The sequence below is a fragment of the Electrophorus electricus genome, chromosome 2 (assembly GCF_013358815.1).
Source record: "Electrophorus electricus isolate fEleEle1 chromosome 2, fEleEle1.pri, whole genome shotgun sequence".
In the NCBI taxonomy this organism is placed as follows: domain Eukaryota; kingdom Metazoa; phylum Chordata; class Actinopteri; order Gymnotiformes; family Gymnotidae; genus Electrophorus; species Electrophorus electricus.
Window position 1 is genome coordinate 9,269,645 of NC_049536.1, and position 60,948 is coordinate 9,330,592.

General features: G+C 39.4%; 3 protein-coding genes across 4 annotated transcripts; 1 reads left to right on the forward strand and 2 right to left on the reverse strand.

The window, feature by feature from the left end:
• Nucleotides 1–3,649: 3,649 nt before the first annotated feature.
• Nucleotides 3,650–28,565, reverse strand: LOC113583653 (neuronal acetylcholine receptor subunit alpha-7). Of its 2 annotated transcripts, XM_027020088.2 has the most exons (10): nucleotides 28,226–28,565; nucleotides 26,817–26,956; nucleotides 20,772–20,816; nucleotides 18,457–18,566; nucleotides 17,029–17,108; nucleotides 11,390–11,557; nucleotides 7,572–7,766; nucleotides 5,652–5,738; nucleotides 4,946–5,055; nucleotides 3,650–4,448 (listed from the first exon to the last, which is right to left on the reverse strand). In XM_027020088.2, the coding sequence occupies exons 1-10, from the start codon at nucleotides 28,278–28,280 to the stop codon at nucleotides 3,906–3,908; spliced, it is 1,533 nt and encodes a 510-aa protein (XP_026875889.1). In that variant the 5' UTR covers nucleotides 28,281–28,565; the 3' UTR covers nucleotides 3,650–3,905. The 2 variants fall into 2 exon arrangements, with proteins under 2 accessions (XP_026875889.1, XP_035376074.1); XM_035520181.1 differs by lacking the exon at nucleotides 20,772–20,816.
• A 985-nt stretch (nucleotides 28,566–29,550) lies between these two features.
• On the reverse strand, nucleotides 29,551–52,551 carry spg11 (SPG11 vesicle trafficking associated, spatacsin). The gene is made up of 41 exons (XM_027020087.2): nucleotides 52,038–52,551; nucleotides 51,545–51,720; nucleotides 51,001–51,228; nucleotides 50,517–50,715; nucleotides 49,982–50,119; nucleotides 49,388–49,761; nucleotides 49,054–49,199; nucleotides 48,663–48,795; nucleotides 46,710–46,865; nucleotides 46,325–46,503; nucleotides 45,775–45,951; nucleotides 45,471–45,542; nucleotides 45,130–45,251; nucleotides 44,528–44,703; nucleotides 44,072–44,282; nucleotides 43,747–43,956; nucleotides 43,498–43,604; nucleotides 40,928–41,073; nucleotides 40,169–40,333; nucleotides 39,112–39,178; nucleotides 38,678–38,843; nucleotides 38,288–38,496; nucleotides 37,981–38,089; nucleotides 37,555–37,714; nucleotides 37,108–37,380; nucleotides 36,305–36,505; nucleotides 35,918–36,025; nucleotides 35,029–35,200; nucleotides 34,620–34,834; nucleotides 34,162–34,311; nucleotides 33,484–34,030; nucleotides 33,168–33,313; nucleotides 32,709–32,913; nucleotides 32,286–32,420; nucleotides 31,788–31,921; nucleotides 31,429–31,536; nucleotides 31,131–31,299; nucleotides 30,898–30,974; nucleotides 30,599–30,754; nucleotides 30,211–30,362; nucleotides 29,551–29,936 (listed from the first exon to the last, which is right to left on the reverse strand). The coding sequence occupies exons 1-41, from the start codon at nucleotides 52,250–52,252 to the stop codon at nucleotides 29,756–29,758; spliced, it is 7,170 nt and encodes a 2,389-aa protein (XP_026875888.2). The 5' UTR covers nucleotides 52,253–52,551; the 3' UTR covers nucleotides 29,551–29,755.
• A 91-nt stretch (nucleotides 52,552–52,642) lies between these two features.
• ciao2a (cytosolic iron-sulfur assembly component 2A) lies at nucleotides 52,643–55,268 on the forward strand. The gene is made up of 5 exons (XM_027020096.2): nucleotides 52,643–52,977; nucleotides 53,357–53,521; nucleotides 54,294–54,343; nucleotides 54,595–54,640; nucleotides 54,863–55,268. The coding sequence occupies exons 1-5, from the start codon at nucleotides 52,866–52,868 to the stop codon at nucleotides 54,961–54,963; spliced, it is 474 nt and encodes a 157-aa protein (XP_026875897.1). The 5' UTR covers nucleotides 52,643–52,865; the 3' UTR covers nucleotides 54,964–55,268.
• The last annotated feature ends 5,680 nt before the right edge of the window (nucleotides 55,269–60,948 follow it).

Below are 60,948 nucleotides of genomic sequence, written 5' to 3' on the forward strand. Positions count from 1 at the left end.
ATGACTGTTCCTGTTTTAAAGGTGAATTAGTCAAGATACAAGAAAACACTACCTCTAGTGGTTAATGTAAAATGTACGCAGGATACTTTTCCAGGGGTAAGTGCTCTAATTCTGCATCCAGCTTCATGTCCTTTGCATTTCATTTTTCTTTCCATTTTGGAAAAGCACTTCCAATGTTACTTCTTTTATTACATGTCTTGTTTTTTGTCCTTAGTACAAACAGAAGGGGGGTAGTGAAATTTGGCATTGAGGCATGTGGCATAAAGTGACTTACAAGAGATCAATGGAAACACAAAACAATTCTGTCCACTAACCTAGTTTTTAACCAGATTTTCTCAAGCAAATGATAAAATGTGCTGAAGCCAGTGTTAAAATTCTATATATATGTATGCGCATTTATTCCAAAAACAGCACTTCTTTTGATATAGCGAGATTTTGATTCATGTTCATTTTTACTTCTGCTAGTCTACATCAATGTCATCTAGGAGGCAATGTATGAAACCATGCTGAAACTTAGAAAAAAGCCAAGAAGATATAAAACTAAAAAAACTAGCATATGATGAGAGCTGGAGGGTCTTTTACATACCCCTGTTTTCTACATCATCTCAAATTAAGGCAACCAGGACACTTAAGGACTTTTGGTAAATTACCTTTCTGGCTGGGTTAATACTGCACAAACACTTAATGATTTTAAAATATCCTTAAGAAACTTTTTTTTTTTTTTTTTTTTTTTTTTTTTTGTATAAGAAGTATTGTGATTTTAAATTTTGATGGTTGTTTAACAATACACTGCCCGACCAAAAAAAAGGTCACCACCTGGATTTAACTAAGCAAATAGGCAAGAGCCTCCCATTGGATAATTACTGCATGGGTGATTATGTTTCAGCTGGCAAGTTATTTAACCCTAACTGATGCTCTGAGTAGCTTCTCATTTGTTAAACAACCATGTCAAAAGACACATCCTGTGGTCATGGAAAAGATGTTAATCTGTTTCAGAAGGGTCAAATTATTGGCATGCATCAAGCAGAGAAAACATCTAAGGAGATTGCAGAAATTACTAAAATTGGGTTAAGAACTGTCCAACGCATGATTAAAAAGTGGAAGGACAGTGGGGAAACATCATCCTCGAGGAAGGAATGTGGTCAAAAAAAAATCTTGAATGATCATGATCATATATATTTCTCTATGCACCCCTGTTTTCTTTTTCCTCAGTTTGGACAGAGCACTCTCAACCATTTCACTGCGAGTTATACTGTGTATGACTATGTATGTGACAAATAAACCAAACTTGAAACTTGATCTGCGATTACTTAAATGTGTGGTGAAATCAAATCATAGAAAAACAACAGTAGACCTCAGGGATATGTTTAATAGTGAAAGTAATAGTGAACATTTCCACATGCACAATGCGAAGGGAACTGAAGAGATTGAGACTAAACTGCTATGTAGCCTTATGAAAATCACTCGTCAGTGAGGCTAACCGGCAAAAACGGCTTCAATTTGCTAGGGAGCATAAAGATTGGACTCTGGAAAAAGGTCACGTGGTCCGAGGAGTCCAGATTTACCCTATTCCAGAGTGATGGGCGCATCAGGGTAAGAAGAGAGGCGGCTGAAGTGATGTACCCATCATACCTAATGTCTACCATACAAGCCTATGGGGACAGTGCTATGATCTGGGTTTGCTGCAGTTGGTCAGGTCTAGGTTCAGCAACGTTATGTGCTCAGAGAATGAGGTCAGCTGACTACCTGAATATTCTGAACGACCAGGTTATGCCATCAGTGGATTTTTTTCCCTTCCCTGATGGCACAGGCATATTCCAAGATGACAATGCCAGGATTCATTGAGCTCAAATTGTGAAAGAGTGGTTCAGGGAGCATTGGACATCATTTTCACACATGGATTGGCCACCACAGAGTCCAGACCTGAACCCCACTGAGAATCTTTGGAATGTGCTGGAGAAGACTTTGTGCAGTGGTCCAAATCTCCCATCATCAATACAAGATCTTTGGGGAAAAAGTAATGCAACTCTGGACAGAAATAAATGTTGTGACATTGCAGAAGCTTGTGGAAATGATGCCACAGTGAATGTGTGCCATAATCAAAGCTAAAGGCAGTCCAACGAAATATTAGAGTGTGACCTTTTTTTTTTAGCCAGGCAGTGTACTACTGCTTCATATATCTGAATGATGTAAATAATTGAAGAATTTTATGAAACATCATCTTTACAATAACTTTATTATTATTATTATTATAGTCTCATCTCTAGATAAAAGCAATTATTTATATGCTGAATGAAAGTATATCTACCATGTACATGGGATGACATCATATATATTGAGAAAAAATTACTTTCAGAACAGTTTCAAAGTCTTTCCCACATGTAATTGCACGCATGCGTGCGCGCGCACAAACACACACACACACACACACACACACACACACACAAAAAACCCATAACCTTACCAGGGCTTTGGAACAATAAAAGTGTCAAATTTCAGAACCATAAAATATGACCTTTAGAAAAATACATTTATTTTTAAATGGCTCACAATGTATAATGCACAAGTATTTGTATGTGGACTTCCTAAGAAGAAAAAAGAAGGGAGAGAGGAAAGAAAACATGAGGCTTCCCCTAGGCAGCAGACCATGATGTTCAAGCCCAGCTCCACAAAAGACAGGATTTGGATGGGCGGACACACAATCAGTAATCACTTCAAGAAATGGCAAGGTCAGAACATGAAATCTATACTGCAATGGACTGAATGTTTTGCTAGTTAAAAGTCAGATTAGAAATACAGCCTACACACTCTTTAATAGGCAATATTTGTTTAAAATACACTCTTTGTGAGTGTGCATTTAGAGACTACATGTTTTCATGTACGCCTACAATTTGCATTTGTCATCCTCCAATTCATATTTAAATTTGTGGACTTCAGAAAGACTATTGGCTGCACATAGGTGCAATAATATCAGCGATACAATTTATATTACCATGTTAATGTTGCACTGAGAATCTTCTGCCACCCACATAAAATCCAGTCAGCAGTGGTCCTGCTGTCAGAACCCAGTAAAAGTATCCACAAGTAAAGAAGTGGGTAGAAGATAGCTGACAAATTGTGCAGGACAGTGGATGGGCTACAATCAGTAATTACACACCTCCACAAAAATGTATAAAAATGGTTTACCTAATAAAGTGAGCAGTGAATTCAGGTACAACATAGGTTTTAATAATGTACCTGGCAAATGCATATATTGCTTTTCAAAATAAAGGAAAATTTGAGAACATTATAGGCTCTCCTCATCATATTACTTACAGGAGGAAGATATGTTGATTGTTGTTCCTATTAAAGACTTGTAATTTGTTGATTTAGAACTCAAACTCAAGTCAGTATACTCAACAACAATACATTTTTAAAAGGTTTTTGCTAGAGTTTTGTTGTTGCTGATCTACTGCTTTTATAAGTGCATAAATTTATTTAACCAAAGACTACCTAAGAACAATAGCACTTGTTCTGGGACAACAAGGCAGTGAATGGCAGCAGTCCCCTACTGGAAACATCTTTATGAAAATGACCTCAAGATACTTTAGATCTGCACCAATATACTGTGACATCAATACTGAACAAAACACCACAAAAGACATTCACATTCATCTCCATATTCTGTGTATTGTACATTGGGAACAAGTAAGCAAATACAGTCACTACAGTTATGTTACACTTGAATCTGTGTTCATTTGTGTAACGTATATAAACCCACAGGTTACAATGACCGTTTCAAGGAGTGTTTTCAGTCACTATTTTAGATGTGCTATAAGAGTAAATGCTTAAATAGAACTGACTATGAAATTACTGTTGAGAAATATGTAATACACAGAAAAGTATGTCTTAATGTCTTATTTGTTTTAACTGAAGAAGTCTTTAGAGATAGCCTCCACAAAGTTAGGTGCAGACATGAGAATGCCAAATGTGCAGAGGATGGTGAAGATGGAGAAGGCCATCAGACAAAGGCGATCAATAACCGCTGCTGCAAACTTCCACTCATTGCACACGCTCTCGTCTTCATCCTGGCTCCGGAATCTCTTTGCTATGTACCTCACTTCCTCCAGAATCTTTGCCAGTTCTGTCTCTGAAGCCCCTCCCACAATACTCCCAGAGACTCCGCCCCCGGGCAACAGCACGTCCTCCTCGCTGGCCCCCATGAGACGCCCACAGAGCACACCTGAATTAGGTGAGGCAGCATAGTGGACCCCTTCCATTCCCCTGAAGCCGATATAGAGCATGTTGCTGCTGGTAGGCTGCAGTGCCCCCTGACTGATGGAGAGCTCTGTGCTGGAGACACTGCCCCTGTGAAGATGCTTGTTGTGGCAGGCTAAGCGGACGCGCTCATCACCTGGACGACGCATGCGCAGGAACCAGGCACACCAGTTCAGCAGCACCACACGTGTCTGCACCCAGAAGTATAACAAAGGTGAGACCATGCCAGAACAAAACTGAACTATGCCAACATGGGTAATCCAAACATTTATACTCAATGAGCTAACACAAATGCTACAAAAGATGATCAAATGAGAGCTTGTTAAATGAAGAACTTTGTAAGTATAGTGTATCTAATTATGCATTGGCAGTATGAACATTAATCAAATAAACTGCATAATGGCCCTGAGGTAAAATGTTATGCATTTAATGCACCATCTAGATGAGTTTTTTGAATATCAGTAGAGTAATCAATGTAACTGAATCGATGAAGGGTAACCCTGGTCTGGTCTGAGGGGCTATCTGATATACTTGTCATAAAATGACCCCCAGAGCTTAACCAGAGCACATTCTTATTCTCCTCATGGCTGCTTCCAACCAGGATCAATGCACAGGCCCTGTTCTGCCCTGGGACATGTGCTTTAACCTTCAGGAGTTGGACAAAGAGTAAGAGAGGATGATCACTTACCCACTTTGGCATTTTGCCACTGTCTGGGTCACGATGGTGGTATTGTAACACAAGCACTGTAGCTATGACTGATAAGCCAACAATCACCATGGTGGTGGCAAAGTACTGAGCTAGAACACACACACACACACACACACACACACACACACACACAAACACAAACACAATCAATGAGGAAGGAAATGGTTGAAATCCTATTAGGTCATAACATATGTATACAACTTTTCCTACGTACTATACTAGACATACTATATGTATAAACCACTTTAGGGTATAAGTTTAATTTTGTACTTAACTCCAGAAGAAATCACTGATTATCTTTAGAACAGTGGGGAGCTTTTGGACATGAAAACCTTGATTAAAAAAAATTCAAAAGAGCACTATTCAAAATTGGAGGAGAGAATGGATGCTATTTCTCAGCAAGCCAGCTTACTCCAACAAGTGTTGTCCCAAGTCTGTCACTATATTTCCTTTCCACTCAGTTCCTGACTGTTTCTGCCCCTACACCAAACTAAGGGTGAATTACATTTACAGAATTTGGCACCTGTTCTTACCCGAGCAACATACATATATTTAGCAACATGCATATATTTATCAGGTCTATAGGACTGAAAATAACAAATACAGTCAGAGTTAGTCTTCAGACTTCCTTCTCACCATTGACCCTGCTAAGAAATGACACCCAATCATGGACAACTTTACTAACCAATCAGAGGCACAGAATCTGATGTTGCTGGCATGATTTCAGCCACCAGGAGCATGAAAACAGTCAGTGACAGCAACACAGTGATTCCTAGAAGAGAGGATATATCATCAAAAAACTGAAAGGCACATTTTCTTATTACTATTTATATTCCAACAAAGTATATATGTATAAACCTAATCATTTTAAAATCTTCTGCAATAAATCACTCCCTTTTCTCATTCCAGCACTTCATAGTAGTGCGTGGTGCGCAACACCAACCTCACACCTCATGTACTCCAATAGAGTGCCAAGTCAGGGAGAGGCAGCTCCAGCTAACAGCAGTCTCTCAATGGAGGAACTAGTCTGCTTTTGTCCTGCAGCCACAGAGCATGGCTCAGTGCCAGCTTCAAAGAATGTTCCTTAATGAATTCTGGAGTTGATAAACCTCTACAAATGCAAGTGATCTCAACTCATTAACAGTCACGCTTTATTGTGGAAAGATCAAATACATCACTCACCCTGAGTAAGTTAGAAAATAAAATGTTGAGAAATGTTAAGTTTTAGTTATGTTCTGTTAAAAACGTTACTAGTTATAGACCTTCACCTAAATTCTGACAACAACATCCATTCCATTCTAAATATAAATTGCCATTTCCAAGGAAATTCCTACCCTAGCATAAAGATTTATATGAACACACATACAATAAACTCCTCTCCAAATACTTCACTCTCTCACGCATGCATGGTGTGTTTCAGTGTTCTATTCAAGGTATAATATTTTACTGGATGCAATATCTGCTTGTTGATATTGTAGTGAAATACAATGCTTCTCTCTTAACCTCACAATATTTTTGGTTAAGCATTCCCCCCCCCACGCTGCTCTCCTGTGGGATTTTCTGCAGCTGCTATTTTCTCAGCTGAACCTGCCCCCCCCCCCCCCCCCCCACCCCACACACACATTACCCTACCACATCTGTCCTCATCAACCCTATCAGAAAAACACAAACCCAGTTCAGCCACTGTGAAACACTTTAGCAGTGCATAAAATGACATTGCTACTTTTTGGGGTTATTACATTGACTGGCCAAGAGAATGTGTTGACCGTTTGCTTCTAACCCACTACATCTTTATTTTGCATTTTGAGACACATCGCACACTATGTCCCAAGACTAAATTGTATTGACTTAGTAAATTGTCTTCCTCTTAGTAAGACATATGTGCCTGTAGCACATACTTCTTAGACATTCCTCCCGAATATGCTAATGCACTCACATTCTCACAACCATTGTGGTTCTTTTGGAGATTAAAGAATGTGTTTTGAACACAGAATTCATTAAGCTTCACATTATGTTGCCAATGTTTTTTGATGTTTTATATTTTGATGATCAATGTTTCGCATAGATTCAAGTTTTCACAGTCAGCAAGATTTCCCTGTCTGTCACCTTTGTTGTCAGCTTAGCTTAGTTGCTCATCTGAGCTTGCCCACTTTGGTAAAATGATTACTTTTTCCAAAGACATCATGGTGAATTTAAATAATACAATCCAAGCAGAGAAGTCCTTGGAGAATCCAGCTAGTCTGCACTTTTGTTCTATTTTGGTTATATCTCCAAAAGCACCTGAATCATGTCATAAAGTGCTTTAGGAAGTGAAACTCTCATGCACTTTATTTTTTATGTAAATTAAAACACTTCATTTCCAGTATAACTGGCAGGCCAATTATAGGATGTATTATAGGAAGTAGAATAATAACTGACAGTTATATATGCTGTGAAACAATATTGGTGTCCTCTGTGTCCTTGTCATTATGCTTTTGTTTGGCTTATTAGAACTGTAGTGCTTCCTCAAGTCCAAATACTGAACAAATATCCACTCTAAAAACTGGCCCAAGTGTATGACATGGACACCATGGAAAGAGAAAGAAAAGGAATGTGAGTGCCGTACCCAGTGAGATCTTTTCTCCTGAGTCAGCGGGCAGCAAGAACACCAGCAGTGCAAGAGTGGATATGAGCACGCAGGGGATGAGCAGGTTCAGGCCATAGTAGAGTGTCCTCCTTCTCATCACCACTGTGAAGGTAACGTCAGGGTAGGGCTCCTTACAGCAGTCATAAAACCTCTCATTCCGCCGTCCAGGGACCTCTAAGATACACACACACACACACACACACACACACACGTACACACACACGTACACACACACGTACACACACACGTACACACACACGTACACACACACGTACACACACACGTACACACACACACACACACACACGTACACACACACGTACACACACACGTACACACACACACACACACACACACACGTACACACACACACACACATACACACATATGTACACACACACACACATATGTACACACACACACACATGTACAAACACACACACATGTACAAACACACACACACACCCATATGTAAAAACACACATACACCCATATGTACAAACACACACACACACACACACACCCATATGTACAAACACACACACACACACACACACATACACCCATATGTAAAAACACACATACACCCATATGTACAAACACACACACACACACACACACACACACATACACCCATATGTAAAAACACACATACACCCATATGTACAAACACACACACACACCCATATGTACAAACACACACACACACACCCATATGTACAAAACACACACACACACACACACCCATATGTACAAAACACACACACACACACACACACACCCATATGTACAAAACACACACACACACACGCACACACCCATATGTACAAACACACACACCCCCATATGTACAAACACACACACCCCCATATGTACAAACACACACACATATATGTACAAACACACACACACACACACACATATATGTACAAACACACACACACACACACACACACACACACATATGTACAAACACACACACACACACACACATATGTACAAACACACACACACACACATATGTACAAACACACACACACACACACATATGTACAAACACACACACACACACACACACACAAACAATACACACAGGCATAATGGGATTTTTGTTCATCAGCCCACAAAATAGCACAAGCAGCCTTAAACCTATAGCAAAAACATAGGCCTCTAACACAGAACACAGTTGCACTCATACTACCCAACTAGACTGAAAAACAAGGTTTTGAATAACTTGTAGACTCAGCAAAATTCATAAAAGAACAGGCTTAATCTTTGCAACAACCAGTATAGCAGGAATAATCCAATTTCCTCAAGCATGCCTGTGCCATCCCATGGTTTTTAATTATGTGGGTGGTCTATGGCCCATTGACCAAGAGCATATGTTCTTTCCCTTCCATCACATCCTGTCTAATTTCCGTGTGCAAATAGGGGTATTTAATCTCCCTGCTGACCACCAGGTAATCCTTTAATCGGGCTTTAGCATAGCTTCAACACCAGAAACCCACAACAGTACTACAAAACACAGTGTTTATGTTTCTGTTGTTCTTAATATCCATTGCTACTAAATAGTGAAATCGATTAGTTACTAAGTGTGTTAGTAGCTGATTTGCCATATAGAGCCTTTAAGTGTATGGTTTCCACTCTTATAATGACTACTGCTCAAAACACTATGCTAAATTCTAAGCATACACACTCCCATGCCCAAATTAGCAAAGATGTCAATTCATCACTCAGTCCAATGATATTCATATATGCCAAGAAGAATGTTTAATTATCTCTAATTTGACATAATTTCCCAGGGACAGCATGCACAGCTGATGGCCATTGTTATCTCCACATGACATTCTGCATGTTTATTTCCGAACAATAAAGACGATCCGGTCCCTACTAAAGAGATCAAGGGGATAGAAATGTCATTGCTGCATCAGGGGATGTTGCATAAAGGCATTCTGTGGAAACAGTTGATTAGCAGGTTGGGAGCAGCCTGCAGACTGGCACTGTGTGAGATCCTGTGGAGTTACATTTTGGCCAGACTTGCAGGACTGGCCCCTCGAGCTTCCCTGCTAAATATGTCAGCACCCTGCTGAGTCACTCTGCAGAGGATGGGAAGCATGATACAAAGGTCGAGGGCCTGCATCTGTTTGTTATGTAAGGTCTGTTTCATTTTGGTTAACAGTCCTGAACATGCCTGAGGGTTGACCAGTAGATATTCAAGGAAGCCAGTTTAGCAAGCCCCCTTTTTAACCTTGTGTTCATTGATTTTGATGTAGCATATCCTGTTATATGTTCCAGAACATTTGATTAGAATATCGATAACTGAGGTCAATAAACACTGAGTGGGCTGTTCTTAAGTGAGGCACGTTCATGGTGAACTCATAATCAAGGGAGTGCAAGTGTCAAAGTGGAGAACTCAAAATATTTTCAGTGTATACATATTATGAATAGATTAAAAACATAACATGGCAGCATCAGCAAAGGAACAAATGTTTGCCAGGCAAAACAAAGCTAAACATTATATACCAATGAGGGTGTCAAACTGTGAAGTTGCATAAAGCTTAAGTCAACATTTTCTAGGCTGTAATAGCTTAAACTATTGTTTAATAATTTGGCAATTCCTGAATAGATATATTATTTCATTCCGTTAACTGAACCCTAAATGAAGTTAACTGAACCCTAAATTATAAGTGTAGGCTTATAACTGGATTTTACTCTCTCACCAACAGGAACAAGTTCTGTTTAGCAGGGGTCCTCAAACATTCCAGTAATCAAATGGCATGAACAGATTAATATATACACAGTCCTCTTAGGTTAAAACTAGATGTTAAAATATTGTCCTTTCAAAAGGGACACACCCTGTGCAAATTTGTTGCACACCCTAGGCTTCCAATAAAATGATTCATTGACTGAGTCTGGCCATTTGGCTTAAACTCTGATGATATGGGCAGCACAACAGTGGATAAGAGAAATGAGCTGCTGTAGGCACATTCTGAGAAATGAAGCTTTAAACTGGAAGACATTCTGTCAACTGGAAGGCAATATCCTGTCATTTGATTTTCTAGTCACATAATCATTATTTTCGAAGTTGTAATGAGGGTTCTGTGTGTGCAGCCTATGACACTTAAAAATACCTAAATATGCTAGTTATTAGTGGTGTTTAGTTGCTTGTTGCCTAAAGCCTTTGCACAGACTTCTATTAAAAATGGCAGGCCTGTGACTCTGTGGAACTCATCTTAAATTGCCCTCACATGTTTCTGGCCAGGATACATGACAAAAATGTCCTGAAAAGGAGTGCTAGGGATATAATGGACCAACATGTAGTTGTTTTACTATCACAATCATCATCTCCTTTATAAAAAGAAAATCTTCAAGTGTTTTAAAAAATCCAAAAACAAAGTCCAGTAAGGCATTCAATTGGTACCAAACTGACGATAAATCTACAATTTGTAACTGAAATGTAAGGCTAAAGAATTTCATCCAAATAGGCTATGTGATTGACTGTGCTGAAAAAAGTTGAACAAAGTGACTAATTGGGGTCTAATTAGTCTCTTATGATGTAAAACTTTGTGACACCTGTTTACTTCAAGTAAACTTTCCATAGCGCAGTGTAGCTTTAGACTGCAAGTCGTCATAGTAACAATCCTATTTTGATTCTGATTTTACTTTCTGAAATAAAAAAATACCAGAACTCTGTGAACTATGTGAATTAGTCACAAAATATCTGGACTATCTCTTGGCCTACAATTTCAACCTCATATCTGACAGAACTAATGAGAAATCTGTACCAGTACGCCTACCTACAAGATCCCACTCCCCGTTGGCAATGTATCCTGTGATATCAGCCTCTAACATCTGCAGATCTAGTGACCAGCCACCATACGTCCATGAGCCGAACTTCAGGTCACACCGCTGGACGTCGAAAGGGAACCAGCGCACATCAATGTAGCAGGTGCTCTTAAAGATACCTGGACAAGAAGAGTCTGTTTAATTAGCTCACATACAACAGTGGGAAATTATTTAATGGGTATTAAAACTGATAGTCTGCACAAAATGAAATAAATGAGAGAACAGGAATAGTCAGAACCAGATATATATGATGAAGAGACTTCTGAATTTTTATTATGTAGCACATTACTGAGCCACAATGTCTATTTACATAGTATGTTATAAAACACACAAACACACACACACACACACACACACACACACACACACACACACACACACACACACACACACACACACACACACACACACGCGCACAAAAGAAGCCAGATTTAGAGAGCAGAACAGCAAATTCTACTGCCTGAAAGGGAAAGCTTTTACCTGAGATTTGAAAAGTAAAATTGAAGGTGGTTATAGAGAGATGAGGGTGGTTCAAAATTTAGGTACTGAATCACCTGTCACTCATTGCATTGTGAGCATCCTGCTGCCTGAAGACCTAAAGGTGGAGAATCTTAGAAAAATAGACAGGAGCAAGGCTGCAGTGACTCCGAATGTAATAAAAAGGAATGTGTACTGAATATGGGAAGAGATCAGTAATCAGTATAGTTTATGAACAATGGTGGTTACAGACACAGACTGCCTAGTGTGTGAAAGTACTCCAGCAGCTACGTTTTGAATTAAAAGTTTTAGCAGAGTTTTTAAAAGAGTTTTAGCAGGTAGACCAATACCTTGAGTATTACAATGTAAATGAATGAGTAATGAAGTGATGATCAAGCGTTACTCTGCGTGCTGACATTACACGAGCTATGATTGGCCGCATGATCTGGTGATTCACTGCATGTGCCTCTGAGGACACATGTGAAAGCCAGGAGTCGGCATCAATGTACAAACAATAAATGTGTTTATTCCAGGTTAGTAATGAATCACAACTCAAGGAAAATTCTAAAAATGAAGGTATTCCTAATTTGAAATGCAACATAGTAAGAAAACTGTTGCTCCCAGGGCCACTGTCTTCTCTAAAAATCAAACAAGACTGCCACTGCCTAAGCTACTAAAAACCGAGCCAAAAGATAATGTCATGACTTAGCAGTAACTTATATCTTAAAGTGACAGTACTCTGAAGGTTATGAACATGATCTAAAACCTAAAGTGCTTTGGCTCCCACACCCTTAAGGCCATCATGGATTTTTTGGGTTGTGTTTGTTAGAGGCATATTGCTTTAAAAGGTGTGGCTTTAAATATGAGCTTGGAGGGAGGTGCCAGACCTCACTGTTCAGCCTCTTTGAGGTGTCATGGGCTTAATTCAATGAAACACAGATGAAGGGATTTGCCTACCTGATGACCTCTGAAAAGAGCTTGGGAAATTGGGGTTGCTGTGATGAAGAGAATAAACAATGCCCTACACAACTACGTCAACTGATGTTAACAGAGGAACTGGATAGTCTGGATTTTTTATTTGGTGCCTACTAGTGATACAGTTATCAGTGTTTAACCAAAGATAGTTTGCATCCAACCACCATTTCCAATCGGAAATGCATACCATCAACCCCATGGAAATGATGGAAGATTCCTCATTAGTAACTGTAGGTGAATTGGCATCTAGATATAATGAATCTCATCTGCAAGACTGCAAGCTAAAACCAAGGCTGTTGATGAACTGCCCTAGAGTCATGTATATGACACAAGAGGGGATTGTAAACTTATCACTGGGGTACACCATGAGTGACCTGGGCAGTGGCGTCCAGTGTTCTGCTGGAATGGTAAGATCTAAGCCATTCTAGAGCTGTGCTAGTAATTTAAGGAAAGATGGAAGAGACGTACGCTATGATTTACAATACCAAAAGCCATGATCCTGTCAGAGAGAAGACTATTTAGCAAACCAGCATCAACAAAAAGCAGGAGGTCACTAATAACTCTCAAGAGAGCAGATTAAGTAGCATGATATGAATGAAAGGCACACTGAAAAGGCTCCCAATAGAAAATCTCTAGAGAGCAAAGCCATCATTATTTCTATCACTTTAACTAGAAATGGTAAACAGCAGGTTAGTCTGTATTTGGCAAGAACAGTAGGGTGAAGGCCATGTATCTTCAGCACCTACAACAGCAATTCTTCAGTGCTGAAAGAACAGAACAAGTAGATGTGAATTCATTAAATGTGCAACTGGTGCGGAGTTGCCAGACTTGAGAAGAAAAACTTGGACAGGATCAAGCTGAAGGGATGTAGGACTCAATTTAGTAATTAATTCAGAGGCATTGATGGGATCTACAGTAATGAAACCAGTGAACAAACTGTCTAAAGCAGGTAAAGGGGTTTATTGAGAAAGGAGTATTTGCGGAGCAAAGGAAAAATGTTGAGATTTTTCTGACAATCTTTGAAGAAATCTAGAAAAGTGTCAAATTGCTCAGCAGTACTTGGAGTAGTTGAAATATGGAGTGTGAAGAGTTAATCCTAAACAGGATTCTGAGACAAGAGCTGCCAAAGGTCATAACAGAAAAGTAACAGAAGGGCTCCCTATATGTAAACGTTACCAAGATAAAGCTGAATTGCAAGCAGCCAACTAGCAGCCTTCAGAACTCTTAGTATGGGAGCAAACTATGTAGAGGATGGTGTAGCTGGAACCAGCCTGCTCTTTAATGTGACATAACCATTGAATATACGTTGTTGAAATAAAATTGTTATAGTATACGCTCATGGCACCAGTAGACAAAAATGCAGAAATGTCAGAGAGGCAAAGCCTGAAGAAAGCCAGAAAGTAATTAGGGTCAACAGACTTTTGTAGGTTCGACAGATAGGAGATAAAGTTTTTTTGAGAGTTGTAGGTTGGCTTTCTGTTGCCATATTCAGTGAGTCAATGATTAGAAATACCAACTACAGATACAGGGGATGTCTGCATGCTGTGTAAATTGAACACAATCCAGTGCAGACATAAATGCATTAGAAAATGAGCCCAGTACTTTGTAAAATCAGATGGTAGGAAGGAGGCCAGTGAGGCCCATTGTTCTGGGCATATTTAGGGGGTGATATATTAATAGCAGCAACAGTTTGAGGAATAATCAACCATCAGAATCAAGTATTCAAAATATGTTGTAGATTTTGCATATTTATTGCATCTTGGCCTTTAACGTGTCAAGGCTAAAAAGGCAGGATACTGATACATTAAGTATTTTTGAATACAAAAAGAAAGAAAGAAGGAATGAACAAGTGAATATGAGGGAGAAAGAGCTCAAACTGGAAGAGGGTGCATAGGGCGAATGTGCTCCTTGATGTAAACTGAACATATCCCTCATAAGACAAATGTCTATGAATTCAATTTGCTCCCAATCAGTGGGCAGCTGCAGAATGTTCCAGTCCTGTCTCCTTCCGTCATGCTGCGAGCCATTCCCGTTATCCTGTCTCCTTCCGTCATCCTGCGAGCCATTCCCGCTATCCTGCATTACTTTCCCCAAACAATAAAGGCTTCCAGATCTTTGTTAGTGGCAAGCTGTGTACCGAACATCTACTATAAACGCTACCCATTTTGCCTGTATCCAGTCATGCACTTCCCTTACAGAAGCACTGATATATTTCTGTTAGGCAGAGTGCTTGTGCCAACATCAATTTCTGTCAGCATTGGGACTTTTTTTTCTTATCAACACTGTCAGCACAAAGCTGATGGGTAGAGGTTACAATAATTATGTGTATGTGTGTGTAAGCGTGTGTATGCATGTGCATGTGTCTGTGTGCATATGCGTGAGTGCATGGTATGTGAGAGAGAGAGAAAGAGAAAGAGAGAGAAAGAAACATGGGCCGATAGGTGAAATCCTCTAGGGCAATATGGGGATAAAGCCTGGAGGGCACTGAAGTGACATTAGTGGCAAATGGGCTGAGCCTCATGGTCTAGGTGATTTAAACAAGGAGCTCAGGATCCATGCTCCTCTCAGTCATTCTGTCTGCAGCATGTCTTGGCATTTGTTTAGCAGAGTGCCATGTTCATGTTGTGGAGAGCCACAATACTGTTCAGGCTATGAGCATGAAGGACTTGATGAAGCAGTAAAAACAATATGCTTTGTTTTGGTCTTCCAGAAATGTAATTTGATAATTTGATTCCAGTTTGATCGTATACCTATGTTCAATTAAAATGTTTGTTTCCCAGGTCTACCATCACTCCATCAGTCCTAATGACATTCTTAAAGGTTGTAAAACATATTTATGTTTTTAGTGGTGACCACACTATAGATTGGATAAATAATACAGCCCATAGTTTGCAGTGCTATTGTTTATAAGATAGAGAATCTCACTAAGCAAAAGAGATTTTTATATTTTTCTTAGGCCTTCAGCATAGTTTCTCCCCATTTTCAGATATGTCAAGAATAGTCTGGAAAGGTGTATAGATGTGCTACAATTTCACCATGACTACACAGATAGCTGTGTTAAAACAGTACCTCAAAACAGCATGTAAATACATCCCCTCAAACAAGTATCTTGAGCAAAGTTAGACCTATGCTGGGTGCTGAAGGTCATATAAATCATCTCTGAGTTAAAGTACAATCAATATTTGTACCTTGGCAGTTTTTGTTGTTTTGGCCACAACTCTATAGATTCTTTAGATTTGAAATGAAGCAATGACAAAGAGGTTAAAGTGCAGACTGCCAGTTCTAATTTAAAAATATGTATGGGTAAGCCATGCAGGGAATCACAGTTATTTATGTATATTACATAGTCCTCCTATTTTAGGAGACACATTTGTAAAATTGTAAAATTTGGTACAATTGGCTGATCAGCAGGGTCTCAATGCAACATTACTTTATGTTCACAGAGCTAATACTAGGGTTTATTCTAGATGTGCCATTTGCATCTGGAGTGTTTTACTTTTCTAAACAAGAGGACTAAAGATCACTGGTAGTAACACGACATCAACAGGCCAAAAAATCTAAATTAATCAGACATAGCTAAATCACAATGCATATCAAAATCAATAGTTCGTTATGTTTTTGTGATGCATATTGTTAATTCTGTGTATAGGAACACCTTGACTTTTCAGGTCAAACCAAATGCCTATAAACAAATGCCCATGTTTTTCTTAAAAGGGGACGGGAAAAACTATTTTGCAGAAGATCAGGATAACACTATAACCTGGAATTTGCAGCTGTGTTCCAGCTATCAGAGGTACACAGGAAGACAATATCAGGCAAATCAATGATTAATTCTTCCTTTGTGTTATGAATTAATAGGAATTTAATGAATTCATATTCTTATATAAGAAAACAATATAAAGATAATATAGAGTTATGGGAAAATAAAAAATCCACATCAGAGATTCAGCAATACCTTTTTTTGGGGACAAATATTTACTTATCTATTCTTATATTCTAGAAGGTAATGTAACTTCCTGATGACACCACTTGTCATGGGTTTGTTTTTGTTTTTTTTGTGCTGTACAGGCAGATACCACCGAGTAGTTTACCAGGTCCAGAGCACAGAACAAAATAAGGAAGCTCAAAAGTAACTTACCTGGTGGCAGATACTGGCAGTGGCCAGATGAGTTGACCAGAACATTGGTATGAAAAGTAGCATCAAACCTCTCGTCAGCACTATGTAAAAATTAACACAAACACACACAGGTTAGCACTTAATAAATGTACACATCTAACCTTGCAGCTCTACAAAGGCACCAAGGATCATTAGGTTTTCTGATGGCCAGAAAATCTGCTGGAGCCACACCTTGGAAGCAGTGGCTTGAGGCTTTATTTAAGCCACAACAGGCATGAGATAGACTCAGTTTAAGGTGTTACAGAGCCCACACAGCAGACAAGAGATCGACTCTGCAGCCCTGATGCAAGAGCTGGAGATAGCAGCACCTGCTCACACAGCTAGCATGTGCCTCGAGCAGAGGCGGAAACAAACACGCACGCACACACGCACGCACGCACAAAGGATAGAGTAATGACAACAAGCAGAAGAGAAGCACAAGGAGAAGAGAAGCGATGCCTCACACCTCTGCTTCCCATTTCTCTTCTTCTCTCTCGGTCTTGAAATGATATGAAAGATTATATAGTTGACACAACCATCTGATTTAGGCCACAGCAGACATGTTCATCCATTTAAGAAACTGCAGTTGGTAAATGGAGGGCATGGCATGTCCATGTGAAACATTGTGTAAAAATGTAAAGAGGTTCAAATATTGTGCCGTTATGAAAACTACAATCTAACTAACGACTGTATTGCTTTCAGACCTAAACCCATGCACTAAACCTCTCCAGTAAATATCTTTGACATGCCTTTGGATCCAACCCATGACTACATATCCCTTTAAAATGGAAACTGATACACAGGAATACCATAAGGATTTATACAGTTTCCAATTTCAGTTTAAAAGCAATTTGTTGCTGCAACCTATGTAGCAAGTGTAGGGTTGTAACATAGAAGAATGATGAAGAGAGACATCATTGATGAGGAGAGACATCATTCATTAAAGAAAATGCACATAATAAATGCAGCAGCAGTCTTTATTGTCTTTGGGGAACTTATATCTTGTTTCTGTACAGTTTTACAAATGTGAAACTAATTTTTCTTTCATATTTGAGCACAAAAGCTCTACAAAACCTCTCCAGACCATCTTCAACCCATGTGTTTTGTTACAGTGGTATTTGGAAACTGTGTCTATATCTATTTTGACTATTCACTTAACATTTAAATACAACTGACTGATGGTTTGATCAAAATTTTATTAATATGTTAAATAAGATGCTACCGGTCTATAAATTGTTATTGTAAATATAAACTGAAAGAGAAAAAAAAGACTACAGGATGTTTTAGTATGGCACAATTGTTTTATATTTCTTTCTATATTTGCACCATTTTCGTTTGTTTCTTTGCTTATAAATAAATGGAAATAAAAACAAGCTAGGATGAGCTGAGGAGCAGACTTTGATGTTCTACCTGTTATACAGAAGAATATCAGGCTTCCAGATCTGACTATCAGGAAACCTCACGTTGGTTACACCAGGATAGTCACTCATGTTCCACTGCAAGTAATAATCCACCCAGTACTGAGGAGGGGAAAATGAGGGGGATTAAAGGTTATTATAGGAAAGCAGTCTTAAACCCATTCTCAGTAGCAAAAGATAAGGAGCATACAGGTACAAACCCAAAAGCATGCACAGAGAGTAAAACTGGTAAAAGGCATCTCCTCATAAAAATTCATTTCATTCTCAGTGACATTATGATTCTCTGTGTACTGGGAATTGTTTTTCTCATGGGAGGCAGGGCTTCTGGTAGAGAGGTGGTGTTTCCTGGGAATTCAAAGGTTCTCATGCTCTTTAAAAAAAAATCATTATATAATGGGTAAAAAGAGTATAATTTAAATATAATCTGTTTGTTTAACTGTAGAGGAAGAAGAGTTAAGGCCTGGTGTGGTCTCTAGTCAGTGATAAAAATTGAATTTAAAAAATGATAAAAATGTATCATTTTTAATTTATTTTAATTTATCTGTCTATACGAAAGATATTTAGTAAAACACACAGATATAGTCAGGGTCTCAAACAGTAGATGTCCATACTTCACCAGGCTATGGAACACATCACTTCTGATGGGGAGCAGATCAGATATCTGAGTCATCTGTGGTATAGCCCCCAAGGATGACCTCACATCCATGAATTAGAATTCATTTGAAGCATCAGTCTAGGCAGTGGCCTGGTCTAAGTCAATTTCTTTAATATCATATCTAATGACATAATGTACATCTGGAATGATGCTCGGTGGGTCTGGTGAAACTTGGAATATTTGTAATGGCTCATTCTTTGAGAGTAAGCTGCAGAAACATGACCATGCAGTGGACATGTCTCAGTGCGAAGGCATGCGTTCTGGTTGTTTCATAATCCTGTTTTGTGACTATGCCCTGCAGTGATTGTTTTTAGTATATATTGCACCACTCTGTTTGGAGTCAGAATGCAGAATTGGAAGCCCTCCCACAAATACAGTAAATCTACCCAGTAGCATGACTGAGAAAAGCAGAGCTCCAGGTGGTGGGGATCTGCAGGTAGGCTATGTCAACTACAACAGAAAGTCTGAAAAGAGAGATATGAAGCTTTTGTTTTTTGCAGTGCCAACTGTTTGATTTTTCACTAGCAGCCAGCATAATTATCACTCTCCATCCCTGACACATTTGAAATGCCGAAATAACTGACTGACATTTGGAAATATATAATCTCCTAGTTCTAAATATACCTAGCAATATTTAGACATAAAGACTCACAAAAAAGGCTCCAAAATACAATTTTTTACAGGCCATACAGTATAATTTATAGGCCTTATGTTTTTTGGATCACATAAAAAAAGGAGACAGGGAAGGGGGAAAGAGAGAGGGAAGAGAGAGATAGAGAGAGGAGAGAGAGAGAAAGAAAGCAGAGAAGGAGAGAGAGAGAGGGAAAGTGGAGAGAGAGAGAGAGAGAGAGAGAGAGAGAGAGAGAAGCAGGAAGGGATTAAGAATCTTATTAGCCTAGCTTTATTTCACATGACTGTTTAAGGTGGTAAGAATTCTAGAGTTGTTTTTTTTTTTTTTTTTTTTTTTTTTTTTTTTTTTTTTTTTTTTAAACAAACAGTGTAGGACCAATAAATAATCAAATTTGTGTGCATCATTCAAAAGCTACATTCATAAACAAAATGTGTACATAATCGTGTGTATATTTGTTCCTTGAAGACTATGTGATGCTCAGAGGAGTCACAGGCTGAGGGTTAAACAAACAAACAAACAAAAAAAAAACCCTTTATCCTTAGATCATAAGTAAATAGCCCTAACCAAACATTTTCACAGAGGCACGAGAAGACTGGAAGTAAAGTCAAGCACAGAGAAGAGAGAAGTTGGAGAACCAAACTACAAAAATGAGAGGCCACCTATTTTATATTTCAGTTGTTGAAACAGTATCTTTTTTGCCCTGTGTGTAATCCATAATAATCTGAGGTGCTTTCATTTGCTTAATGCAGCTACTCTTACCTGACTAGTAGTCCTTGGAGCCTAATTTCTGATTAGTTATTCCGTTGACCCATTATAAAAAAAAAATCAACAAAGATAAAGATATACATATATACACATAAAGAATTCTATTCTAGGATTAGTGCACAGCACATCTCGACAATATGCATGGCAAAACCCCTTGCTTCGTCTGCTCTGTTACACAGATCTCAGCAATAATAACTGCCCAGCTCAGAGACTGCCATCATGTTTACTGAATATGAATAAAGGTAAGAGGACATACCAGTTGTAACCAGATATTCGTTGTCAGAACTTGATTCTTTTCATCCTAGAAGACAAATATATATATATATTTATATTATATTTATATATAATATATATTTCACTCAGATGGCAAAAAGAAATCATATTGAGAATTTGATGTCACTGCTCCAACCTCTTTGTAATCTATACAATGAACTGGAAGAAATGTTCCCATAGGCAGGCCTGGCGTCATATCACCTGATTCCTTAGCACACTACAATACCCAGCAGGCTGTTCATCACCCAAACCAGGACTCAACCAATCAAGAACGTTACATCAAATCATCATCATCATCACCAGAATATTGAATTCACCTGTGTGTCATTTAGAAACATGTATATAAACTTGTCTGACAGTTTATGATATTGCAAAGAATGGCTTCCAGTGTTTTCTGATCTTACTGAGCATTATTTCCCTGATTCTACTACTGTGTATCGTACCTTCGATTTACTGTTTCTCGTGTCTGATTTTTGCCTGCCCCTTTTTGATTCTTCTGCCTAGATTTTTGGATTGTCTTTCTGGTTTTGATATGGACTGTTTTCCCACTATTTGAGCTACTCCCAACCATGCCCATTTTGTTTCGACCATTTCCCACCATGTTGAACTACAATAAAAGCCACGTCTTTTATCCACAAGCATCTGATTTGTGCCTGGCCCGTTACAGAATACTTCGCCTCCATGCAGATGGCGGATTGGGCTGCCTTGAAGCAAGCTTTGACCAACCAGAGTCAGCTAATCAACCAACACCAACGGGTGCTTGAGGGTTTCACACAGTCAATGGATACAATCGCCAAACAACAAGCATACCAACAAACACAAATGTCGGAACTAGGACAATGTCTCAGAGAACTCACCTCCCAGCTGCAAATGATGACTACTCCTTCTCAGTTCATTCCCATACCAGCACCTAGTACTGCTGCAATCAGTATTCAACCAACTTTCCCCGTGAATAAACTTGAAAAAATATGATAGCTCCCCAGACAAGTGTCAAGGTTTCCTGTTACAATGTTCATTATACTTCAATAGCCTTCCACCCTTTTCCAATCTAGCTAAGATTTCATTCATTACCTCTTGTCTTACCCAATCTGACAAAAGCTCTAGACTGGGCAACTGCCATCTGGGATAACGTACAAACAGCATCTTATAATGATTTTATCGCTCAGTTGAAGGCAGTGTTCAATTACCCACGAGGGAAGAGCCTGTGGGGAGATACTAACCAAGTTACGCGAAGGCCATCGTTCTGTTCTATGCATGAGAGTTCTGTGCTGGTGCTGCAGGTAGTGGATGGAATGATGCAGCATTGATCGTCACTTTCCGGAAGGGTCTCAATTCAGAGGTCTTACATGAACTAGCTTGCTGAGATGATGAATTAGATTTGAATCAGCTTTTAGCTCTATTTATCTGTCTGGATCATTTTTTTCAAGAACAAAAACAGTGTAATGCTAGCGGTTCTCACCCCACCTGTCCCTCTCCCAGATATAGACCAGAGCTTAGATAGTGGAACCTATGCAGTGTGATTCTTCATCCTTAACCGGAGAGGAGAGGCAGCGCAAATTCCAGGAGGGTCTCTGTCTTTACTGCGGAGCCTCAGGACATGTTGTCTGGGATTGTTGTCTTGGACCCAATCGATCCTCTTTGCTGAGCCACAGAAGAAGTATGCAACCCACATCACAAAACAAGGTAGTGATCTTATATTTATGGAATTTAGCTGATGCTTTTATCAAAAGCAACTTACAATTATGACAAATTGAGTGTTAAAGGCCTTGCTCAGGGGTCCAAACAGTAGCAACTTCGCAGTGGTGGGGCTTGAACCTCAATGATTACAAGTCAAGTACCTTAACCACTGAGCTACTTGCCCCCAAGAAAAATGATAGTTAACTTTCAATGTTGGGCCTCATGCACCATCCTCTGTGTTTACAGCCTTAGTTAATTCACGAGCCAAGTGCTTCCCCTGCCTGCTCTGGATGGATCACCAGTAGAAGCTGGTTCCATATAACTTCGCACTACATCCGTAAAACTCACCACAAGTGCACTCCATTCAGAACTCATCTCATTTCTGGTCATAGAAGCCTCATCATTTCCAGTCATTTTAGGTCTACCTTGGTTAGAACAACATAACCCAAGCATATCATGGCCCCGGAAGGAGATCACTCAGTGGTCATCTCAATGTCTGAGGAATTGTTTGACATTTCCTGTTGTTCGGTTATGTTCCACCACTGTAGAGATCCCTGCTGACAACCAAGCCTTTTCCTTCCCTCTCTGTATAGTCTTTAGTAAGAGGCATCATCCTTATGCCTATTCCATTGAGCTCCTGGAGGGAGCGGTATTCACTAAGGCTTGTATTTACCCTCTCTCCCAAGAAGAAGAGAGGGACATGGCTCAGTGCTTCATCTATATATTCTTCCAAGGCTTTATTCAGCTATCCACTTCCCACATGGTGTCGGGCTTCTTCTTTGTGAAGAAGAATGACTTTGGTCTTCGCCCCTGTATTGATTACAAAAATCTCAATCAAATATCCAAGAAATAGACATACCCACTACCTCTTATTCCCGTCGCTCTAGAACAATTACAAGAAGCCAAGATCTTCACTAAATTAGACCTCCGTAGCGCTTATAATTTGATATGGAAAAAGAAAGGTGATGAATGGAAAACCACCTTTATTACCACCAGAGGTCACTATGAGTACAAAGTCATGCTGTACGGTCTCAGTGTGGCTCCATCCATCTTTCAGGCCTTCATCAATGATATCCTTCAAGAATACATTGGAAAATTCGTTATTGCTTATATTGACGACATCCTCATCTATTCCCTTGACATTGAAATCCACATACAACATGTACAAGCGGTATTAAAGACTCTTCTGGGTAACGGGTTATATATAAAGGGAGAGAAAGGAGAGTTCCACCTTCGAACTAAGAATTGTCTAGGATACGTGATCAGCCATGATGGAATCACTATGGATGATTAGAAGATCGAAGCTATCATCCAGTGGCCTGTTCCTGTTACCATTAAACTCCAGAGCTTCTTGGGATTTGCAAACTTTTACCAACGCTTCATACAGAATTTTAGCAGCATTGCAGCTTCTCCCACAGCTCTCCTGAAAGGAGCAACGACCAAGCTATTTTGGAATCAGAAGGCTGATCAAGCATTCAGGAAACTGAAAGAAGCTTTTACCAAGGCTCCCATACTTTGACATCCCAATCCTTCCATTCCATTTGTCATGGAAGTTGATGCTTCTAACATCGGGGTAGGAGCTGTATTTTCACAATGATATGATAAGTTCAAGTTACACCCAGTGGTTTATTTCTCCTGTAAGTTATCACTGGCAGAATGTAACTATGGAATAGGAGAATGTGAACTGTTGGCCATTAAACTGGTTTCTTCGTGTTCAATTTGCAGTCAAGGCAAGATGCCTAATACCCACCCGCAGGAAAGCTCATGCTGCTTCCCATACCAGAAAGTCCTTGGTCTCACATCACCTTAGATTTCGTTACTGACCTCCCTTGTTCCAAAGGTAACACTACTGTCCTCACTGTAGTTGATCGTTTCTCCAGGGGTATGCTGTTCATTGCATTCCTGAGTATGCCTACAGCCTTGCAAACTGCGGATGCCTTGTTTAATCAGGAGTTCCGTATATTTGGCATCCCAGAGGACATATTATCAGATCAGGGACCTCAATTCACATCTTGACTTTGGGATTCCTTTTTTGAACATATCACGGTAGCTATTAGTCTTACATCTGGCTATCATCCACAGTCAAATGGTCAATGCGAGTGAACTAACCAGGAATTGAGTAAATTCCTACATTGTTTTTGTACAATCCATTAGACTGGTCCAAGTTCCTGTTATGGGCAGAAATTGCCCAAAATTCACTTACTAGTTCATCCACTGGCTTGACTCCTTTTGAATGTATTTTAGGTTATCAACTTCCAATGGCTCCATGGACTTCCATCTCAGCTGATATCCCCACTGTGGATGAGTGGATGCAGCGGAGTGAAAAGATATGGGAGGTAACACATCAGCGTATCGAATGAGCTTTCCTAAAGAGGGGAGAACCCGATATACCAACCTGGTGACAGAGTGTGGCTCTCTACACGGGACTTCCGCAAGGTCATGTCACAAGTTAGGTCCCAAATATATCGGTCTATATGAAATTACCAAGCGCATTAATGATGTCACACATCAACTCAACTTACCTGCTCACTTTCGTGTTTTGAGGTCATTTCATGTGTCCCTTCTTAAGCCTATTGTTCTAGGGTCTTTGGATGAGGTCTCTTCTGAGGTCACTCCTTCTTAACTGATTGATTATGAAGACACTCCGATCTATGCAGTATGCATCATTCTGTAATCTAGGGGTGGTTCGCTGCAGTACCTGGTAGATTGGGAGGGGTTTGGTCCTGAGGAACAAAGCTGGGCTCCCCATTGTGATGTACTGGATCCCGGTCTCCTTTCGGACTTCCATGCAAGGTTCCTGGAAAGGCCTGTTCCTCGCCCTCGGGGTCGACCTCACCGCCTTCCTGCAGTAGATTCTCAATCGAGACCAGGGTCTGCCATGAGGGATCTGCCTACTGAGGGTCATTACGTGCATCCTCGTACCTCGGCCGTCTCAGACTCTTTAGAGGGGGGTACTGTCATATTGCCTTAGCACACTACAATACCCAGCAGGCTGTTTGTCACCCAACCCAGGATTCAACCAATCAAGAACTTCACGTCAGATCATCACCACCCGAATATTGAATTCACCCGTGTGTCATTTAGAAACATGTATATAAGCTTATCTGTTCATCACGTTGCGAAGTATTGCTTCCGGTGTTTTCTAAGCATACTGAGTGTTATTTCCCTGATTCTACTACTGTGTATCATACCTTGGATTTACTGTCTCTCTGCTCCTTTTGGATTCTTCTGCCTAGATTTTTGGATTGTCTTTCTGGTTTTGATATGGACCGTTTTCCCACTATTCTAGTTACTCCCCATTTTGTTACGACCTTTTTCCACTATGCGGAACTACAATAAAAGTCCTGTCTTTTATCTGCAAGAGTCTGGTTTTTGCCTGGCCCGTTACACCTGGTCAGAATGCACAGAATGATATGGGACAGGCTTGCAGCCTTCTGTGTGAATTTGGTTGTTTCGGTCATATTAGAATAATGTAGAAATAATGCAGAAAAACATCCCTTTAGAAGAATGGGGCAAATTGGGTGATTTAAGAGTCTTGTTACCATGATGTTCCCTGGGCATAACACAGTCATCCAAAAAACACAAAGGTGATGTATTCGGAAATTCTTCTGAAGTGCTCCATTTGTGTTTGTGTGTATAGGTACGTTTTCACATCTTCACATAATCTGAGACCATATTATTAATGTTTTACTAATCCCAACACCCTAAATACTGTTTAGTAAATCAGGATGTGAAACATCAATTTATATTGCTGTATATTATCAGATTATAAGAAAATTACTGTGGAATTTAACAGAGTGTTACACACAGAGAAAGTGCCAATATTCATGATCCCTGGGAGAAAGAATTTTGTATGCAGGGGGATGAGAGAGAGGGAGAGAGAGAAGTGTTTTCTCTGCTGTTTACATGCATTGCCACTACATGTTCATATAAACATTAAGATGTATATCTCTATGATTTCACTATCAGTTTGTCTTGAAAGGCAGTTGTTGAAACGTTGAGACATGCTTTAACTTCAGTGCAAATGTAAGTCTCTAAGGGTCTATAAAAAGAGATTGATTTCTTTTAATTGTTTCATTGTACTATAATGAGTCAATCAAAAGAAATCAATCTTGTGACTGACTGTATAATGAGTGTGAATGTTTAAACGGCACTTTTGTGTGTCATATGTCTGGTGTCCTTGGATAAATAGTAATATTATAGCATTAAGGTATAGCAAGTGTTGATATTTCTGCCATGTACTATATATGCTTTATTAATATGTATGTACTTACTGCAGCCATGATCTGCATGAGGCTGAAGCTGTAGCAGACAGGATCAGAGTTGTGTATGTGGGTTTATGCCTACTCACCACATCCATAATCTGCATGAGGCTGAAACTGAAATGAACAGTGAGAGAGTGTGAGTCGTTGTAGACGGGTCTCTCCAAGGGATTGTAGTTCTTCATCAGATCCTTATATAGACGCCGCTGGTGCTCCCCCTGCAAAGATACTGAGTTCCACACATGCATGCACACACACACACACACACACAAGAAATCAGGAAGAGGCAAGAAGAATGCTCAGAGTGGAATGGAAACATTATTTTCTTGCATTGCACAAATTTTATAAGCACAAATTTAGTTATTTAAATAAGTAAAAATAATACATTTACAAGGATTCTACCACTTCGCCAACATTCTGAGTCAATATTTTGTAAGCAAGGGACCAAAACATGCACCATTCATAGAAGGCATCACTTCAACACCCAGGGCAGGTGGCAATATACTGATCTGGGAACAACAACAACAACAACTGGCTCCTGTGGACTTGGGCACATAAACATATACCTACACTGCTTTGCAAAGGTAATGTGACCATAATTCCTGTAAGTGTTCCTCTCTCAGCTCTGAAACCCCCAACAGTATAGGAAGAGCAAAGAATGTGAAGCAAAGGGTCAAATTTAGGGTATATGGGAGCCAAATGGAAATAAAGATTACTAGGTCAGCTATTTATAACTTTTTGTTGTTCCAAACTGGATTTGGAACTGAAAAACACCAAGTGATCGATCAATGAAAGCATCTAGGCTGGACTGTTGTGTTCCACCAGCTGACTTTATTGAAGGAGGGAGCTAAGCTTGGTGGATAAGAAGAGCAGACTTATTCAACGGTCAGTTACCTCACAAGGCCCTCTATGGGCAAGGAAAGGAGATTTAAAAAGTCCAACCTTCTAATTAAGACCAAAGCTGAAGCAACGGCATTAAGGTGGTTGATACCAGTATTATGATTCTTTTTAATAGGTTCAATACCCTCAAAACATGAAAAGTCTTTAAGAGGATTTTAAGAGAAGATAACGTACATATTATAGGACTACTTCCTTTGAATAAAATAAAAAGTCAATTACTTGTTTTTCTTTCCATCTTTGTGTTGAAAAGAAACAATTTGAAGTTCTATGCAATCCAGGCACATTTACAGAACAAAATAAATACTACAATCCTTTAAAAATCAGGAATATCCCAAAGTAACCTGCACGAGCCCATAATATTTCTTGTGAATCCCACTCACAGAGTATTCAACCGGATTAATATTTTGCCATGAACTTCTGAACATTGCAAGATGGACATTGTATAATAATAATAATAATAATTATTCTCCAAGTCAGCCTATTTTAATTGTACAGATTATCTTATATCGACACAGCATAACCAATGTTAAACAAAGTCTTAGAAATAACTCTTTTTATCGCATTTGGATGAATTTGGTTAATAACACTTTAAACCTACCGTGCACCAAGAACGCAGTGGTCACAAAATACACTGTGAAATGCGTTGTCCCCATCGTCGCCAAAGCGGTCAAAAGAGCGAATAAAGGTTCGTCTGCTGAAGGGGCAACTCAATAGATGTATAAAACTAAAAAGATACGCCGCAACGCGCAGGTTGCCACTACCGGGGACATAGGGTTGACGAGTCCGTAATTTACACTCGCGGACCACCCGCCGTCTTCCAGCTGAACCCTTGAAATGAAAATAGAATTCACGGGGCTATAGCCATGTGTTAGTGATAACGGAAAAAAAAGTAGTCATGCTGGATTAGCATGGTGATCTATAAACCATGTGCGTCCTCATTCCCTCGTTGGCGGAATTTACACATTATGCTGCTTACTGCTGATTTGCCATCAGTCATTACGTGACGTTTAAAGTGCTCACTAGGCACTGGAGGCGTTGCAAACTAGTCTTAGAACAGCTTTAAGTATTTCACACAAGACTATTGCGGGTGATAATCCATATAGCACAAATAAAGCCAGTTGTGTGTGAAATAAAATCCAAATGTCCAGACGTGAGCGAAAGAAACATAAGCACACGTTAAGTTTATATTTGAGCATACAAACTCTATGAGACTCAAATCAAAACGTAATTATGCCCATTTCCAAATGTAGATGAGATTGCATCAAGACCCAAAAGATATAGCTTTTACCTAAACAACTTAGAAAATAGTCATAAAGACTACAGCTGATCTGTATAGAAATGTTTACCAAATGATATTTTCTTTCAATATCTTTAGATATGTATCTCTCTCACATACCCAGGGATCAAATTGCATCCAAGTATATTCCACAATATTCTCCAGTCAGAAATCCTATTTTATATAATTTCATATTTGACATAACATTGACTATTCTAGGCAACTTAAAATTATGTTTATTTTATGAATATACCTGTAAATAGACAGTGAAAGCATCACATTTATTTATATACATTTAATGTTTAAATATAGTGACAAAAGTTAGTATGTATGTTGTTTCTAATATTTGTGCTATGAGATGATGTTACACAAGAGTTACTGCCAAATTGTAGTATATCAATTTTAAACATTTTTTAAAATTAATATACTGTAGCGATGCAAAGGAATATTGGACTGATACTGACCAGATGAGTCCACTCCTGGTCAGTTTTGGGAAATCATTTCATTGCTCTATGATACAACAATATTAGCATCTAGTGACAATTTAGGGGTACTGCAATTTCAGAAGTGATAATATACAGGAATAAGATGAAAAAAAGTCATGTTTCAAATTGTAGCCTTAGGAAGAACAAAAACAACAGCCAATGTATTAGCAATTTTAGATTTAATCTCTTAAATATGTACATTTACAGTTAATTTACCCATTAACTATAACAAAAAAGTGCTCCCTCTAATCAGATACCCCACAACTGCTGTGGAATGAAATCAAATGCCATAATTAGAACATTTAAAGCCATGACTGAAAATGTGTCACTGTGCCTGTAGAGGGGTTGGGGAGTTAAATGAGGGTAATTAGCTGCTTAGTCGGTCATTAAGATAACTGTTTGTTTTGGAGTCCTGCAGGAGCATGTTGACTACATCGATAAACTTGTGTTCGTAGGCCAGTTTGTAGTGGGTGTAAACGTCTTCACAACACTGCAGGAGCCGCTTCAGATTCTGACTGGCATTGTTTGGTGGCTTGTTCAGAGACAGTCTTGAAACAGAACAGCAAAACTTAAACCAATAATTTAAATAGACAAAAAAAAGTAAGAACCAGGGTCTCAATGTTGGATTAATTCCTGATTAATCTTGTGCATTAAAAAAAACAACATCATATAGGAAATAGAGACCTCTTGGTGACTTGGTGGAAAAAAAATTAAGTAAAAGCATTTTCCTTGCTAAATTGACTTTACAAAGAGTTGTCTAAATCAGGATGTGATGAAAGCTACATAAGTAGAGCTAACCCTTCCCTTTAAAAGGAAACTTACTTTTTGGAGATTTCCTCAAACAAGCTGGTGGGAAGAGGTCTGTGTAGCTTAAACTCTTCCAGGTAGGAGAAATCACCTCTCAATATCACTTTCTGGTACAAAACCTCTGCCCAGTCAGGACTGTAGTCATATGCCTCTGCTACTACAAATGACTAAAAGGGATAAAGGATAATAAACATCCAGTGTTCGCTGGGGAACTACCTAAGCCAACTATTTAATATGCATTTGTAATATATGTATATTAATCTATAACTTCCATTTTTTAAGTCTGCCCTTTTTATTTTTTACTTTGTATCACAGTTTTACTTTAATAAACAGGAATGTCTAGAGCGGAAAACAAACCAAAATAGAATAGCAACCAAGAAAAAGTAAGAAAGTAAGAGAACACCTGGTAACAGTGTGGCAGAGCCACGATGATAATGGGCAGCTCTGATGGCTGCAGGTTCACAACACGATCGTCATGTCCACGAGTTAGGAAGTGAAGCTGCAGAACGACGAGTTTAGCCATTTTTACACACCGCAATGCTTGACGCATGCACGAGTCCTGAGAGGCACAAAAGAAAATGCACATGCCCAACCCCACCCCCGCAACACACACACAGACAAACACACAAATATTAAATGAAAAAAAGAAAAAGCTAAAAATCAAGGATATAATCTGACAATCTGCTGGAGAATTGTAAATACCTTAGAGTAGCTTTCTGCAGCGTCTTTCAGCAAAGAGAGGACTTTCTCTAGGCTACTTTTGAGCTCTGGGGTGACGGCTAATTTCAGTAAGCACATAACAGGAAAAAATATGATTAGGCCATAAACTGGATCCTTTAAAAACAAACAAACATTCTTGTTGTATCCATGCTATTCACATCGAACGCATGCAATTAGAATTACACATTTCACGTGGCTCGGCAGGCCTGCCTTACCCCATGGCTGGGACTCGATGAGTTTGAGCTGTGTTCGAGCAGCGCCCTCATGGTTTTCTCCAATCTCTCGGCGCATGCTGAAACACAAAGCCACCATGTTGTGCTTCTCACTGTCCCCTGGCAGACATCGCTTAATGTAGTCCAGCAGAGCTGTTTTTAATCTGGTGTTCTATCACACACACACACACACACACACACACACACACACACACACAGTAATAAGGGACAGATGAATGTGCACACTCATATACTCAAACAAACACATACACAGAACAGGAGTAGGATGTTTCTCCCCCACCGACTCCTGTTTCTTCCTCAGTAGGATCTCAAAATGGTGGTTCTGGTTGAGCAGGTCAAAGATGTAAGTCATTTCATTGTATCTTCCAATACCAGTCAGGAGACGTACCTTTCCAGTAGAAAAAAGCAGAAAAAAGCCAGCTGCTTTATAAGCACTAAAAAGACCTTTTTAGATCATTGAAGCTAATATATTTGTCTATTCTAAAACAGATAGATGGCACCTAAATGACTCTTTGTACATAATAAAATGCAACAGTCAAAAAAAATGTAGGTACAGACTTGCACGATTACACCATTTTTGGCAATAGGTAACTATGAGAGGTAAACCTTAGCATAGCCCGACAGATGAGGGGCACTCACCAGCAGCCCATATCCATCCTTATGAGCCAGGTGAGTGTGGCTGAGGTGTCTGGCTGCCTGTAGGACCTTGACGATGCCTTCCATGTTACAGGTGAGACTGAAGCAGTCATGGGCCAGAATCAGCAGCTCAACAGCTGTAGGACACATCAGAAAGTCAACCACACAGAAATGGCAGTGTTACCAATTGGAAGTCCTGAAGGAAATGGGACCATGCAGCTACAGTATACAATGCTGTGGAACTGATTCTACAAATTTAGAAACTTTAGCTTTCTAAAGTCCTTTATCATAAAAAAAAGAATATGCTGCAACTAGCAAAGCCATATGTCTTAATGTCCACCAAAACCAGCAGCACACCTTTATAATACACTGTGAGAGTGAAGTTATTGCTGCTCTTGGGGCTACACTGCACAGCTACACTGTTTTGACATTTCTTAACTGGGGTGTTAGATCAATATATCTGTACAGCAATAGATCACATTGTAAATCTGTGGGACTCACTGCAGCTCAGCTCTGCCAGAGGAACTGTGGGAATGCAGTCTAGCAACTTGATGCCCACCAAGTTGGGGTCACTACACAGTTTAGCCAGCTGTAGGAAGGCCTCTTTACCTTCACAAGGACTGTAGATATGTTGCTCTGATGTAAGAGACACAAATAAAACTCTAAAAAAAAAAAATCCAATTCTTTTATCCAATTAAACTTTTTTCTTTTACTTTTCTGATGTTTGTATGCATCCTATAATCTGGCTATTTCTAATACGTATTCTTGCGAATTTGATATTATAGTGGAAAGAAGTGGCAAACGTAATTTATGTCAAATAGATCATAATCATCATCATCATCATGTACAAAAACAAATCAAACTCAACCATAGGACTAAATATTAGCGGATCAAAACCAAGTAGACATACAGCACCCCCTTTACCTTTCTCACCCTCCTGTAAGGAAGCCAGTAGTCCCTCCAGCACCGTGGAGGTGATGAGCTGAGCCACAGAGTCTGGCTGCAGGCCCTGCACGCTGATAAAGGCCTGAGCTTTCTTATAGCGCTCTGGCTGCTGGGACAGGAGTACCTTAAGCAGCACAGTCTCTGGCTCTTCAGAAGAGATCTCACTATAAGAACAATGCAGCTCCTGCAGGAGTAGAAAGTAGATATAGGGCATGATACATTGATGATAGCCCCTCAGTCATTAATCTTATAATTCATTGCCCCTCCCAATTCTATTAACTTTCTTCACAGTTATAGATTCTTACTCAATTTACAAGTGGGTAACATTGGTTTTGGTTTCACTTGTTTTTATGGATCTCTGAATGAACTCTCTCTTCTTTTGGTTGTCCTCTATATTTGTTTTGGTTAGCGCACTGGGGCATTGGAAGTGTGCTGTACCTTGGACAGCTCATAGAGGCTGAGGACCTGTTTGCAGTAGTTTTTGCCATGACGGCACTGGTCTACAAGAAGCTGAAGCTGGGAGAGAACCTGGTCTTCGGGTGAGGAAACGACCACGAAGGAGGACAGACTGCCCGTGCTCGAGCCTGAAGAGCAGAGAAATGCAGCTTAAAAAGACCTTAAAAAACACTTAACATAAAAGAAAATATATGTAACAATACATGGAATGGTTTCAGTGAAGGACTATTTAAGTATTACATCTGGTTATCATGTTGTTTCAATTGGATACGTTTGAAAAAGTTCCCAACGTTCTTACAGCTGGGCAGGATGCTCCTGCTCTCTCCATCGGGGCTGAGGAGTTCCTGCAAGCCCAGTTGTAGCTCTCCACAGGCCAGGCCCCGACAATGCAGCACCAGACACACATCCCTGTGCAGCAAGCCAAAATATCTACACACACGGCTCGCCTCATGAACGCTGCCCTCATCCAAGAGCCGGTCAATCAGCGTGGTCAAAGCCTTTCGCTCCTCCCCAACCAGGGAGCAGGCCTCCTCCACTGCCGGAAGTCCCTCCAGACTCAGATATGCTGGGTGATCCAGCACAGGCATTCTGGAGAAGGAGTACTCTTTGAGGAGGTTGTCGAGGGAGCTTTCAAGCACCGCAGGCGGGACGAACAGGCTCTCCTGCTCCAGGGCGGTGGTCAGGACCAGTCGACGAACACGGCATTCCCACTGTTGCTTCTCCAACTTCGCCAGGCGCCCTTCACAAGTGCCATCATCATGCTGGGACAGCCAGTGGCCGGCCAGACCCAAAAGGAGACATCGCTCCTGCACCTGAAGGAGCTCAGTGTCTCTCTGCACAGAGTCCTACAGAAATAAATAGAACCAATGAATTCAGAAATGTGAGATACCATGCCAAGTTCATATAATACATGTTAATACTTAAAAGACTTAGCAGTAACTAATGGTGGCTGAAAGGGAATGGAGTAGAAAATGACCTCAGCCTGAGACATAAAGAACTGGCAAGCTGCCTCTGCTCTGATGCGGTCATTATTGAACTGCTCATGGCATCTCCTCCAGAAGGAAAGCCGTGTCTCCTGCCTTTCCCACTGTCGCTTGGTCTTTAGCACCTCAAGGTCCTGCAATAGCTTCAGCAGGGAGAGTCAGATTGGGATAAATTAGGAAAGTGTCACAGCTGTGGACAAGCCAGGGGAGATATCAGTGGATCATCTTGTATAATGAAAGATATACAGTACAGCACTGGGCTGTTAGCCTTAATTTCCAGGCAACAGTCTCACCATGCCAAAAGTGACATAGCAAAGCAATCACACCTAGGAAAGAAGTGTTTTTCAGATATGTCGGTCGTCATCTATCTTTCTCTATTTATGTGCAGCATGAACAACCAGTCAGACCTCCACTCATTTTAAATAATCTCCTCATTAAAATGCGCCCTTACCTCATTTATAATCAGGCGATCGATGGATAGCCCAGCCAGTTCAGCTACTTTCCTGGCTTGGGAGAAGAGGCCGAGTTCCTGAAGCTTCTCTAGGATGCTCTGGCACTCCCCCTGCAGGCAGGCAGTGCTATAGTCCACCAGCAGACACGGGGACAGAGACACGGGTGTGTCAGTCAGGATTTGGCTTAGCTGGCTCAGCATCTTAAAGTCAGGACCTTAAGGGATAAAAAGAGGAGCAAGAGTAGGATAGCTGGGGTCTCTGAAAAGGCATGTTTACCACTTGATTTAATCTAGCCTTTACAACCTCTGAGGCTCAAAGATTCTTTTCATGGGTGTAGTTGAATATCTACTTTATCTACTCTATTTAATAATTTCTTGTGAAAAGGCATGTTTTGTATTTTTTTTTCACCATTAGACTTGAGGAGATGTTCCATTTCAGCCAGTAGCTGGAGCAGCCTGTGCAACTCGTATTGCGTCCCACACTGCTGCAACAGAATGAGGAGCAGCACAGAAGCCTGAGCCTCCACCCACTGCACCGGGAGACACTCCACACCCAACATATTCTCTCCAGTGCTTCTGAGCTACAGTACGAGAAAGCAAGACAGAGTGAGTGTGAGAATGTGTGCGTTTATATAAACTATAGTTTACTACAGTTTACTAAAATGTCTGGACCCTGAGACATTTAATACACTCATTTAGGGCGCATGAATACCACATAAAGAGGCAGCTGGCTCTGACACAGCAGATGACCCTCTTGGGAGGGCTACTTAAAGTGAATCTATCCCTTGACTCTGTGATATGGGCCTACGTTTGCTGACTGATTCCTGCTATAAATCTTTTCAACCTTGCAACAGCAAGACACCAAATTTATCCTTATGACACCTCCTCTCCTCCCACAGAAGATTATTTTTTAGACTGATAACACTTCCCCCGACTGACAAATAACCATGATAGACTCTTCCCCTTGTCTTAAACACAAAGGATTACACTGAACCTGGTGGCTTCCAGACAGTGTAGTTAAAAGTAATTCACAAAGGCCTAACATATGTACCTTACCTGCCTCACACAGATAAAAGACATTTAATTTACATGAACCAGTGAAGGGCAGACAATGACACATGAATCAAACATGTCCCAATTGCTGGTGACCTTACAGTGCCCTCAAAGAACTAAGGAAATGCTCTTTCTCACGCTCGAGACAGAGAGAACATGGACTTGACTGAGAGGTGAGAGTCAATGAGAGAGAAAAACAGAAAAAAAAAGAAGAGTAATGGATAGAAATAATGGATTCGTCTTACGTTAAGCAGACATTTCTGGAACTCCAGTAGCTTGTCTTTGGCCCCCTGGTAGTTTTTGTAGTCACAGCAGAGCTCATACATCTGCAGCATGTGAATGAGTGGAGACTCCTAAGAGCGGGAACAGAAGAGAGGACATATACTTTTTCAAAAAGAAAACTATACTTCAATACGTTCGATTCTTGCATTTTTATAAGATTAGAAGGAAGGATGCGATGACAAAACACGAAAAAGCCATTTAAAAAAATAGCTACATGTTTTTCACCTTAATACTCAACTTTGACCTAATAACAAGCTAAGACAAGTAATGGGCATCATTTTCCATAGATATGGGCCTCCACTTTACATATCATTATCACCATGCGCCGGAGACAAATCAGAGAGCCTAACCCGCTGGAACAGCTGGAAGCCACGGATTAGAGGCCTGATCTTGCACTTCAGAATGAGGGTTTTCCATAAGACTGACATATCATAAAGGTTCCATGTGTGGTGGCCCAGGTTCTCATTAATGTAAGAAGTGGCCTCCTGGACAATGTCATCATCGACGGAGGTCAGGATCCACACACACAGGCACTGCAAGCATTCAGCATCCTGTCAATCCAGTAAACACAAGATACATGAATCTGCAAACATTTATAAAAAGCCAAATTCAAAATCAAAGGTAACCAGTAATATAACTGGAGAAAAGCAAAAGCATCATCTACCATTATTTGTTGCCATTATTAAGTAGATGAATCCACAAAAAAGGCATTGGTACAGTCACAAAGGAAAAGTAAGTGTCAAAAATGAACTCTGAACATATAACTATTGTCTATCAGTAGTGTACAATAGTCCCATCTGAGTTGTATATTATCTATGACCAAGTGATCTCAGTGTCAAAACCTCTACTCTATCTTGAGGAGAAGGATGGCATGTGCATTTGAAGCATGATGTACTTTGAGTCAACAGATCACAGCACTAAGGTAGCCAGTGTTCCAAACCACACATCCATTAAGAGTGGCCAATCACTTCAGAGTACTGTAAACACACTCCACATCCTGGGCCATGTTTTTTAGGTATTTTCACTCTAGTATTTTGATGTTAAAACAAATAACCAAAACAGCTAAAAATGAATGTATAAAAAGAATTTGGTGCAAGACTTAAATCAGAATCACTCTAGAAGTGCTATAGTGATAATTTTTCTTTCCACCTACCTGGTGACATGCTGCCAGCACTGTAAGTGGTGGGCTATGCTGCATTACAGCCTCTGCCAACAGGTACCTCCAGGGACTGGTCTTGTCCTGGCTTTGTAATAGGATCTGGAACAGATCCTTAGGTGACTCAGAGCTTTCCTCCCTGGGCAGGTAGCAGAGGTCATGGCCCTGGCTATCCAGGCCCCACTGGGAGGAGACTAGTTGCAGGTCCTGGAAGGCCAGTGAAAGGTGTGCCTGCAGAGATGGGCTGAAGCTGGCTGTCAGGGACCTGACCTGTCCAGAGTAACACATTATCAACTAAGCATGTATGCAATTTAGTTACGACATGTCCATCCATTCAATAAAACCAATACATGTAAATATAAATATCATCTATGGTATTTGGATTTTGATAACACTGCTATGTATTTTTGGAAAGTCACAGAATTTGAAATGCCATTGAATCACCTGCCGTGGAGGGTAGTGGTGGAGTTGTACAAAGAGCAGGAAGTTAAGCCACTGGCCATCGGTGGCACAGTCTTGCAGATAGCCAGCACTGAGGGCCAAATCATGCAGGTGGCAGAACTGCACAGGGAGAGCCCACTCCTGTCCTGCCTCGTACGACGACCTGAGAGCAAGCCAAGGGCAAAAGCACAACATGCCTCATTTGCGCTCTTGACAAAATGGAGCTACTGATCAGGAATAATAAGCTTAAAAGTTGCAGGACTCTAACAGCTGAATGCTTAACAAAGTCTCTGAGCAATTTAGCATATTTCTACTGACATACTTCAGTGATTTCATTCTGTGTAGGATCACAAGAATTAAAAAGCAACTTCAGTGGAGTTTAGTAAGCCATTTAGCAGATCCTGTGGCTTGTGTCCAGTGGGCAACAACCTGCTCATGCCTCTCCCCTCCACATGCTCCCTCACTGCTCCCTCCAGGTGCAGCAGCAGTTCTTCTGCTGTTTGCCTCTCAGCTGTTACCAGCTTATTCACCTTGTCCACTAAGAGACAGAGTTTTCAAATACCAATTATATTTGAAACTGTCTAATACAAAGTTGGATGTAGGACAAGATAAAGCAAAATTATTCACTGTACATTTTACAATTTTCCCCACAAACAGTGTGTATACACAATTATTCCACCCTAAATGCATGTAAAATCTAAACATCATAGAAGTCCAAGTAAGAAAAAAGTCTTACCAAGAGACTGTCTAAGGGAGGCTAAGCTGCTTTCTTCACAGTTTTGACTCCATAATTTGAGTATAAGATTAAGGGCTTTAAGATCCACCCTCAGTTTCAGACTGCATACGCCCAACAACTCACAAAAACACACACAGGCTGCAGCTACAGAAGAGGAGTCAAAATTCAAAAGGCCCAGTGTGTAGGCCTGTTCCTCAGCTACACTTAACCTGGATAGGGTTGAAAAGTATAAAAGTACAACTGATATAAAATAAGGGTCCAAAGCACACATTGTAACATGCAATATATAAGATATAAATGAACAATTCATAATAAACTATGCATAAAACAATTGCTGGCCTAAATATAGTAAAGAAATATACAGTATAGTAGAGTATGAAGACTACTCACTGTAGCTTCACATTGCTGGAACTGGCCAGATGTTGAATGATGAAAATTCCATAGGCAAAAGAAGGTCTGCCATGCTGCAGATAGTACAAGTAGTCCAGGTTCTGGATGAGCGCATACTTATTGACCAGGTGAGGGCTGGAGAAGTGAGGAAGTTCAGCAGGCCCCTCTACAGCAAAAGGGTGTTACAATTTAAAACCTTGACTTTCTCTAGGAAAAAATGGTGTTAGAGTATAAACCATGCAAACAATAGTATGGAAAAAATAGCTATACAATTGAAGTGCTGCACAACTAAAAATGAAGTAGCAATACAGTAAAGAATCCCTTTTTTGTGAAATTTTAATGATTCACCATGACGTGACTAGACATTGCAGCATTCATCTTTACACTAGTACCGCTGAGAATTTCATGAGTCTGTAAAATGTTGAAATGCCTACCAGCAGTGCCTAAAGTGTTGGCAGACTGCCACCCAAACAGTCTGGAGATATCCAGTGGATACAAAGACTGCACAGAGAAAAAGAAAAACAAGGTCATTTAATTTAATTCTTCTCCACATTCCTGACACGGTCCACAGCATGTCAAATTCACTTTCTGACTATCATAACAAGTCTATAACAAGCTACATGTTTGAGTAGTACCTTTCAGCTATTTAGCTTATCGTGAAAGCACAATAAATGTCTCAACACAAAACAGGAGGAAGGCTGTGGCAATCTTAATGAGAAATCAGACAACAGCACTCCTAGACGTTACCCTAATCTTAATACATTTTTCCTGCTTGTGTGGCAGTGAGAGCAGAATGCCATCTTAGCCTTCTGAGAGATAACAGCTTGAGCAGAGATGTCCATCATCTGGAACGGGTCACTGCACCCACGTCTCCCTGATCGTTTACCACATCACTCCCCAGCTATGTCTGGCCTGACAGTGAAGCTGCCCCAACCCCCCTGGTTTCGACAGAATGCTAATTATATAACTGTGTGCCATTAGAAGACTGCTAATGACTAAATGTGAGATCAGCTATATCTACCTAATTCCAAACAGTAGTGGTTGTGGAAACAATGCAAAACATGGCAAGTTGAATGACAGACCACCAAAAGTGTGCCAAGACTGTAACTTTCTAATGAATAAAACCATAGACATTGCAAGGGCTCCTCCAAAGCATCTGGGAGTGCCATGACCTTTTTGCCCTTTGTCTGTCTGTTCAGCATTGACAAGGCTATTAATACATCTTCACTGCAAATGCTGACAAGAGCCAAACTTACAAGAATTCAGAGGGTGATGGCTTCTTTTTCTAATTGTATGGTAAAAGTGAACTTACTTAAACTACTTTACAAAGTAGCAATGTTAGGGATTGTTTCAAGTCAAATTCATCTGTGGCACTTTGCTCTCTTTTTCTGTAATCTTCTGTAATCTCTTTTAATTGTTTTTTTTTTTTTTTACTCCATTAAAATTTCTGAAAGGCAACAACAAACATAAAAAAATTGAAGTCACATGTACCTGCATGAGATGGTAGACAGATATATCGCAAGTGGAGATGCCTCTTGGGCCACTCTGAGGGAAAAGAGCAGCTCTGAGTTTGGGGTATGCACTCAGTGCCATCCTCAGGAGCTGGGGGTCCACTCTGCACAGGGCATCCTGACATCTACCACCCTCTCTCACCACCTACACACAGAGACAGGCAATAGTTGAAATGGATCATGCTCATCTCCAGTAAATAAAACTATACTGAATTGTTAAGTACTCATTACTTCTCAACTTTGTTAGACTACCAATCCCAGCAAAACTAAGAAGCAAAATTAGGACATGAAACATTTCTTGGCTTCAACTAGTGTACAAGGAAATGTGTTTATTACATTTTTTAGATGCAAAGCTCCTCATGGAAGTGGATTGTAACACGTACTCATTCACTCACGTTTAGCAAGCAGAAAATTCTCCATAAGGTTGCAGTGTTTCAGAGGTGCTTCAAACTGTGCACCCTTACTTGCAAAGTACCCCTAACAGAACTTCGTGACTGACTAATACAGAATCACCTAACTAGCAAAAGCTTGGTACAATGTGTGCTTAGAATTTTAAAGGAAATCCAACATCATGGATGCCTGGATGGAGCGAAATACCAACAACAAACCAGGATGGTCCCAAGGCTGAGCAGTGCCAGCAATAAGCTAAAACAAAGTGGGAAGTTGTTGGTGCCATGTAATTTAATTGGTTTGTGTGTTAGATGGAGGGGATGTTGGATAATAGTCACTAGAGCCCTACCTGATCGATACCCCCAGGCCCAAACATAATGGTGGAGAGAGCGAGGAGGCTGTGTCCCTCTAGTAGCATGCTGCTAATGCTAGCCTGGCTGCCTGGCAGGAGCACCTGTGCACTGGTCAAACTAGCCTGGAACACTCGCTCTGGATCTGTAAATTAAAGGGAGAGTTTACATTGCACCTTTCACATTAATCCTTCATAGAATAACCATTTTTAGTATGAATAATTAACAAAACAACAAAAAAGGCAGATTTTCTGAGAAAAAAGAAAAACCCACACTAGGTTACAGTTATCTAGATAATCAAGTGTATAAGAGAAATTATACATTATTACTTTTATTACTGTTATGACAGTTCTCAGCTTAGAAGCATGTTAGCCTTTAATACTTCAGCATACCAATCATCCACAGAAGAAGCATTGTTGGATATCCAATATTTCAGTATTTCAGCATTTTTTCTTGCTAAATATAACAATATTCTAATCATTTTCGCACTATTTTCATTTGCCAAGTTCTCCATATCTGCTGCTAGTATACACTAAAGTGGTGACAGTTGAATAGCATACCCAAGTGTAGCAACGGTTTCATTCTTCACCTCACTCCAAAATTCCTGATAAATTTATTTCATACATATACAAATAACTTAAATCAGGGATAGGGTGCATGACAACCTCCTATAAAACCGACACACTTGTAGTTTTCATATTCTTTAAAAACAAAATGTCTCACTTCCAAATAATGGGAAAAGTGAGAAAGCTGTAAGGTATGTTAATTTTTTAACTCTTCAAAATCCTCCTTCAAATAGTTTTTTGAGCTGGTCTAGTCCATTTTTCCTGTCAGCTTTTAAACAGAGTCACGACAACGAAATCTGGGTTGCCTGCCATCAACACTAAAAGTGAAACATTTATTTTTAATTTCTAGAAAATTGTAAACCTGTTTCACATACAAAAATGTTTAAAACAATAATACTTCTAATGGTGCTTTCTTATAAATAAGAAAGAATGCCACAATTCATTTTCAAGTATTTACAGTATCTGGATTTACCCATTTTATCCATCTGTGTACTTTACTAAACTTTTTAATATCTCTACATCTTTTTACAGTTTATTGCAGTTACTCACCTAGAATCTTCTTCAGTTTTTACACACACACACACACACACACACACACACACACACACACACACACACACACACACACACACACACACACACACACACACACACACACACGCGCGCTTTTGCAGTATTGTATACAGTATTTTGTAGTGGCATGCCAATAAAGCTATCTTGTCGTGTGAGAGATTTTGGGGGGGGGGGGGGGGGGTGGACTGTGCTCAGTAACATAACCTGATGTTTGGGACCTCCAGTTCTCCTTGTTCTTTTAAGCATTGTTGTTTATTTTCACTCTTACATTTTCCCATGCCACAAGATTGGCGAAAAATATATGATCTTTATTAAGTAAAAAAAAAAAAAAAATGCAGTGAATGTGGAAGCAATCTGGCTAAAATATTCATCTTAAGTACACTGATTCTCCTAAGCATGTGACAGGCATTCTCTCCCATCTACATAAATCTTATTTATGCTTTATAGAATTGGTCTGAGGTTCTGTTTTACTGGTTTTCTAGAGAGGGCCCAATGTTTATTCTAAGGTATGTTATTCCCTCTGGGGCACATTTAGATGGAAGACCTCCAAGTGGTGGAGTGTTTCTCAGGGCTCCTATGAACATTGCATCAGTTTTAGTGGTAATGATTGCTGTCTTGGGTGCTACATACTATGATTTAATGTACCTGATAAATTAGGGGAAGCGTTTTTACATTCTGAAGCATATTACAGCTCAATTACATCGCTGGGGTCCACAATTATTATTTATTGTTACAATCAGTATATAGTCCTCTGTATGTAGAATTAGATTTTCTATTTTAATTACTATAATACTGCTGTAATTAAAACAATTTTTTTAAACACCACGGGCGATGCCCTTATAAAACTGATTATGATTAATGCATTGAAGTGCAGGTTTTCATGCTCAAACTGTTGGTTCTTTCATTCAGAGCTCTGTCCATGGGAAGATGCCACTAACCACCACTTATAGTTTTAAGTACTCACAATATGGTTTCCTAAAAGATACTATGCAAGAGCACTTTGACATCAGTGATTACATTCTGAAATTATTCATTTTGTCATTAAAATATTTAAGGACACGGACACTAGAAAACCTATTTTAAATCATGAATGATAAGTAATAATAAGCAAACAATAATTTATTCCATTTACATGTCATTTACATTTATGCTGTTTGCTTTCTCAGACAGAAGTTTTGGTTTATGGTTTAAAAGCTGTGTGGAATACACCCGTCATTAGGGGGCACAATGGAAATCCTGGACACCCATCATTTATTATTATTACTACTTCACTATGTATATAAAATGTTTTTCCCTTTTTACTTACTCAACCTCCACTGAATATTTTACCCCACGTTTCTATGTACCAAAGACATTTGGATGCAAAATAGTACAACTGAATTGTATTAAGTTAGACAAACTAACAAAAGAAAACATGTACTAGGACTTACCTGTGGGGTCTCTTGAAATTCTTTGCAGTTTGACCATCATCTCAAACCAGGGATAGCTCTCATACAAAGCTCTGTCTCCAACAGCAGGGCAGTTAGTAGGAGTCAACCTGAGTGAATCAAAAGTAAATATACAACTGAAGCTAAAATAAAAATCACCAAACTCCACTGGGGTACTGCATGAATCAGGCTATGCATTTTACTGAATACATTCTTGCCATAAAGTCATACAGGCAAATGGCACTAACTCACTTATAGTGCTCCAGGTAGTTGTAAAGCAGGTACTGCAGGTTATTCTCCAGGCAGTGCTGAATAAAGCGTGTGTGAAAGTCCTGGCCTTGGGAAGCATATAACTGTGGGACAGGAGGTCCACTGTGGCCCCGCATCACACCTCCAGCCTGGCCCAGTCTCCACAATAACTGCTCAAAATCAGACATCTCAGATTCCACAAACACTTCTTGTCTGTGGAGCACAGCAGGCAGGAAAGTTGGCAACAGAACATCTATGACCATCCCCAAAATTACTGAAAATTTGCAGTAGTTTACAAGGCCATTCCGACTCATCCGCTTGTTCTAACCTAGCAAGCATGTCCAGGATTTGGTCTCTTATGTAGCCGCTGCAGTGAGTGTGTTCATCCACAATGGCAGCAGTGAGGGGAGGCCACATGGGGGCAGCAGTGAGCCCACTACCCTGAGCAGCCATGCTGGTAAGCCATGCACTGATCCGGTCCTGGTCATGAAGGGAGGTGAGGTAGGACCACAGCACAGCAGGGTCACACGAGGCCAACACTAAGGCAAGACAGATATCCTGGCAATGAAGCAGCTTAAATCATTTTTGATTTCTGTATACAAGCAGGTTTAATACATTAGGGCTTATCGTGTACACATCTCACCATCATGCAGTTGGTAAGGTCTGCAGTTTCAAAAGCCAACACCAGAGTCATATCCTGGCTATATGTTCTCCCTTCTAAAATGCTCTCTCTGTTGTCCAAGTAATGTGATAAACCAGAATGAGATAACATTAACCCACTCACGGGAGTCTGGGAGTCTGGAAAGGACCACTGATTTCTGTGTGTCATTGTCCCAGTGTCTGACCCAGTCTAAACACACTGAGCCCAGCAGAGAATGGAAGGAGGGTGGTGATGGCCCATTCACCATCTCCTGGATCAGCTTCCTGCTCTCAGCGTCTGACTGGCTTATATGAAGAACTCTGCACACAGAGGATGCAGGACTTACACATAGCCCATATAACCTAGGATAGGTTTTTGCATTTCATATCCTAATGGAATTCACGTACATGTGCTTTTATTCTTTTAGTACTTTGGATCATTGTTATATTATATTTGTGCTCATGTTTTAAACAGTTTTTAATCTGAGCATTTTAAGTAGTTATGAATTCCTGGAAAAATAAAACCAAAAGGTATCTGCTAAGAATTAAAATGCTATGCTACGATTTGGTGTCAAGTGCCTCTATTATGAAAAGGTTTAATGGGGTGCCGGTGCAATATACCGAAATAGTGGAAACATGTTAGCAAAATGCACCTGTTTCAAATGCTCACAATCTTACATAATACATTTAAGCATAATAAAGCATATATCAAAATATAGCCAGTAAATCAGTTCACCAACTCCTTACTTGTTCTTGTCGATGGGCTTTAAGCATCTTTTTGCTGAGCCTAAATTTTCAATCTGTTTAATGAACTCAATTTTTTCCATCTCCTCAGCAGAGAGATGATTCTGCCTCTTCAGTTCATCTACCTGTTCAAATCAGGAGAAAAATATTTTGGCTAAGATCTTCCAGCATTTAAAACTCCAAAACTAATCACAGGAAAACAGAAGTTTGTTAAAACTGTTAATTAAGTTTTTATACATCCATTCAACACCCAGGGTCTTAATTTGATTGCTAAATTCTTCCTTTGAAGTAAAATTGCAGTATGCCTTAGAACACACCTTCCAAGTGTTCAAAGACACACTTACCATAAAGGTCCTGAGGTCCTGATCAGCCGTGTAAACACAGATATTATGGAGCTGCTGTTTCACATTGAAACCCTGAGAGATAAACAGACAGAAAAAAACATTAAAGCAGAGTTGTCTGTTTGACACTACAATATAGCTGGGTCTTAGTGGGTAAGATTTCTATTGTAGCGTTCTCAAAGAACAATATACTTAGCACCAAAGCAGCCATTTCATAATTGTATCCATAAGTTGAGTGTTGGTGAGGGATGCTTCCTTTACTTTAACAGGGAACATACTTGAGCTATAGCTTCCAGAGTGTATGTACCATGTTAGTGAGCAGTGTTGTGGCCTGCAGCAAATCTTTGTCTTTGAGACAGGTGAAGGCCAGCTTCAGACCTGTCCTCCTCAGCTCCTCCAGGTTCTGCTCAGGACAACCCCGTCTGCGCAGACAGGCCTGTGCATGTGGGATCTCCTTACTCAGTACTGCATGCTGGACTACCTCCTGAAATGCACGCAAGCAAGTAAGCAAACACAAACAAAGGTTATTCTTAAAGCCTGAGACATCAGAACAGGCATATCTAATGATTCATCTTAAAGGCATTATGCTGTAATCAAATATAACTAATCCTGTCCTTTTTAGCTATTATATAAATCAGTCTGAGAAGTCCCTAATCTTCGTTATGTACCCTCTGTAATCGGGTAGAGGTTCCTCAGAGAAACATTATTTAAGTGACAATCAGAAAAAGGATAGAGACATCCGAACCTGAATTACTGTCTTATCATCCAATAATCCAAACAGAATTTGAACCAGCAATACACTATCAAGCCAGCTAATTCAGTGTTGCCAGAATATTAATGGCACTATACCCAATTACCTCAACAGAGAGTGATTCCCACTCCACCTCTGTAGTTGTACCAGGTGCAGTGTTAGTGGCTAAGGCAGGAATCTGGCTCCCTCCTACTTCTAGCCAGGGGTACTTCCTCATGTAGGTGCGCAGTTTAGAGATATAACCCTCCAAGATCCTCACACACGCCTGCAAGTTAGCATCCAGCTCTACAAGAGTAAGTGTAGAAACTTATCCACTGTACAAAGACAGCATCAGATTCTGCTAAATTGTGTTTGATTAAAGAATACCTTTTTGAACTTCGAGTAAATCAAATTCAAATGAATATGTCATATAAATCGATAACAATGAACACCTGGGATGGACAAATAATGACTAACGTTCGTGACTCATAAATCAATTGTGTGTGTGTTACCTGGTGTGCTGCTGAGAAGGACTCTGATTTGTCTATTGAGGAAGTTAAGTGTAATGCTGAGCAGCTGTTCACAAAATTGTCGACTCTGAGCTTCTGTGTTTGTGTCTCTGATGGCAGAGTAAAGTAAGTCCATTGCTGGACAGAGATCCTGGGCGTCTTAACACCACACACAGACACATACGCACATACATACATAAGATTAAAATTAGACCTGAAGAACAAAAAAACTAAATCACAAGCAACTATAATAAGAAAAAAAAGGACTCCCATAGAAAAGAATATTACAAAATTTCAGTATGTGCTACAGACAAATATTCACTTCCCTTCTGCATCATTTAAAATTAACCATCAGACAAATGTATACAGCAGGAATCTCAAAGTTACTGTGTAGGGGATAGAGGTAAAACAATGTCACAAAATTCCTGAGTTGTTACGTATTGCAACTGAATCTCTTTGTACCAGAAACATAGCTCAATACCCCAGCAAATGAATTACTTAGTCGATACTAGTTAAGCAGTAATGTCGACCATCATTGCATGTAAATTAGACTCCATCTATCTATCTGCCTAATTAACTGATAAAACTATTATTCTCTTTGATGTTTAACATCACTATTACTCAGACCCTCCCTCTACCACATTAGTACAGTCTCTGGGTGTACACTGCCTTATTACATAGCTCTCTCGGTCAGTCTATCTCTCACATATACCTTACTGTGACCCCAGGTACTGCAGCTCCAAATCAACACCACATCTTGTATTTCATGATTAGGACTGTGTGCTTAATCAAGTGTGTAATTGCCATGCTCCTTCATGATTAAAGCTGGCAATTATGTGCCCCGATAAGTAAATCCTTAGATAATACATTTCTACTAGATATCAATTATTTTCTTTTTATACCCCCTGTCAGATGATTAATAGCGACTAATACTAGGTATACCATATAGGTTCATCAAGCATGACTGAGCAAATATTAAGAACACGAAGTATTGGAAGAGCTCAGCATTTTAAAATAGCCTGTATGTGATGGTGGCTGGAAAGAAGCCATCACTAGGAATGTGATGAATTTGCCAGAAAGCATCAGAGTGACATAGATAAAATGTGGGATAAGGTCTTGTGGTCAAATGAGACAAATATACATTTGAGAACAAAATTCAAAGGCTATATATGGTGCAAACCTAGCACTACCAAATTATCAACAGGTACCATCCCAACAGTGAAGAACGAGAGTGGAGGTATCATGTTATGGAGATGTTTTTCCACAGTTGGGACTGAAAGTTAAAGTTAAAACTGAAGGACAAATGGCTGGTGCTAAACACAGGTAGCCACACAATCTGCTTCAGTCTGCAAACCCCCCCCCCCCCAAAAAAAACAAACTAAAGTTAAAATGTGAACGCTATTTAACAGCCAGCTCAAAATCCAGATGTCAGCAAATCTTGGAGCAAATCTGCCATCAAGGCTGGGCAAAAATCATTCCCAAACAGCATGTAAATCTGGAAGAAACCCAATCTAAAGATGACAAGCTGTTATTGAAGCAAAATGTACTTCTACAAACTAGTCTGAAGGGGCTGAATACTTCAGTATTCCATAACATTTTTCAGTTGTTTTTAAAGATCTGCTAGCATATAAGTAATAATGACTTTAAAAGTTTAGTTTGCAATACAAATACCTCCTGGAACAATATGAGTGACATTTATAATCCAGATGAATCTGATAACTCAATGGAGTGGAATACTTTGGGTATTTCACTCTGATCCAGAATAAGCTTAAACCTAAAGTAAAAAACAATTTCCAAATTTCCAGGAATCACCATTGGAAGTGCAATTTAACCCAGAATTACATTTAACTCACCATTTCTTGAATCTTTGCCTACACTTTTTTTGAAATCTCAACCTAAATATTGACTTAAAATAGCTACATTTCTCTGTTAACACAGAAGACCAGAAGGTCTTACTCTTCAGTTGTGTCTGAGTTGAGATGGCTGGTGACTGCTCATGCACGCTATAACCTGTGGGTGGGCACAGGATATTCTCCTTGCTCTTCAGAAAGAAGTCCACCATGTCCAGCTGCCGATTTTTCAGACCAGCCTGAAAAAGAGAGGTAAAGGTTCATCTTTAGTTATATTTTTTAAGGAGCTCTTGATTACATATGTAATCAACATATTGGGAGAAAATTAAACATTGCTTTATATCATGTTTAAATTATATTGACAGGTGTTGAATAGTGAATTCTAAATGTATAGGAATATGTTAAAGTTATGACATACACAATTTTATTAACTTTATTAACCCAACCTTTGTGATGATTTCTATTTCTGTTATTGGAGGGAGATTATTTATCCATACCTGCAGGGCCTGTATGGGCATAGAGCAACGGCCCCAGGTGTTAAGATGGCAGAGAGAGTCCACCATGCCAGCACTCCCAAACACCATCAATCTGTTCAACAGCTCCTCCTGAGAAACCGCAAACAGCACCAGAGACAAGCCTGATGCTGAAAACAAAACCACAAAACTATCTGAAATATTACAAAATATGCTCAAAAGGTATAACATGAAACCAGAAAATAATAATGTAAGAATAAAGTACCAGCAGAAGGCTAACAAAAAAAAAACAAAACTAGTGTTGTGCTTTTAGTATCCGTTATCTGTAATAGCTTGGAATGAAACTAAAGTGCTTCACCTTTCAGTATGAAACAAAGGTGTTCTTCTTCTGACCAGTGGACTAGAACTGCAGGGGCATCAACGCTGTGGTACACAACACACTGACTTTCCAGATCCCAGTATGCCAAGGTCGTGTTGCTGTTGTCTGCTGAGGTGAAGGCAAGCACTGCTGAGAATTCTGAGACATTCAGCATGGTTGGTGTGGTCTGTTCAGGCACGGTGAAAGACATTACAGCACCCCCTGCTGGAATAGAGGGTGGCTGGGGCTTGGCAGTGGCAACTGCTTGGTGGCACTCAGAGTTGGGGAAGTCTCTGTACCATGATAACTGGAGCATGGATGGGTTTGGAGCTTTAGCTTGCTTGTACAAGACCGCCAACCTAGCCTCCCACGAGCTGCACACAAAGGGTTAAGTCATAGGCAGAATGCCTTGGCTATGATAGAGATTGTTCACAAGTAACTTCTACTGGGTCGAATGGTTGTAGGAGCACTGACAAATTAGCTGAAATGGTCAAACACTGACAGCATAGGCAATCCTGAATACAGAATCATGGCTATGGCACTCTAAGATAAGAGTCTAGATAAGAGAGAAAATAAGAGTCTAGACTGCCTTACTGGTCAGTCTGGAAGTGGGCATCCAGTACAGACTGGCTGTAAGCTGAGCTGAGCAAGCTGTCTTGGTCACAGGGCTTGGCGGGTATGAGAGGTGGGTAGTTTGGTACCTGACGACACAGCAGCTGTGTTGGGTGAGTCCTGTAAAAAGGAAATGAACAAAAATCATTGACATGTTCAGCATGTCAGACACTTTTATCCAGACTAACTTACATATTCAATAGAGTCACAGTGTCGGTGCTCCATGGGAATCCAACCCATAACCATGGTGTTACTAGCAACTTACTCTACCTGCCCTAACTGTGTGTGCAACAACTGGTGAGTAATAATAACAAGACCTTATAAAAAAATAAAGTCTGCTCAGTAGGGGTTCAATCACAACTTGATCAAAGATTCTACATGAAGGAAAAATTCAAAAGCAATATGCAGACCAATCAAGGTCATAAAATCATGGCTATGAACAGTAAAGTTCCTGGGTTTGCTCACTGAAAGAGGGACTGTCCCTATAATAGACGTGTAAAAGCAAGACTTAATCAACCTGAAATAATCATTGAGATCAATTGCCAGTGCTTGGTTTTGGCTGGTGGCAACCACAGCTGTGCTGAGGTCTTGGGAGATGTTAAGAAGGCAGAAGGAGGAGAGGGATACAGTAGGCTCCACCTCTCTCTGGATTGTTGTGTGGTAAGCTTGGAGGTCAACTGAGGCCAGGTGCTTCCCCTCAACACTGTCAAACACATCTAACATATACAGTTAAGGAAAAGTCTGACAGAAAAAAAGGGTTTGTGGTTTATGTGAAGCATGCCTGGGTGCAAACTGGAGCTGTTCGTTTAATTATGTATTTCTCATGGTCTCTGTTTTGCTAATTTACACACAAGACTGATAAAAATGGCAAAACAACTTTACTAATTGGGAACACCTCCATTATATGTTGTCATCAACAATACAAGAATGTGCAGGATTTTTTGGCCAAAGGCTAGCATGTCATCTCATCCTCTGGAGAAAGGCACTATCAAAAAGGATACATATGAATCCAGCAGTGGTCAGAACAAACAGGGTGCCTTTACTGAGTTGGTAATCAGTGAATGTTCCCTCAATTGCAGATGGCAGGTTGAGCAGGCAGGAAGACAGTGTCTCTGGTTGTGCAGGGCCCTGCTGCCATAGCAACTGCACCAGGACACTTGTGCTTAGCAGGAGGGAACAGCGGGCATCAGTAAAAGACAGCAGCCTCACACAGGTCAACTCACTCACACCTGTGGAAGATTTCATATAACTGAGAGCAAATAACAGACAAAACTCCACAGAAGCAATGAACAACACTGAAGCATACAAACTAGTAACTCCAGCTGGATATTCTACTGCTCGCTAAATTTGCAGAACTGTGCTTTTCCAGCAGCTGTTCCAAGTGAAATCCATGCAGATAATATAACTTGCAGGACTAAGATGAATAAATTAGCAAACAATAATCTGTAAATAGTTATATGAGTGTACAATGTTTATATGAGTGAACAAATGTTTTAATCTAGACAAAATATTTCTAAAAATATTAAAAATATCAAAATCACTTACTTGAATCCTTCTCTTTCACAAGCTGCAGCAGTCTATCTGCTGTATACCGAAACAAAGACGACCACTGGCTTTCTTGATCAACCTCATGTAACCTAAGTTCACAGGCCGGTCCCACAGTCAGAAGTCTAGGGATGTTGTCAATTTTACTCTGTTCTGTCAACATCTCCCAGAAAAAGCTATTGAGCATGACAGGGGGAAAGGAATTCCAGTTGCATGAACTTTGTTAAAAACATGGTGAGAACAAAGATGTGTGCAAAATATAGTCATACACACACACACACACACACACACACACATATATATATATATATATATATATATATATATATATATAACTGTGGACAGATTACAGTTCATATTACAGATTACAGTTCATTGCAACAAACAATCTATGTATTTAAAGAAGATGTACCAAAGAATGGAAAGAGAACGTGCTTTGAATTAAAGTAGAAGGGACTAAAAAAAAATTTAAATCTGAAATGCAATAACTCACTCTGCGTACGTGTCCTCAAGAACATGCATCGGAGCACCGCGTTCAGAAATATCACTGACTGACAACTTGCCACCAACATTCAAACAACAAAGTAGGGAACAGCCTTTGGCCATTTTGGCTTTAACAGTCTTATCAACATCTTTACATAAGTCATTGTCAGGTAGAAGTGCAACTTCTAAGGCACTCTGTAAACGAGGTTCAGGAATCCTTAACATTCTAGAAATTTTGGATTTTCTATAACAGGAAAATATAGCTGACTAACAATGATAGCGTTAGTTAACCTAGCTAGCCAACTACAATGCAGTGGTCTACGAGGAGCTTGAAATCACATGACGCTGCCTAACCAGCGTAAAAAGGCTTACAAACACATTTCCCCGTGGTAGTTTTGGTTACCGCTCTCAGACAAATGATCTAAAACCCGTATATAATCAGTAAACACAAAACTATTATTTAACACAAAACTGATAGTTAACAACATTACACAGCCCTCTACCTGACAATCACATGACGCAGAGCCGACACTAACCGAACGGCATAGTTAATAGAAAGTGGAGTGAATCAAACGTCTGTATTATGGTGATGGAAATTAGCCACAGGGGAATTGGAAATCTAAAATGTGAATTTGTAAATAATATGTATCATTTACACAAGCTGTTTTTCTTTCATTTATCTTTGATCTCAAAAAAGGAAAACTCGATCGAGTCAGATATCGTCTATTCGTGTCTTATTTGTACGGGAAGTGAGAAACATCAAATCCCCGTAATTTAACTTGCAGGATGAAACTGGTCTGACAGTGTTTCTTAGAATGATCATGGAGGCATTTACAAGATGAATATCATTTCTAGTGTTGTAAGTAAGGTGTTTCAGTTTTACGGACCATCTAATAAAAATAATGTGGAAAGGACAACAAAAATGGAGGAGAAAGCTCTAGAAGTTTATGGTAAGAGGAATTGTCTCGTTAGCGGGTTAGCTAACATCCAAGCTCTCTTCGCAGCTATCAGTTAGTTGGCTACAAGCTAGCTGTCTTACCAGCTAAATTAACCTAGCTGCTATAACGTTGACATCTAACCTAATCTTGGTGTTGCAGTTTGTTATGTATGCATCTTTTGATCTGGAAGCCGTTAAGAATGTGTCTTCACAACTTTTTAGTTTACCGTGTAGCAGTAGCTTACAATGCAAGAGCGAACTAGCTAGCTAACTAGTTATCTAGCGATAGTTTCAGGAGTTTGTTTTTTTTAATATAAACTGTGCCGTCGTACTGCAATGTGGATTACAACGATAGAGTTTTCATTAGCTGTGCGTTCTGTTTTCCCCCCTAGATGTAATTCGCACAATTCGGGATCCAGAGAAACCTAATACCCTTGAAGAATTGGACGTTGTCACAGAAAAGTGTGTCGAAGTTCAAGAACTCGGGGATGACGAGTACCTTATCATTATAAAGTTCTCCCCTACAGTCCCCCACTGTTCTCTGGCTACTTTGATAGGTGTGTGCTAAAGATAGGGGACACTTATTTGACTACACCCGTACAAGCACTACTCAATACTCAGACGTCTGCTAGAAAACAACCTATTTCATACAACTTACAGCCTTACTTATTTCCACTGTAATATGACACCCCGACATTTTAAGTCTATAGTGGGACAAAAAGTAGCAAAGTTTAAGCTTTAGACTATTGTTAAAACAACTATTTTTCTCGACTTCAAGAATCCCTGTTAATAGCGTGCCTTTGATGGATTAATTAAATCCAATTCTATGTGACTGCCTTCAAAGAGCTTTGATTGTGTGCCTAGTAATAATACTCCATAGGTAATGAACTTTGTGGGAAGTTTTTATCTTAAAATACATAACTATGACTTTTTTTTTTGTAAGTGTCTTGAAATCTGGTATTAAGACAAAATGAGTACCTAGATTTGCAAGGTGTTGCTTGGACATCTCTATGAGTACAAATCTATTGTTTAATACAATAGAGTTTTTAAAAATGATTAGGGTAGGATCAAGAGTGCTAAAACAGGCAAGATATAAATTCTTTAGTGAACAGTCATTTTAACAGTTTCCTTCATATATGATTTTTTTTTTTTTATTCAGAAATCTTAGATCATATAATGTGTAGTGCAGGTTTACATATCTATGTATACATTGGTTTGACCTCCTTAGCTAATGAAGGACCTTTTGTTCAAAATATCATTTTCTATACATGTATCAAAATTTTGTGTGATTGTTTAGTTGTTTAGGTTCCTTACACTTATGTGTTGCAGGCCTCTGCTTACAAGTGAAACTACAACGATGCCTCCCATTTAAGCACAAGGTAAGGACTGGTTCAAAGGATTAGATGAGAATTCATTACAGCTTTTCCCAGTATAATGTATAATGGGAAACATTGTGATGGCCCACTTTTTATTTTTCTGTGAGTTTTTAAAAATAAAATTAGAGGATAAAAATGATGATAAATGAAAAGATGCAGATAGTTTGATTGCTGAACATGTATTTTACTCTACGGTTGTTGCTTCATCCCAGGTTCTGCACCTTCTAATTGCTTTTTTCATGATCTGTTCTCAGCTGGAAATTTACATTGCTGAGGGAACACATTCAACCGAGGAAGACAGTAAGTTTGAATCATTTGTCAGTTAGTACCAAGATTATAGCTCTTTCATAACTAAAATTCTGATATGTCTTAGAAATAGAATATTTTTGTATGTGATTTGACTGGTCTTCTGATTTCCCTTTTATTCTGATGTGTATAGCATTTTAAGATTATATCTGCTCAAAATGGTGCCTGTAGTTTAGATATATGTAGTTAATTGACGTATTCTGTCTTGGCTTATAGTTAACAAACAAATCAATGATAAGGAGCGTGTAGCAGCAGCGATGGAGAATCCTAACCTGCGGGAAATAGTGGAGCAGTGTGTTACTGAGCCTGATGATTGAATCTTTCCTTCCCTCAGACACTTGCACTCATATATAGGCATGGCCTTGTCTGATGCCTAAGAGTGATGAAATCTTTACTTATTATAAGCCAGTGTTTTTGTTTGTTTGTATTAACATTCTATGCTGGTTCATTTATGAGGATGAATTTACTCAAACAATGGGCCAGAGTTTTAGAATCTTTGTCATGTTTGTATAAATTATCCTGTCCTGTTCAGTTAGCCATTCAGGTAAACATCTCAACCACTCAGTTGCCTCAGTGAATCATGCTCTCATCCTTGCCTCAGTGAATCATGCTCTTACCAGGATTTGAATTGTCAAGCTGAAAATGTGTATAGCTTTCTATACTCTATGTGGACATTAGAATGGAAATGTCCTGACATTCCCTTTCTAGGACAACTGTCCCAATTTGATTGTACCCTTCTTCACATTTAGCATTTAGTATGCAACCACTTTCTTAATGAAACCTGTTCAGTTTTATATGGTGTAAATATATTTGACATATTGAAAGATAAGATGTACAGAATAAACTTTCACTAAAAAGACTTAAAAGCCTTTCTTGATCTTTTGGAGATCTTCAGTGTGCGATTCTCTGCTGAAAACCTTACACTGAGTTTATGCATTGGGGCATGAGTGGAAAGCCCCTTAGATAGCATTTTTAAATGTAATGACATGAGATGGATGACATTATCACATTAGATTTTGTATAAACCCAGTAATGCAATAAGGGGTAGTACCACATGGGGGCATTCTAAATCCCATCATTTAACCACTTGTCCAGTATCAAGTGCCAGATCAATTTGGAGTCAGATTATTGAGCATACATTTCTCTTTTTCATCAATTGATGGAATAACCTGGTCATTCAGTATCTTCAGGTAGTCAGCTGACCTCATTCTTTGGGCACATAACATTGCTGAACCGAGACCTGACAAACTGCAGCAACCCCAGATCATAGCACTGCCCCCACAGGCTTGTATGGTAGGCACTAGGCATGATGGGTGCATCACTTCAGCTGCCTCTTTTCTTACCCTGATGCACCCATCACTCTTGAACAGGGTAAACCTGGACTCATCAGACCACATGGATCTTCTTCCATTGCTCCAGAGTCCAATCTTTATGCGCCCTAGCAAATTGAAACCGTTTTTGCCGGTTAGCCTCTCTAACGATTGGTTTTTATAAGGCTACACAGCTGTTTGGTCCCACTCCCTTCAGTTCCCTTTGTATTGTGTGTGGAAATGCTCTTACTTTCACTATTAAACATATCCATGAGTTCTACCGTTTGTTTTTCTACTATTTGATTTCACCACACGTTTTAAGTGATCGGCGATCACGATCATTCAAGATTTTTTTCTGACCACATTCCTTCCTCAAAGCTGATGTTTCCCCACTGATCTTCCACTTTTTAATATTGCGTCGGACAGTTCTTAACCCGATTTTAGTAGTTTCAGCAATCTCCTTAGATGCTTTCTCTGCTTGATGCATGCCAATAATTTGACCCTTCTGAAACAGATTAATATTTTTTCCACGACCACAGGATGTGTCTTTCGACATGGTTGTTAACAAATAAGAAGCTACTCAGAGCATCAGTTAGGGTTAAATAATTTGTTGCCATCTGAAATATAATCACCCATGCAGTAATTATCCAATGGGAGGCTTTTACCTATTTGCTTAGTTAAATCCAGGTGGTGACCTTTTTTTAGCCTGGCAGTGTATGTTAGGAAACTTTGGAAAGCAGACATTATATCCTAAAAATTATTCAAATGGAAGAGAAAGTGATTCATCTGTTTATTTTTAATATAAATAACAATTTGCAAAACAGACATAGTGGGCTATTATTGTAAGCAAATGTCCTATGCAAGATTGTTTCTGTAGATGTGTTACACCAGCTAGATAATGATGATTTTCTTTCTTTCAAAATGTAGTGGATTAGAAGTTAATTTTGCTACAAAGTAGATTATGTTACCTGAGCTTGGTTTCACCACTGCAGGTAGCCTTGCACATTTAGAATAATTCAGCCATGTGTAAACAATATATTCCCTCGTAGGATTTACTTCATCCAATGACACATTATATGCCTAGTATTCTGATTTATAGATACTCTAGTGTAAAGACAAGGTACACTTCTGTTTAGACATATGCATTGGTAAGACTTTTTGCTAGTAGTATAGTGTCAACACAGCAAACTAATGCCAAGGACCATGTGAATCTCAGAACAGAACTAGTTCCTTTTCTTTGCAGATTAGGCCAATTGAAATATTTGTCATTCTAAAGAGAATCTTATTTAAAGCCATACTTCAAAAATTATACTACAATGCTCTGCATTTTGTTCATGTTGTATGGTGGGATAATTATTGCACACTTCTTCTGGCATTCAGTTGGTTTCCATACAACAAAGCAATCATTAAATGGCAATTTATAGCTGGACACAAAGGTAGTTCAGAGGTATAACAGTATGAATGCTTCTCTGTTTCAATCTGCTCACCCACCTCATTATTTGCTGTCATGTTGGGTCAGTTAAATTAACCCACTGAAAGGTGATGAAAATTAACAATTACAGATATGACTGGTGACTGGGAGTAATGCAAGAATACATGCACAGATTCAGTGTACCTTATCTTACCTCTGAATACACAACAATGGAGATGCAGAGTCATCTTTAGATATTTCAGATCTTAAATTGTCCACTTGTGACTAGCAGTCTTTTGGCTGTTAGTTATATGTTGGAAGTGTGGTATTTGGAGTATTTGTGTGGATGATAAATTGTCTCCCAGACAGCTGGGCTGCAGCTGTAAGAAAAATGAAGTGGGGACTTGGACAGATAAAAAAATAACTTTTCATCCACATTTATTTAGCAGACATATGGAGTGGGTAAATTAAGTTTAATTGCTTTATATACCACTGTATTTGCATGGGCAAGACTTTTAAATCTTAATTAAATTCTTATATTAATAAAACCCTGAGCAACATCTTGTCATTTGTTTCATTAATTGACCCCAAAGCAATTACTGTTATTATCTGATGACCGTCACCTCATGTTTCACAGTTCAGAACACTGCAGAAATAACAATTTAAAGAGGAGCTTAGGACAAACTCAGTAAACATGAAATTACTTTGGAGTATACAGATCAATGGGTTAGAGACTCCAAGTAAAGCCAAAACAATACCACATAATGAGGTGCAACTCAGGGGAAACCTAACTGCAAAATCCTTTGAGGTCACTTTCAAAGGCAATATTGTTTAAGGGGCCTATTATATTGTGCAGTCTTCTAATGACATGAACAAAATGATTTACAGTGCTTCAAGATTTGTTGGGAGCTATGCTTTTAAACGTCACACCACTGTCTAAAAATGTATGATCAGTCATTCAAAGGGATGAAAATGCAGTGTGAAAAATGTCCCTTACATGCTCCATGTCATGTCAGCAGTAGTAGAGAGGGTAAAGACTCCCCATAGGTTCCACCTTAGCTAAGGGTCAGTGAAACAAGAAGGTTTTTCTTACCTCAGGTGATGTGCTGTAGAAGGCCAGTTATTCCTGTTGTTCAACTCAGCACCTTAAGATCACAGAATATAACAGTATGTCACTCCATCTGCCTTTCTCATTCCCATAAACAGGACAGACTTAAAACCAAGCAGTGAATTCCATTCTTCTGCAACTGATACATCAGTTTCTCCACAGACAGTAAAAACAGCAATTGGTAAAACAGCAATATCTTTAGTGATATAATTAATTTTCTCACAGGTTTCATTTTTATATAGCCAATATTCATACTTATTCATGAAATGGTTCAGATTGGAAAAATGTTTTTATGTATTATTTCTGCTTATCAACATTGACAGAAATGAAGAGAAGGTACTATACAGCAGATATGTACTCCTATAATATTAATTATTGTTATTGTGGTACACTACCAAGTATTGTTTTTACTTCAACATTTATCAAAAACCAACAGAAAATGTGGTGCCGTTGGCATTTAAATTAGTTAAGAATACATTATTTATAACTTAAATACGATTTAAGATGTTTGAGAAATCCTTTGAAACTGAAATGCTGTATATTTGAAATATAATTTCCATATGTTACAATGACAAGGGTGATTAATGAAGCAGTTTGAAGCCAAATTGTTCTCCTGAGTGCTGAATAAATATCTCAGTTCTCCAGATGTTGGCAGTGGGATTAGAGGATGGGATTTTCTGTTTTTTGCATCATTGTGTTTGAAAAAATTGTCTGTAAAATTCACAGAGTAACATTATTTAATTTATATGCAGTTTAGCTTATATTCATTTTACAGTTGCTGTTGCTCTTGTAGTTTCTGCTTTCATTGTAAAAATGTTAAATATTCACTCCCCACCAACTTTATTAGAAACATTCTATAGGCCACCTGTTGTCATGCACAATTTGTATTAGCCATCCTGCAACTCTTCCTCAAATGATCAGTTTCTGGCAGCAGGACTGGTATTGGTGGGATACTGTTGCGTGTTAGATCACTCCTTCAGCACTGCTGTGACTGACACACTCATGCCAATACAACATGCACTACAATGAAACTAGCATGCTGCTATCATGTTAGTGTTACTGCTGTGTTGAGAATGATCCACCACTCAAACCTCTCATCATTGCTGAGCTTTTGGTCAGAAACTGACTCAGGGTAAACATGGGTGACAACATGTATTGTGCAACAGAGTTCATCCTACATCACCATTTAAACAACATTTTCTCAAAAACAAATTTATATTAAAGACTTGTAGTAATGCAATTTTGAGACATGCCAAAAAAAAAAAAAAAAAAAGATCCACTGTGACCCATGTCCCTACAGAGACAGGTAAGCTGACACTTTAAAGAGTTCATTTTAACCAAGTTCCCCTGCCTTTTCACTGTGTTGAATTTGCTAGATGAATAGGTAAGCAGAAAATTCAATAATACATTGTCACAGAACATCTGAACAGTCTGCATTTTACTCTCTCTGAAGCTCTGAGTCTTTTCAAATGTACTTTTTAGTTGCTGTGCTTTATTTCACATTGAATAAAGAATGCCAGAAGGAAAGAGTTAACATTCTGAGAGTCAGTGAAGAAAAGCCTGTTGACAGTAATGCCAACTATTGCTATCATCAGAGTGAACATTCATATCAATAAAACTGTGTATGTGTAGGGGAGAGTAGTAAGTAGAAAAGATGAACAGAAATGTAAACAGAATGATGTCTGAATGGTCATATATAACGTCATCTGATAAATCTCATTATTATTATATTCTGGGCTGTCGTCACCCTCTATTAGCAAGCATCCAGGAAATGCTGAAACTAATGTCACTTGCATCCAGCAATAGCATGCATGTATACTTTTCTCTTGGAAGTCTTTCTTCCATATTTGCAACCATTCAGAGCCCACAGTAGCTGGTAATATATTGCAGATATGACCTGCCAGATCATGGAATGTACTTGTACTTCCACAACTTTGTCATGGTTATGGGAGCATTTAAAATGCCTATTAGGGATGCAAAAATCCCCCCCCAAAACAAACAAAAAAATCCCCCAAAAGCCATACAAACAAACAAAAAAAAAAGTAATTACTATTGATACATGTATGCTGGATTCTGATGAAGTGGGTGATGAACAAAGCAGCATTTGCAGAAGTTTGGGAATGTTTTTCAGCTAAGGTTTACATGTAGCTGGCTTTTATCTTATGATGCAAGGTAAGATGCTCTTCTCAGTCACCACCATCTCATCCTTAACAGAATTCCCAGGAGAAAGATGGAAATGTTATACTTATGTATATTTAGGATGGTAGAAACTGGCGAGAGAATATCCTTTTGCAGTAGTTACTAACCTCTCTTTTCATAATCCTGTATCACAATGCTTTTAAGGCTACATACCCCCTTGGGATTGGCAAAAAGAAGCAAAAGCGCCTGCGTATATACATGGAATTGGCCAAAAAATACTGGCACATAATAGGTCCTTACAGACCCCATGCAGCTAGTACATTGTAATACAATG

Excerpts from the sequence above, each read along its gene's own strand:
- LOC113583653 (XM_027020088.2), bottom strand. The coding sequence starts at position 28,280 with ATGGGGACAACGCATTTCACAGTGTATTTTGTGACCACTGCGTTCTTG. Across the intron at positions 20,817-26,816 it reads TCATGCAGATTATGGATGTG|GATGAAAAGAATCAAGTTCT; the intron begins GTGAGTAGGCAT and ends TTTGTCTTCTAG. Across the intron at positions 4,449-4,945 it reads GTGGCAAAATGCCAAAGTGG|ACACGTGTGGTGCTGCTGAA; the intron begins GTAAGTGATCAT and ends TTCTGGGTGCAG.
- spg11 (XM_027020087.2), bottom strand. The coding sequence starts at position 52,252 with ATGTTAAGGATTCCTGAACCTCGTTTACAGAGTGCCTTAGAAGTTGCA. Across the intron at positions 38,090-38,287 it reads CTCCCTTAGACAGTCTCTTG|TGGACAAGGTGAATAAGCTG; the intron begins GTAAGACTTTTT and ends TCTGTCTCTTAG. Across the intron at positions 36,026-36,304 it reads GCTTCCAGCTGTTCCAGCGG|GAGTCTCCACTCATTCACAT; the intron begins GTTAGGCTCTCT and ends TCCCGCTCTTAG.
- ciao2a (XM_027020096.2), top strand. The coding sequence starts at position 52,866 with ATGAATATCATTTCTAGTGTTGTAAGTAAGGTGTTTCAGTTTTACGGA. Across the intron at positions 53,522-54,293 it reads TTCTCTGGCTACTTTGATAG|GCCTCTGCTTACAAGTGAAA; the intron begins GTGTGTGCTAAA and ends TATGTGTTGCAG. Across the intron at positions 54,641-54,862 it reads ACATTCAACCGAGGAAGACA|TTAACAAACAAATCAATGAT; the intron begins GTAAGTTTGAAT and ends CTTGGCTTATAG.